This window comes from Cydia pomonella, chromosome 10 (genome assembly GCF_033807575.1).
Source record: "Cydia pomonella isolate Wapato2018A chromosome 10, ilCydPomo1, whole genome shotgun sequence".
Classification (NCBI taxonomy): Eukaryota; Metazoa; Arthropoda; class Insecta; order Lepidoptera; family Tortricidae; genus Cydia; species Cydia pomonella.
In genome coordinates this window covers 18,841,291-18,913,379 of record NC_084712.1, presented here as the reverse complement: position 1 = coordinate 18,913,379, position 72,089 = coordinate 18,841,291, and the positions used below count along the sequence as shown (strand labels likewise).

At 36.7% G+C, this 72,089-nt stretch overlaps 1 protein-coding gene and 5 long non-coding RNA genes across 10 annotated transcripts; 2 read left to right on the top strand and 4 right to left on the bottom strand.

Annotated features, from left to right (window-relative positions):
* Window positions 1–28,796: 28,796 nt before the first annotated feature.
* On the bottom strand, window positions 28,797–32,038 carry LOC133521717 (uncharacterized). Its single transcript, XR_009799927.1, has 3 exons — window positions 31,467–32,038; window positions 29,413–30,297; window positions 28,797–29,228 (listed from the first exon to the last, which is right to left on the bottom strand). It is a non-coding gene; the product is annotated as an uncharacterized LOC133521717 (long non-coding RNA).
* Window positions 32,039–32,430: 392 nt separating this feature from the next.
* On the bottom strand, window positions 32,431–42,998 carry LOC133522341 (F-box/LRR-repeat protein 20-like). 2 transcript variants are annotated; one of them, XM_061857660.1, is made up of 9 exons: window positions 42,758–42,998; window positions 41,378–41,447; window positions 40,073–40,223; window positions 38,895–39,100; window positions 38,023–38,109; window positions 36,886–37,054; window positions 36,114–36,288; window positions 33,828–33,937; window positions 32,431–32,707 (listed from the first exon to the last, which is right to left on the bottom strand). In XM_061857660.1, exons 1-9 carry the CDS (start codon window positions 42,799–42,801, stop codon window positions 32,550–32,552), a joined length of 1,170 nt encoding a protein of 389 aa, XP_061713644.1. In that variant the 5' UTR covers window positions 42,802–42,998; the 3' UTR covers window positions 32,431–32,549. The 2 variants fall into 2 exon arrangements, with proteins under 2 accessions (XP_061713644.1, XP_061713646.1); XM_061857662.1 differs by having other exon boundaries at window positions 36,168–36,288.
* Window positions 42,999–50,008: 7,010 nt separating this feature from the next.
* On the bottom strand, window positions 50,009–51,296 carry LOC133522340 (uncharacterized). 2 transcript variants are annotated; one of them, XR_009800040.1, is made up of 3 exons: window positions 50,938–51,213; window positions 50,637–50,802; window positions 50,009–50,054 (listed from the first exon to the last, which is right to left on the bottom strand). It is a non-coding gene; the product is annotated as an uncharacterized LOC133522340 (long non-coding RNA). The 2 variants fall into 2 exon arrangements; XR_009800039.1 differs by having other exon boundaries at window positions 50,637–51,296.
* A 2,569-nt stretch (window positions 51,297–53,865) lies between these two features.
* On the bottom strand, window positions 53,866–56,409 carry LOC133522339 (uncharacterized). Of its 3 annotated transcripts, none has more exons than XR_009800037.1 (3): window positions 56,180–56,409; window positions 55,857–56,022; window positions 53,866–55,284 (listed from the first exon to the last, which is right to left on the bottom strand). It is a non-coding gene; the product is annotated as an uncharacterized LOC133522339 (long non-coding RNA). The 3 variants fall into 3 exon arrangements; XR_009800038.1 differs by lacking the exon at window positions 56,180–56,409 and adding an exon at window positions 56,160–56,174; XR_009800036.1 differs by lacking the exon at window positions 56,180–56,409 and having other exon boundaries at window positions 55,857–56,133.
* A 1,374-nt stretch (window positions 56,410–57,783) lies between these two features.
* Window positions 57,784–60,616, top strand: LOC133522337 (uncharacterized). Its single transcript, XR_009800035.1, has 2 exons — window positions 57,784–59,240; window positions 60,418–60,616. It is a non-coding gene; the product is annotated as an uncharacterized LOC133522337 (long non-coding RNA).
* Window positions 60,617–62,017: 1,401 nt separating this feature from the next.
* On the top strand, window positions 62,018–66,581 carry LOC133522336 (uncharacterized). Its single transcript, XR_009800034.1, has 2 exons — window positions 62,018–65,204; window positions 66,386–66,581. It is a non-coding gene; the product is annotated as an uncharacterized LOC133522336 (long non-coding RNA).
* Window positions 66,582–72,089: the final 5,508 nt, after the last annotated feature.

The window sequence follows — 72,089 nt, the reverse complement described above, 5'->3', positions numbered from 1 at the left end:
TTCACGCAAGATTAGCTGATTACACGATGAATCCCTTTTTATTTAGGGTCGTTCTTTTGTGTTCGTACAAAATGATGTCACATGTAATTTTTTTCAATAGGTATGATTGTAAAACGATAACCGATATCTAAGATGCTGCGTAAAATTGATTAGATGTACCTACTAATCAAAAGGATAAATGTTCAGTAAAAATTCAGCCATTTCGCCAGTTGTTTAATACTCCCGCGTAAAGATGCCGTTTCACGTTATATTTATTTACACACTGATATTCCATATCCCAGATATTTATGGGACGGTTTATACAGATTTAAATGCAACCGAAAAATTTAACGATTTAGAGAGATTTTAAACTAAAATAAAATACAACTCGTTTGACGAAAGAAATCATTATTTGGCATTTATTAACAACTTGAATGCCGCAGCGGCACTGAACGCTACATCGCAAGGGAGCAAGACCATCTATGTGATGAATAAATATGCAGATTTGGACCCGGCGGAAGTTGAGGAAAGCTACGCTATTCACTTAAAGACTTGTGAGTGCAGTTGGGGGTATTTACTTAGGTCAATGTTCCTACGTCACGAGGCAGAACTAATGTTGAATAATCCTGGAATTTAAGCTTAGTTTGACATTATTTTTTTTTGTTTGTTTATTAATAAAATTTGATTTAGATGCGGTCAAAGAAGGAGATCATCAGGAGGTATTAAGAAGTGATCATGGAATTGAAATTAATGTCAATAATTTGTTTAATTTAAAACATTCCGATGACCTTTTTGAAAAGTATATTGAAGAGGAACAAAGAAACTTAAAGGACAAGCGCGACGGCTTTATACCTACATTTCTACAAGTAAGTTTATAACAAGTACCTATTTGTATGCGTCTTTTGCGACTTACTTACAGTTTTCATAGTATTTTTAGGGAGAGCCTCTCTGTGATAAAGCTGCGCCGGCAGCGACGAGGTGTGACAAAGTCACAAATGAATCATATTTTCATAGAATTTGAGGCTTACGGTGGCACTTCATCTTATCATCTACTCCAAAAACCATTCGATTCCATTTGTATGCCACGTGCTTTAGTTTTTACGCTTAAATAATATTGTGTAAATACCTATATAGGTATTAGTGGAAAGATTGAGGATTCCTCGTATCCCAAACACACTACACTCAACATAAAAAAATTAAACTTTTATTTCAACAATATGTATTACAAATACTTAGCAATTATTTGCTTGCTTACGATTCTTACAGGTTTGTTAAGACCCTGGCACAGAAAAATAAAGGCATCTATGAAGGCAACGACAACGACGCTCCGGACCTGGGGCATACTGCGGATATATTGACAGAAAGCAATGAGTTTTTCTATTGAGGGTTTTTCTACAACGATCGTCATTAATTCGTTTTTATGGATTGTATTAGCAAATACAATCTAATGACGAATTAATGACGACCGTATAACCAGACGGTCATAATAAATAAAATAATATTTCTGCAACGCGGTTCTTTTTTTTTTCATAAATATTATAGGACATTATTACACAAATTGACTAAGCCCCACAGTAAGCTCAATAAGGCTTGTGTTGTAGGTACCTAGACAACGATATATATAATATATTATAATTATAAATACTTAAATACATATAAACACCCATGACTCAGAAACAAATATCCGTGTTTATCACACAAATATATGCTCTTACCAGGATTTGAACCCGGGACCATCAGCTTCATAGGCAGGGTCACTACCCACTAGGCCAGACCGGTCGTCAAATTCTTTGACTTCCGGAAATTAATTTTTACTGAAGTTTTCTGCAGTCCTCACAAGTTACTACAATATCCCCCTATAATAGCTCTATATTATCCTTTCTTATTAGGAAAGAAAAATGATTATTATTTTCGTCCCGTGTCTAAATAAAACATTAAAGTTATAAAGTTGTAAATATTAAAGAATTGAAGACCCTTTCGTGATTTGATTAATAGAATAGATAATTTGATTTATTTACCGTACCGATAACCGAAACCTTGCCCGTCAGTGTGTCACGGGCAAGGTTTGTTTCAATATAAGTAAAAAGATACATTAGCTGAATATAGATAAATACCACATATTGCCAATATTATTTATATGAAATAATAGATAACAAAAGTACATTATCCATGTTCAGAAACTTTGAAGTCCTTTTATAACCTAAATTGTAAATACCTTGAAGCTTTTACCCCTATACCAAATGTAAGCGAGGCTAAACGAAACAGCGTTTGCACGGTTAAAGTCTGGCCCGTCGTAGATTCTTCCCGGGAGAAATCTTGTGGCGGTACTGTAGGCCGGGAACCAGATGCCAGTTTGCCTAGGTCATTGATTATAGCAGTTTCATCTGGTACAACGTCCATGTTACATAATTGTACCCTTTAAGGATACATTTTGGTTGTAACCGCAGCAGTATAACGTGTTAATATTGATACCCGAGCAAGCGAAAGATTCCAAAATTGAACCATGCGCGTATTGAGAGTTTCGAGAAGTGGGATCTTGAGCGTTGTGAGTGAAACATATAATTTTTCACCACACCAACGCGTGTAATACCAAATGAAATACCAAAAATATCAAACCAAATCAAATCCAAACGAACGTAATATAAAACGTATCATTCAAAATCATCATTTAAAAGTCAATTCTACCAGCTAACATAAGGAAACAACTCAAAATTTTCAAAATGCAACTTTCTCATTAGTTAAGAGGGCCTTTACCAGTTGGTGTTGGTGTGGTGTAAAGTACAGGTCATGTATTTTTAAATAAGCTTTTTTTTTAATACTACGTCGGTGGCAAACAAGCATACGGCCTGCCTGATGGTAAGCAGTATCCGTAGCCTATGTACGCCTGCAACTCCAGAGGAGTTACCTATAAGCTAACTATATACCATTATTTTATCTAAAAGGTCGCTTGTCAAAAAAATTTAACGTTTCCTTAAATTATTGTTTTTAAATACCATAATTGTTTAAAAAAAAAAACAAATAATTTCTTTCATAAAATCATCAAAAGAATAACAGTCACGCTTGGTAAACATTTAAGTTTTTTTAACCCGTATTGTGTCGTTTTCTACAGATTTAATGTCATTGGGAATACTGTTCCAACATTGTGGCATAGGGAAACGGACGATGTTACTGTCAATCTCCTTGATAAAAGGAGCGAAGCGGGCGATATCACGGTCAACTTCTTTAATAAAATGAAATAATGATAGCAACACACTGGAATAGCAAAAAGACAATGATAGCAACGCACTAGAATAGCAAAAAGACAATGATAGCAACGCACTAGAATACTTCTAAACTAACTTTGAGCCGTCTAGAATAAAAGTCCTCTACAAAGGACAGATATTTACAGGAAAAACTCTTACTGCATGTGCATAAAAATTTATAATAAGTTACCGGACAAATTCAAAGAATTACCAGAAATAATCTTTAAGAAAGAGCTTACTAAGTGGTTAATTGATAAGTGTTTTTATAGTGTAAATGAATTTCTATTAGATTAACATTTGATTATATGAAATTTGTGACTATTAATTGAAATTTGGTAATGTAACATGATCTATTTGTATACTATGATAATTTTATTTTTAATTGATTTTATAATTTAAATTTGGTAACTTGACATATAATTAATTGTAAATGAATTTGATGTATGTATTTCTAATTTATATAAGATAGTGTTATGATTGCTAATTAGTCTCTTATGATATGTTGACATTTATTTACTGTGTGTATAAAATGCGACACAATTTTGCACGCCAATGGATGGCTGAATGTAAATGGAAACCCGAATAATCACCCTAACATCTTGTAACCTATGTACCTACATTCTTGCAAATAAACATTTATCTTATCTTATCTAAAACAAAGTGAGGGAGTGTCATTTCATTATAAACGTCATATTTCCAAAGAAATTTGACATTAATGATGTCATTATCACACATTGTCACTGTAAAAGCCATGCAGAGTTAGCTTGGTCTGGTCCGACTCTAGTTATCAACGTGTTTCCTATTCCCTAATGCTACACCGGCAGGAATTGTTATCCCAAACCATGTGTGTGTAAACTTTTATTCGACTCCTGCACTCGCTGGCGGAATGGCACACAGCTTACCCTTCAATCTGGTACTCCTTTGAACGGAATCAGAGATAACTACACAGTTACACACAGGCGAAATGGTTTTCGAAGCCGTGTAGACAGCGTGGTTACATTCTGATTCAAGATTTATTTAAACATATATATATGTTTAGCAAAAAGCAAAGTCAGCATTTTTGTTATATTAGATCAGTTGGGACACTTGGCACAAGAGCCTCCATTTACTGGAAAAAGTGCGTATAATCTGTATTTTAATTCTACCAAGACATATCAACTCATCCATTAAGTTACCAAGCTTACGAATATCCAGAAAGTCAAGGAACTAATTCTTTCAGTGTTAATTAATTTATTTTTAGATACGATTTTAACTTAAACGTAGGTAGGTAGATATTCTAGGAACAAAACACACCGCAAAGCGATTTATTGCAGCATAAAACTCTAGGAAGCGACTCGTTTGCCAAAGCTATCTCACCTGCCAGTATATCCGGTGCCAATTTCCAATATTAAGCGCGCGAGAACACTGCAATACCGAGTGGATTGTGATTTCACTGGCAGTCCCTCCACTACAGCGAACGAAAAAAACATAGAAGACTAATCTCAAACAAAATATCAGCGTAAAAGTGGCCCCACTATTAAAACACGCAGTACTCATAACGGACCAATTGCAACTCGTCGATGTTGACGTCTTGTTTTCAACGACGAAACTGCGTTTGACCATGATTAGTCAATTTAAACCACCCAAACTACGATTGGTGTATTATAAAATAAGGCGCTGTGATTGGCTGTAGCATTGACACTTGAAAATACATGACAATGGAAACCAACTCCACGTAGACGGTTTCATGCGATATAGAACGTTTTAAATGCTATATTTTGTATGATAATTTGTTATTTTATTTTAAAGAGTAAATATATATAGGCTTATTATTTGTTCGTTTGTCGCACGTGTTTAAAGGCAATTAAGCCTCCCAACCAATTAATACATTGTATCGTTCATGCAGAAATTCGTATTGAACACGTCGTCGTAGGAACAGTTTGTATGGGAATGGGAAAATATCATTATTGTTTTTACTATTTTCTTTGTGGGGCCTACTCCACATCAAAGTACGCAAACAAAACAGAGTCACAAAACCTTTTTCGGGTGGACCCACTCACGACAGCCGACAACATGGCGGCGCGCGGGCTGGCAACCGTTGCTAGACCGCCGGTAACGCGGGCGCCGCGCCGCCCGCGTCTGTCATCAGTGTTACCTACGTCACGGAATCGATCGCTCGCACATAGTCAACGCCAGTTAAATCCTATCCGCGTACTTAACTAGTAGCTTATCGTGATACTAACCTATGGATTCACGGACTAATATAAATGGTATGGTGCATGAACCTAACTAGTGTTTCGGTGAACTGTGCTAACCGCTTGTGTTTAATACTAACTTAAATAATAATAACTTTTTAACTGTATTTCGAACATTACATATTGTTTATTAAGTGCGTGTATTATTATTTACGATCCACGTAGGTTTAACACCCACACTTGCATTCTTTCCATATTTTTCCACCATTCAAACCGTCCCTGGACCTAGAAATATTGCAATACCAAAATTAGCCAAATCGGTCCAGCCTTCCGCGAATTTAACGAAAAGTTATAAATAGCAGCGAGATCTTTACTTTACTTAGTAAAAATGTACCTACACATAAAAAAGCGCCACCTACAACGACGATTCGTATTTACTATCACGAATTTAAATTGTCAAAATAACAACCTGAACAAATTTAAAATGAAAGTTTCTTAATATCAACGATTGTTTAAAATGCATAACATCATCCCCATATAAAGCCTGTTGTGATCAAAATAATATGATCCTAGCTAAACTATACGTGAAAAGTAATCCCATATTGTTTCCAGTGTTTGTTGGAACGACTAGCACATCATTTATCCGCACAATAAGGCATATTTCTTTTATTAAAGATATAATTTTAATACTTCTTACTACGACTGTGACAACGGGTCGCCATTTGCGAACTAAATAGCTCCGCGGCACAAAGTTGACGCCCCGCCCGCTTCGGCACAATATGTGTGGGGTCATTTTGCAGAGCTAGTTTGTCATCTATGTTTATTATCAATCGCTGCTCCACTAACACAACTTGTACTAGCTAAGCAAGTAAGTAATGATATTTTATAACTATAGATAGGTTATTCTCCTAACTCATACTTCATAAGAAGCACAAAAAAATACTTTCATATTTAATTCATTACCTACGAATGGATCTTTTAATTGTATTACATCGGGGGCAAATAAGCATACGGCCCGCGTCATGGTAAGCAGTCTCCGTAACCTATGGACGCCTGCAATGGAATCTATTTTGTTTATAAATTTTCGCACACCATTCATCTAAGCTTGTCCCTTTCTCTTGCGGTGTGCACGTTAGCACGCGCACCTATATAGGCAAGTACATAGACGCGACTAAAGAGCAACTATACAATTTACGCGCTTCAATTTGGAACACCTATAAATAAAGCTATATGGAGTTAGGGTCGGCAACGCGCATGTAACTCCTCTGGAGTTGCAGGCGTACATAGGCTACGGAGACTGCTTACCATCAGGCGGGCCGTATGCTTGTTTGCCACCGACGTAGTATAAAAAAAACCAAACCGTCTCACCGATAAAGCGTTCGCAAAATTTTATTGTTTGGGAGGTTTCATAGATCTCTACTGCGTGACGTTGATCACGATGATCACGTTGATGACGTTGACGTCTGTTAATGGTGGTTGGTGCAACTGACCCTTATAATATCATTGGTACGTACAGTTACGTCCATATACTTATGTAGTGTATACATATTTTTGGCACTTTATCCGTATCGATATTTTCAGACGTGACCGTTCTAAGTTATTGGTTCTAGTAACTTCCTAGATTACTAGTATTTATTTTTCTGTCTGTCAATTTTATCTTAGGTAATTTTGGGCCAGTTTTGGGCGACTTGAATTGCTGAAGTGCAGTTCAATAGAAATTGCTAATACTTACCTACCCACGTCGCTTTATTGGTATATTTGATTATTATCACACGAAGCAAAGATCATGTAAACTGCGTGGTCCTTTAAACAACTAATTCATTCGCATACAAAACGATATCCCGATCAAATGAAACACTTCTCTTCCAAACCTAAGAAACTTACGAATTGACTTAGTGAGCAACCGCGTCGATTGACACTCAATTTCATTTATCTTTAGATATTCCCAAATACTTGAAAAAGTGGTTTCTTTACAGCACCGTCTCTTAGCCTCTCTTAACGAGCGTGAAGCGTTTCCTGCTATTTACATTTACGTTATCTCGGGAAGGCAAGGGTCGAATGAAAGCACATCGCCGTCCAGAATCCGCAATGAGCTGAACAATGGATCATCCGGATATTGCCTGTCAACCGAGCACCGACGGCACGCGAGGACTCAGATAGATGACCCCGAGCTCTTTTATTATCTTGTTGAAGTCTTTCGCGAAATACTATGCACTCTGATATTGCATTGCGGAGAATCTTTGATTTCTGTGTTCACTAATACCGCCGGGCATTGGGCAACAATAGCGTAGCGTTACGTAAGTACTTATTAGGAATATATTTATTTACCTGTACGCAAGGTATATTCGAGTCGAATGGTTCAAAATGTTGGGTAATTTCAAAATTCATTCGTAATTCCATCGTATAGGAGTCTATAGGCGGTTTTCTGAGTCTATTTTGAGATGTGTGTGACCTTTCATCTGGTATATTGTTCTGCTTTGCTCGAAAAGTAGTTTGTATAAAGTAGATTGGTACTTTAAAAAAAAGGAAAATATGTATACATAGTATAAACTCCATATGCCTCCATGCATACAACTAGATTTGGAGTGAACTGATACTTGGAGCAAAAGAGAAGTACTTATTAAAATCAAAATATCACTCATTCATAGTCCTTTTCTAAGCAACCACTAACGCAACTCATAAACAATAACTTATCTCGGCATTGTTAGTGTGCTCCGTCCGCAATTCTAGTCAAGTGCCGAGTCGAGATACACTCTCGTGCAATATTAGACGGATTACTGAGCTAATAGCGAGTAATAACCTGCGTGTAATGAACAGATACGGTGCCATGAGCTACCCTTAGGCGACGTAATCAATACCTATGCATGTTTATAATGATGTGGTTGATCTACGTTATACCTGCGTACGTAAACATGTTAGGTGTAGGTATAAATAGATAAATAACCCGGAAATTGGACCCAGGTATGTCCTTAAACTACGCCCAAAAGAGAGATATGGGCACTGTGTTGTAAATAAAGAAATAAAAAAAATATGAAGAGGCTGCTAAAAGTGTTAATGTCAGCAACAAGCAAGGAAAAACGAAAAGCAAGCAAAGCAAAGTAAGCAAGTAAGACTAAAGACTATAATAAATATATACCTAACCACTATTTATGTGGATTAGGTATCTATGCCTAATTATGGCTATTCGATGTTAGCGGATTTTTTATACATCTAAGCAATCTCATGAGCTGTCGAAAAATAAATTCAAATACCGCTTTAGTTAAAAAATGCCAGTCTTGACATACGTAATCTAATTTCCAATTTTTTTTTTTATTGTACGACTATGTCGGATTTATTGATTTATACAGGGTGATTCATGAGACGTGAGCTGGACTACACAATCAGTAAATGTTAATGAATCGTTCACCATCATATTTAAGTAAAACAATCACGCTTTTTATCTGTTATTTAACTTTTTCTTAAGGACAAATTTGATTATCTACAATCATGGACACCCTACAACAATTAATTAACAAAGATAAAACCTCTTTAACCGTTATGACAGCACTTTGATTATGAAGAAAATAAAATGTCACACTTGAGTGAGATACGATTTTATAAAAGTAACCACACTCCGATGACATTCAATTTGTCACTTATTATGGATAAAACAAAGAGGGTGACCATAAATATCGTAAATAAAATAAAACTCTTTTTTTTGAACAGTAAAAATTAAATTAACGTTAATCTCACAAATACTGGTACGAAACAGTTGCTGATAATTTACCGAATATGCAGGCTTGATCCTGCTCACGTCTCCTGAATCACCCTGTTATATTCATGCCAAATCGCAGCTTTCTAGCAGTAACAATCACGGACTAAAGCCTCGGACAGACAGGCGGAGATGGCGAAACTATAAGGGTTCCGAGTTGATTACGGAACCCTAAAAATGGGTATAAACCACATATAATACAGCAGTGTATGAACGCACAATTGATAGGGTCATTTAATATTCATTCCTAATATTATATTATTTTCGTTCATTCACCATTCGTTCCATTCACATCACTTAATTGCAAGAAACATTCATGTAATTGATAAGAATTTAAGTGGAATGGGGTTGGCAACTGTCAAATGTTTGCCCCTGTCTCTAGTTTTGTTCTATGAGATTTGAATCCAAAAAAAAACAAGAATTTGGCACAATTCTAGGGATTGACAGGACAAGCTATGCTGGCGCCATCTGTTAAATGCTTCGATCAGTCAACCCCATTCACAGTCAGTTGGTTGACTGGTAGAGAATGCCTTAAGGCATTAAGTCCGCCATTTGTACCTTCATGTATTGTGCAATAAAGATTAAATAAATAATAAATAAATAACCCCCTTCCTAAGTTCATCCTCTCAATACATTCACTTCATTTTATGAACTGATACCGTATTATGATATTAAATGTGGAATAACTAATCCGCAAAGCATCGAGGACAAACCTAGGGGAAGAACATTCCGGACGCGGGTAGAATTCACAATGAGCGGATTGGAATATATCACCCGTCCCCTGATAGTGTGACGTATTATACAGGCTCAAATCATGTTGTACGTTAATGCCTGGCGGGTAAACGATTCGCGATAAAAAGATCGGGTCAACAGATTTATGATGATTAACTAGAGAAAAACCGAACGAATACGAACGAATCTCACGTAGACATAATATAAGCCAAGCCCAAGAGAGATTTTAAAATTCTTAGCCACGCATTTGTGAAGTCAAAAAAGCAAAAAAATAGTCACATTTGGGTAAGTTTGGCCGATGATAAATATTTTTTTTTATAATTATTCGATTTTTAAAATATTGTTAAACATAAGGTCAATGTGATTCACAACACTAGTCGCCTCGATGAGGTCCTCCACGTGGCCTTCGGGAGAGAGTGACAGGAACAGCTGCAATTTCTTTGTTTATATCTGAATATAACATAATCATTTTATTCATAGACGTCATAAGCTACAATTTTGTTTTTGTTTTGTTTTGTTGCTTGTGTGACATAAGAACTGTCACTTTCGATACTGACAGATCAGTATCATATCGGAAACAAATCGAATAACTAAAATTCGAATTTGCCTGTTAAATAATGTATGGAAATAGTAATTTCGTACCATTTGACATCCCAAAACGTAAAAAGCTTAACTTCATCTTGGCTAGGCCCTCAGCTATTATTTCACAATATTTTTGTGGCAATAATGTATAGGTACGAGTTTCACAGTTCTAACATAGGTCACACCTTTGGTCACACTGAACATTTCACTGCGAGACCAAGTCCGAAATCGCAAAAAAACTCCATAGAAAACTTCCAGATCAACAGAATTTCTATTTGATCCCATAGTAGAAGAATTATGTCATACTCGGCTCGTGTTTGATGGGCAGACCTTCTAAAACCCTGTGTATAAATAGCCTTTATTTATTTTCTATGGTCTGCCAATTCATGCATACTAAGCTTTTTCCTGCTTGTCTATGGTTCAATATAAAAAAAATGTCGCAAATGCAAAGATCAAACACAAGAAAAACATCTCAGAGACCGAGCTTAATGAACTAGACTTCCGACGTCGGGCCGGATGCTGTACGTATTTATATTGGTTTTATTTACACAGTCGCTTCTCTGACGTCAAACAAATTATGTACCTACATATCTTATAAGTCAACCAATCGAGCGACAAGCGACTTTTTTATCTGCCTTAAAAATTGTAAACTAACTTATGAATTTAACTGTACAGTGTTTAGTTTTTTCTTTGCCCTATTTACTTAACGGCGAACTTAAGAACACAAAGCAATTGTTAGGTTTACCGTGGGGTTGAGAATGGTAATGTAGATCAAAGGCCTGCAATAGACTGTACGGAGACAACGGGAACAACGCCTTCCTAGAAACGTCGGAGGTAAATTTAGAACTCAATACGCGATTAAGTCCCGTTTCTATGAGTTAATAATGTGTAAAAATCGTAAAAGTAAAAATCAGTGTTTTACTTATTAAAGTCTGAATTAACTACATAGGTTGTACTCGTATTTTAATGATTTGTTATATTTTAGGATGTCAATATGTAGGTAATACTGACTGAGCAACTTTAACTATGGGACCAAGCTCTAAATAGCAAACAAAAATTAAAACGTGAGACTAGGCAAAATGTATGAAACAGCCAAATTTTTCGCGATTTTGGAGTTGGTCCGGTAGTAAATACTGCTCAGTATTCACATCGTAAAATATTATGTAACAGTAGAGTCCAACGTAAGAAAATGAATGTGACGTTCCACGGATATGGCGGTTGGAGCTTACGTCGCGTAGTACAAGTATCACATTAGTATTGGAGTGTCGTTGATAACAGCGTAAACGCCGACTGCCATAAGTGAACATCACAAATATATAACGATCTACACATGTACTGGGAATACAGACAAGTACATACAAAAGCTTATGCTTAGCCCGTTCCTTGGTCATACGACTAAGAGTTTATGCGCACCATATTTTGGTGTGGCAATAAAAGGGGTCTATCATATAAAGGGGTGTATCATCAGCTGCTGCTGCTGTTTACATTTTCCGGGTGATGCTCGGAGACGACGGAGACTGATTACTAATTTATTGATTTTACAATAATCTTTCAAATAATTAGCTCGGCGTTTAGTTGGTCGCTGCCGCATCAATGCAGCGCATTCATTGTTGAAAGTATTATGTCAATATTGTCAATTATTTATATTATGTTTGGATTTTATTTTAATGTACTTACTAACCCCTAGCTATAACGATGATACTAACAATGTTTTATGGAATTTTAAAGGTTCTGAAATAAAAATATTTTATTTATTTATTATGACGTTCATTACGTCACTATTTTTATCATCATATAAAGCTGCGCTGCTGCTAATGATGACGCCGCAACAGTAATACAGCCTGTAGTTGACATCCGAATACCTTTAGACACGTAGGTTACTGTTGTTGGAAGTTATGTTATTGCATATGCATTATCCCTCGCTAAAGTTAGATGATGCGATTAAATTATTATATCCTAGACACGGCAGGTCACAGCGCGACGTGGCTCGCATAAATTCTACATCTTCGAGTATAATTTATGACCGAAGTTAGCTGACAGGAATTTTCGATATATGTACCTACGGTATTTGACAATTTCCATTGTTCTAGGAATGCCTGTAATCAGCTACAGGACTTACATTCAAAAATTACTACTATAATCTTCAAAGATTCGCCTTTATAGTTATACGAGATAGTTCAAAGTTCGTACGGAACCCTGGGTGCGCAAGTAAAACGAACTCGTACTTCCCCGTTTTTACTACTATAGTTCATATTTTTATTAATTAAGTATGCACTCCTAGGACCTTCAAAACGGGCGCATATTATCACAATCGTGTGAAGAAATTGTTTTAGATTCCAATAACTAGTCACAAAACTCAGAAATACTAAATTAATTCCAAACATTTATATATACAGTCCCAATAAAACTTTCGTTAGCGCGATGTAGAAATCACCGCTTCCGGTACAGCGCCATCTCGCGTGATATTTGATAAACATATTTGTATGACAGTTATTTACTCCATGGAAGTACGGACGCCAACACGTCGAAGATACAATAGGGATGATGATACATGTTGAATTTTATAACAAATCTAGTTATAGTCTGTGCGGAAAGAGAAGAGTCGTGGAATGTTTGGGGCCCAATACATTCCACGACTCTTCTCTTTCCGAACAGACTCAGAACATGAAAATTTTATCACAAAAAATTAAATGATTAATGTACTAATAATAGGCTAGATGACAAGTTTTTATTAATGGAAATCAGGTTTATTTTAAGGATCAAATGGGATCCCTTTGAATGACAGTCAAAGTCTACGATGATGAAGCTATCTGTAGCGATCATTATTTTTAATTAAAGTAATCGATGGTATCTTCCCGGACATTATCCGGACTTCGGATCGCCACATCATTAATCTAATCTACGAAATAGACGAATCGGTGCATTCTTCTGATGGAATTTAGACATTTTGTGATTAATTAAAGGAAAATACTTCTAAGATGTACTATAAGTTGTAAGTTGCAAAAAAGTTGCATGGGTTTCAAAATGCCGTTACGTGCATAACACGTCCGCTCTCCGTACTTACCTAAATTTTAACGCTCGAGGTACAGTAAATTAAGTAAAGATGGGTAAAGTAGTTATTTATCATTGTGCTAATGTTGTCATTTATCATTTATGGTTTTGAAAGTCAAGTTTGAACCGCAAATTAATTTTATTCTAACAAAGCTAAAAAACAACTCCCGTCCACTTCGTCTACGGACTGGCTCATTATTATTTCTTAAACGCGGAGCGCGGAGCTCTGCCTTCGTGACGTCTTCATTGACTTAAACTTTCACGACACGAGACCACGGGGACAATTCTGTCCTCGAAACGTCGGAGGTAATTAGGGTTCCGTACCCAAAGGGTCAAACGGGACCCTATTACTGAGACTCCGCTGTCCGTCCGTCCGTCCGTCTGCCACAGGCTGTATCTCATGAACCGTGATAGTTAGCCAGTTGAAATTTCTACAGATTATGTGTTTCTGTTGCCGTTATAACAACAAATACGAAAAAAAGAATAAAATAAATATTTATTTCCAATCTAGAGGTTCTCATCCAATCACCGAAGTGAAGCAACGTCGGGCGGGGTCAGTCGTTGGATGGGTGACCGTTTTTATAGATAATTAGTACGGAACCCTTCTTGTGCGAGTCCGACTCGCACTTGGCCTGTTTTTTTTTTAAAGCTTAAGTATACGAGATTAAGTCCGTTAAAGTAAACCTCGATTTTTCACCCCCGAAAACCCCCATATAGCAAATCTCATCGAAATCTTTAGAACCGTTTCCGAAATCCCCAAAATATACACTAGTATTTTACCCAATCGTGATATAATACAGAGCTTTTCAGTCGAGTACCAAGGTTGCTGAATTGCCAATATACAAGAATTGCTCGTGTAAAAGTATAACATACCTAATGACGTCTTCATTATAGCAAAGGACTCAATACTACTAAAAATGGAACTTCGGCTTGTTGCACTAAATGACGGCATCGTAATCCAACTATATAAAATCCCGACTGTGGATTTGTGAGGTCTGCAATTTGGAGTTCTAAAAGTAGTTTCAAAAACACTCTTGGTTTATGTAGAAAATAATTAGGTACTTAGTATTACTTGCATAAAAAATAATACTTTTTAGTAGATACGATATAAGAGAAAACGTGAAAAACGCGCTATTTAAACTTAAACAAGGTTTACTTGAAATCTATAAAGATTAGAGCGTACATCTACATACTATACCCGCATATACTATCCGATCTTTTTCTTCACTAGTTTGCTACTTCGTAGATTGAAACATGAGTAATAAATTAAATCGCAAACTATGTATTTTGACCAAATATTTGCTGTTTCGAAAATGGGGCAATAACGCTGCATTTTCGGCGTTAACACTAACGATTGTGGTGTTTACACGAACTTGACGCCTGCTTCACGCTCATTGCTTCTCGGCGTCGGCTTTCCGCATATTACGAAACGACGACGCGTCGGCTAAATTCTCAAACCTCGTAACTTCATAAAAATACTTTAGTCAATAATACCCAAAGTCGCAAACGTCTTAACTTCTCCGGAGCAGTTGTGAAGTTTGCGTCATTAGCCGACTTGACGTTTAATACAAGCTATAATAAGTGACATAGTTTTAACCGATTATAGGAGTGTTTCATACGACTTGCTTAATTTCCGAGCCAACGTAGATATTAATGAATTGTGACTGAAAAATTAAAAAATAGGCTCTCATCCAAAAGGGCAAAGCTACCGGATATTTTGGGTGGTCTTAAGGGTTAAGAATTGAAATAAATTATTATTTAACAGATTATAGGAGTGTTTCATACGACTTGCTTAATTTCCAAGCCAACGTGGTATAATGAATTGTGACTGAAAAATTTAAAAAATAGGTTTTCATCCAAAAGGGCACAAAGTTACCGGATACTTTGGGTGGTCTTAAGGGTTAAGAATTGAAATAAATTGTTATAAATCTCTTCACTATATAAGACACTAGTAATATAATGTCGCGGCAAAGCGCTACAATAGTACGACACTAAAAAGGCCGGGAAATAGGGAATAAGACGCGTAGTCTGATATGGCAAAGTTTCAATATAACACATGAAAATATATATTTATGCACTATTAAACCAAATTAATGATATTCCCCTCGGTGGGAAAGTGAAGAGAAAGAGATTTTTTTTCTAAAATACTTTAACAATACTTAACAATTTTTTTAAAGGTAGGTATAATAAAGTACACCTATTAATAAAGTTTATTATTGCGTTAACATAATGTTATTCCGTAATAAGGTTAGACATATCGGTACGGCAGGACATGCCGCAAAATGCAATAGGTATATCAAACACTAAATAAGGCGAATGCTTAAAATTTCGTTAATATAAAGAGCAAAAGGCAAATTATTTGTGATCAAAATATAAACTTCTAATTAAAATAACATGGAACGGTGTTGATTTACCAGATGATTTTTTAAAACCGTGTGGTAAAATTAATTTTCGATGCTTATTGTAAATTAATTCTTTCGATGTAAGTATAAAATTATTTTTTAGTTTTAGAGGTTAGATGGTTCATAAACAGCCCTTTAGGTGGCCTTTAAGATTTATTTATTTAAACTTTATTAAATTAATTATTAATTCTTTCGATGTAAGTATAAAATTATTTTTTAGTTTTAGAGGTTAGATGGTTCATAAACAGCCCTTTAGGTGGCCTTTAAGATTTATTTATTGAAACTTTATTGCACACATAAAGAAAAATCTACAAATGGCGAACTTAATGCCAAAAGGCATTATCTACCAGTCAACCATTGGGTCAAACCGAGATATTTGTGTATGTTGGTGCAGGAAAAAATAACAACAAATAATAAGGAAATAATTAAACGTGAAGTCAAATAATATTAAAAATATATAAATAGTTAAATACTACTACTTATATAATATATAAAAGATAGACTAATACAATTATCGAAACTTATTATACAAAAATCATGTACATAATATAAAATAAAAATGTATAAAATCATTCTATACAGGACTATAATCATAGGGAATCCGCGAGGTCTACCTACAGCTGAAAGAAGCACTGGATTAAAAGGCAACTACTATTAGAGACTGTACCTTGATAAATAATTCTCTCTGAGTCCTTTTTACGATCACCAAGAATACTATTTACTTATTCTGTGACTCCGGGTAGGTTACAAGTTGGTCAGTTAAGTGGGTCGTGCCTGCGGGACTGGTTGGCAAAGCTGAACCTGGAGGCCAATTCGAACGATTTTATTATTCGCTCGTTCGTTTTACTTGCGCCAATATATATAGTAGGTATGTATATCGCGTATGAAACAATGAACCAAAATTATCAGCCACCCTCAAATACTCTTCCAAATAGAGATATATCTAGGCAGTTTCCGTTCAAAAATGTCTGCAACAGATTGATTATTCTACATAGAGATAATATATATCTCTTTTTATTAAGCTGTCAGAGAATGGTAAAAAGTTTTTAATCTGATTTAAATAATATAAATAAATTAGTTTTTACTATTAATTGCAAACTTTTCAAAAATTTACTATTCCTCCTTGGAGCGTAAGTCCGACTTGCTTTTCGTCCGTTTTTAGAGGTTTTCAAACTATGCTCGTTAAATATCACAAACTGTATTAAACCAAATCGAATGAACCTAAGCCTTTCCTAAGCTTACCTTCATCGTTGATTTACTAGCATGGCGTCATTATACCTATTTATAGATCAAAGCTCCTGCCTGCCGGAAGGCACGCATATTTATGTAGAGTATAAGTAAATCAAACAGTTTTCCTGTTACCTATACGTTTACAATAACGGCTTCTAACTTGACTATTGAATAGTTGTTACGTGGGGCCTTAAACTTTTCTCCCTTGTATTTCCTTACCTAAACGAGTGAAACGCTTAGAATTGTATAGCCACTTTCATTGCTTTTAAAAGTACAAACTGAGCCTAAACCTTCTCGAAATGTTCACTCACTCAACACGCTTCGGTTACAGTTACAGTTATATATTAACAAATGCGTCGACAATTCTGTAAAGCGATTTCACGCTCGCGGCGCAACTAGGCTGGGTCCGAGTTTCCCTGAAACTTACGACCATGTTGATATTTACGCATGATCGTTCCTTTTGAAGAGTTCCTTGAGATTATCGTCTGCGAGCGTCGCGGTTCGTGTGCATATTTGGCTTAGGTATAAGCTTTTGGAAAATCTTGATTTATTATAACATCAACGATTATTTGACTAAACAATGTATTGGGAATATATATGTACAATATTATTGTCCACATAATACTTTTTAATATGTAATAACATATTTTATCTACACACATATCATAAACCCTCTATGATGCCTTCAAAATCCGTAAATAATGGCCAATATTACGATAAAATGTTTTGTTACAATAAATTTCTTATCTGTGATGATGTTGTAATTGATTCATAACTACATCAAAATCGATTTGGTTATACATTCAAATTTGGTAATTCTCTGAAGAAAAAAACAATTCGATTTGCCCTCCTAATATCAATCGAGATGCCTTTTTGTTCGAAATGAAATGTCAATTGCATACAATTTTGACATATCTCGCATGTTAGTTTGTATCGAATGATACGGAAATAGGCCCGACGCTAGTTTGTCTCTGAATTTAAAAAAAAAACACTACGAATACGTGACATGCTTGAAAAAAGTTTTCATTTACCGCCATTTGTCGTACAGTTTATATTTTAATTAGTTTTATGTATAAAATGAATATGTTTTGTTGTTGTTAAAGTAAGTAAAGCAAAAGGTGCTTGTAAAATGAACAATAAAAATATTTCGGTGACGCCACCACATATCCGCGAGTTCCGCCAAGAGAGCAATGATGTCCCAAACGTTGGCTGTAATTTGGGTTAATAGTGAATATATCATAGAAAGTTTATAATATGTATGTAGATAAAATAGTGTATGTAACTGTACACAATTAGTCATTAAAACACTCGTGTGATCCTATTAAGAAACTCACTTCGTTCGTTTCTTAAACCCACACTCGTGAATTTTAATGCCTTTTATTATGTAGCAGTCACATAAACTACTATATACGGTGGGGCCTGTAACTAAAGCAAAAAATTTAAATGTACATTCTTCTCTTCAAACTACGCAACGTTTGTTTGACGACTTTGAAAAAAAACTTGCGGTTTGAATTTTGTTACATTTTAAAGTTAATTCGAACACGCAATGTACTATGAAATTGATTATGTCTGTAGAGTGACTAGACTGACAGGCGATGTCAATTAGACGGAGTTTTAAGTACATTGAAAATACTATTTACTTTGTTTGAAAAAAGAACAATCTAAACACTTTATGATTTTAAAAAGTTGCTACACAAAAGTTGTCTAGTTTGAGGACTAGAATCTACGTTTTAATTTTTTGCTTTAGTTACAGGCCCCACCCTGTATAGAGTACTTAATGATTGTACCTTTAATAGCGTTATTCATAAATGCACTACTAGCCTTAATTAGCTAATATTCGTTTGATTTAGTATATCATTTTGACTTTCGTATTTGTAAGTAAGGATTAAAACAAACCTAAACTAACTAATTGAGGCTTGTAAAGTTTTATAAATAAGGAGTAAATATTATCTTCATGGCAACGCTACTTATCCCTTTGTTAAATAATATTTAGTTTATATTATAAACTCACAATTATTTTTTTGTCCTTTGAATAAACAAACATGTTTAGGTTAATAAGATGTCGTTTGGGTAAGCAAGGAATTCAGACGATATAATTATACGACTTTTTATTTCTTCACTGTTTTTTGTATTGTATATCACAAACTTATTTAAATCTATACATGTGTGTTGGGCTTTTATTTTAGAAGCTTTCAGAACGTTCCCCGAAATTTTCGATCAAATGCTCATTTGTTAATAAACAGGGAATCTTAAATTCAGTCGGCTGTCGGATCCGCAATCCAAGTCCCTCGTCCAATCTGAAAAACAATACCAGCATTAAAATTTCGCTTTAAAATTGCTGTAACCTTCCTCTCGATATTCTGCAACAGATTGTTAAAAATCCTGATTATTTCCATACATTACCTTGTAAAGGCCAGGATCTCGCACGAGATAAATCATAGAGTAGGGGCAGGTAATAATTTGTACAATAAATCAAAACATGCGGCAAGCCATAAAGGTTATAATATACAAGTCCTCATTTAGATTTCATTTGCAGCGTTTTCAATATACTTGCTTAATCATTCCTAGGCTTTTATGGCTAAATTTATTTACTATCATTGTATTTTTGTAATACATTTTGAAATTATACCGTATAAAAAGAGTAAAGGACTACATATGAATCACTCAGTATAAACTTTTTAGTTCTAAAACAGCAATGGGCTTGCCCAGTTTTCTCTGAAAAAATCGCCAAAAGCCAAGAAAGTATATTTTATAAATGGGGCAAAAACTTTCTTTGTAAGTATTACTAGGTAAGTATAAGTTAAAATTTTGCGACTTTCCTGTGGACAATATAAAATAAACGGGATTGAAAGTCTAATTTTCGTACTTTATCCTACAGGCATGCAAAAATCTTATATGTACGATGAATACGGGGAAGTGTGGCTGGCCGTCATATTGGGCCTGTTTAAATTACCTACATATTAATTAGTGTTTATTGCGAAATCACTTGCCACCAAGCGTAACTAGCAAGCTAGCAAGTAGCCGATGTATGAACTCGCGATAAACACTAATGAATGTGTAAACAGGCCCCAATGTGAAGGCCGGTCACACTTGTCCCGTAGCCACACTTATCCGTATTGACCTTATTTCTTAAAATGTGTATGACGAAATTCTTAGAAAAATATAGATATCAAAAGCGTTAACTTTTGTAATTTTCACAGCCGACACCGGTTTCCCCGAACGTTTCTGACCCAAAATTTATCAACAGAGACGTCAAACTCACCTTCATAAAAGATATTACGAAAGCGTCAGTTACCTGTTGCTGACTGTACTTAGGAAATTAGGTAGAATCAAAGTCAAGACCAATAATTTTCTTGTACACTCAACATATCGAGATATACATATGTCCTATATTTCGTAAGGTGCATCATAATACTATTTACTGAGCTTGTGGTTGGAAGTCCATAAATGGTGACTATGATAGGTCAATGAACCTAAGTCAGAAATGACGTCATCTATACACCGTCGAAAAATTAAACCCGACAGATTTTAAAGGTATATTCATTACCGCATTTAGAGACTAAAATATCATACATACAAAGTTTCCTGAAATCGATCTTGTTTTAGAGATAATGACAATTATTGTGAGTTTATTTTATAGTTAACTTAATAATGGAAAACGCCTTTTAAGCTGTAACACTGCCACTAAGTATATGATTTAGTTTAGATATGGCTACTGACATACATTAAAGATTTAAAGTAAACTCGCAATTTTTACTGTAAATAAAAAATAACTACTTATTCGTTGTAATTTTTTTTTTTCACCAATGTGTAAAAATAATTGACGTGTGGTGTGCAGAAAACTTTTTTAGCGAGCTGTAACTCCTCTGGAGTTGCAGGCGTACATAGGCTACGGATACTGCTTACCATCAGGCGGGCCGTATCCTTGTTTGCCACCGACGTAGTATAAAAAAAAATTGGCCAAAACTCATATAAACATTTTTTACTCCTTATGACCTCAGAAAGGCGTGGTTAAAATCTGCCGGGTTTCATTCGCCCACATTGTACGAGTATATACTATGAATAGAAACGCGATTTATGTAGAGTACACCTATGTACTTTGTTATGTTATTATGTATCGTATTAGTTACTCGTACTCTACAGTAGTATATCGCACATAGATTTCCCAGGTCTCAAACTATCTTTATTCCCAATTTCACCTAAATCGGTTCAGTTATTTAAGCTCGAAGAGGTAACACACAGACAGACACAGTTACTTTCGCATTTATAATATTGGTAGGGATTACCAATCTTAATTCTGGTAAAACGTCCTCACCTGCAGATCATTATCCAATAACAGACTCGCCTTCACCCAAATCCGCAAACATATTGATGTCAAACGTCGCGTCCTGCTCTTTGTTCAACTTGTTAATAACCTTCAAATTGTTCACGAAGTTTTGGTAACGCTTGTTATATTCCTCATCGTCTTTATACTGTTTGTTAAAATCTTTTATAAATTTCTGGAACAATTCTGGAGCGTCCTTTTCTTCGTAATACGGCTTTTTAGAGTCCTGCTTAGTCACTTCTGTTGCAATCTCAGCGATTTCAGGTACTACGTTTTCAGAATACTTCACATTCGCTTCATTAGGAATATAATTACTAGTGCTTATCGGTGTTAATACTGGTCCATAATTATATCCTTCTTCGCCTAATTCCTTGTAATAGTCGTCGAAATATCTCCTTTCATCTTCTGTGTTGTAGTCTTCTTGATACTCAAAGGTTTTTACGTTATATATAATTAAACTTATTGTAAAAATCAACACAAATGACTTCATGTTTGACACGTTGTTATTGATATACGTTGGTTAGCACTCTGGTGGGTTTTTGTAGCGTTCTTAGCGAAACCGGTTATTATGTCAGAGATCGACGATGTTTTTATGCATAAATATTTGACGTCATTCGCTTAAATTAGGTTAATAAACCTGTCTTTGCTTGTTTATGTCAATGCATGTTGCCAAGACTGTAGGTATTTTAATGAATATAAAATATATTTTACTAAAAATAAAGAAAATGTTGTTCCTTTCCAGAAAGTTTTATGCTTTTGAGTGTAGTGCGGCTACGTTTTTCGTGTGAGTAGGTATAACAATTACATTCGGTAAGTACATAGTAATTGGCTAGATAGTATTTATCTCCACGAACGGCGCCTATCGTGTGCGACGCGTCATCGTGAACCTTGTCTGAATGCACGAAGATTGATATTGGACTGTAGCAGCGCGCGTCAGTTGACGTCTTTGTTTGGCGATCTTCGTAAGTAGGTCTTCGAATAAAAGATCTTATTTAATTTTTGTCCTTATTCTATGATTCTTAAGAAAAGTAGTGAACCGTAAATGTTAAGAATCCTTGAATGTTTATACTTTTAGCTACACTGTTTCGTTCAAAGTATTTCAACAAAAATGCAGGCACTCGTGGATGCGTGATTTGGCGCAAATAAAATTGGTGCACTTTTACGTCTGTGACATACTAACAAACGAAGTATACCCATGAGTATTCATGTAGGTACATACTTGTATACAAACACGCCTTAAAAAGAACACAAGATATTCAGGAATCGTAAAACGGAAGTCACTAAACTATAACTATGTATTACCGGCAGGAAATATAATAAAGGCAATGTTTTCTGTTACCTTTTCTGTAGATAGATACAGTCGCCGTTCGATATATCGGAGCTGCCAAGATGCTTAAAAATAAGTAAACTTATACTTTAACGCTTTGATGATGTGACGCGCATGTAATGCCTCTGGTGTTGCTGGCGTCCATAGGCTACGGTGACTGCTTACCATCAGGCGGGCCGTATGCTTGTTTGCCACCGTCGTGGTATAAAAAAAAATGATAGTTGTTTTGATCAAATACTTGGGAACACCTTGGCCGCTCCAATATATCTGATGGCGACTGTACTGTATCTACTACACTATGACTATAGTTTTGTGGACAGATAAGGGGGAGTCAAGTCCCATCGCGTAATGCAGCCTTTAGAACAACGCATCAAGTATGTGTGACCCTCTAATAATTATTGAAATAGAAGTCTTTATAGTTCTAAAATATCTGCCGGTCTTATGCTCCATTTAGACGGTTCAAGAACTTGCATGCGATGTTCGGCCGATCGGCTGAATTCTTTGTACTCTGTTGTTAGCCAGCAATGTATCGAATATTGCATGCAAGACTTGTATTGAAGAACTTAGTTCTGTAACCGTCTAAATAGGGCCGTACCATACTTACAGTAGGTACCTACTAGCTTTTGTTCACCTATTCGCCACTCGCGTGACCTTGCATTGTTCGCTTACGAAAAGTAGAATGTTGCTTCTGCCGCCGCGAAGGCGAAGTTTGGAGTTTTGATAACCTTGGGCGAGTTTTGACATTCCACGATAATATTTATCAACTAAACACGTTTTAGGAGCAGTAGAGGTATCTACTTTTTAATACCTCTTACGATATAGGACGCAAACGAGCAGAGGAACGCCTGATGGTAAGCGAATACCGTCGCAGGTGTCCATCCGACGTGCTGCAAGTGCCTTGCCGGTCTTTAAGATGGCAGTACGCTCTTTTCCTGAAGGTTTGAAGGCCGTATCAGCCCGGAAATACCGCGGGCTTATAGTTCATTATCTGACGTAATCTCCTTTATGTTTATTTATGTAACAAATAAGCTTGCAGCTATGAGATTTTTTTATCTAGTTAGTGTCGACACAAGCAAACTCTGTACAGAGTGTACGGGCTTTGCAATGACAAAGTGTGGAAGTCGATTTTATATAAAAGTACTTATGACGTTTATCGTGTCACTGCCTTATTTGGCACGTCCAGTTGATTGCAGGGTTAGCTTAGACGAACTCTAATTTGTACAAGAGTCTTAGTAGGTAACGAAACATTTTTCGCGTAAGTATCTATATTATATTTGCGTATACTTACTAGTTTGCAAAAGGCATGACTGACATTGCTGGACCAGACATCGGATAATGGGTACCTAAGTGAGATATTTTAACACACAAAGGATTACCAAAGTAATAATAAACAAGCAAATAATCTGAAAGCCTGAGTAAACACGACCGATGTCTGTACATTTGTCTGAGGACGAGCTGAGAGCTTGATAAAATTAGGATGGATCGGTCTAACGACACTCGGCAACTTTTAGGATCCACACTTTATGTGATTATAATATTTGAAGAAATATTCATAATGTATTGTTTAATTCCTCCTTTCCGTCCGAAGCCTTTTCCGAGGAGAAAGGGATTGAAGCCTACCGTATTAGGCCTGCGATATTTAGTTATGTAGATACCGGTTCTATTAAGTATTTAAATAAGAATATATAGTTTCTTAACTCTAAGCTTATTCATTTACAAAATCATTTTCTGTTTGACGTTCATAAATAATCAAAACGGCTTAAACTAGAAATAATGCTACTTTTAGAACAAACATACTAAGAAAGAAAATCAACGAAAGTAGTTTCGTAGTAATATCATATATTCCATTTGAGCTTCGGCGTCATCTTAACTTTTCATCTCGCGGGAAGACGCTCATTTGACAATGATATCAAGGCAAAAAGTAGATCACTTACTGAAAACAAAGTGGAGACTTGTTTTAGGATATTTTTGTAAGAAGGTCCTTCAAATGTAAAGGTATTATTATTATTTGATATTAAGGCAACTTTGCATTTTCAACATAGCTATATCAGAATTAAACAAATAGTTTGCGCATTCATACAAATAAATAAAAAATGTGAATGTGGAAGTGCCACTAATAAGTGATAACTCATAATAAAGTAACAAACATAACAAAATGCGTAAAGCGGCTAAGTTACCAAATCATTATATGAAGACGCGCCCTACAAAATATATTTATGTGAAGGACTAATAAATGTCCAACGGGATCCCACCGCGAATAAAGTAGGTACTTACGACGAAGTGCAGACTGCCGACACGCGTCACTAAACCCCGGTCCTGATTATGCGCTAAATTGACTACAACAAAAACGTTAGCGAAATTGACCGACACATCCTTTACAAAATCCGGACTCCTGACAAGAATACGTTCTTCAGGACACTCATCCCTTACTCCTTTCTTTGTCATGTTACTATCTGTGCCGAAAGTTTGCTAACAAATATTCCCACAGTGAATTTGTTAATTTTTGCTACTTAACTATCGTATTAGTAGTAGTGTGTTCTATTGCTTATTGAATTATAAATACATACCTCATAAATTTTTGTGTAAATATCTGCAACAGGGCCTCAAAAAGCAATGGCTTTAAATGACAAAGACATCAGTATCCCGCGTGTGCGGAAAAGATTCATTTCGAATAAAACGCCATCTCGACTTATACTAGAAACGAGGTCAAATCAAATTTCTTTGTTTCATCTTTTCAGCTTACTGTGGGGCTTAGTCAATCTGTGTAAAAATGTCCTATAATATTTATTTATGCTCTATCTAGTGGTAAGAGGTGATTTATACCAGCACCCACAACGTCCGTATTTCCGTAATCAAATGAGGCCCGTCCTGCCAAATAACCGTCAATGTCGTTGTGAATTTTAGGCGTATTCTAAATGTAACCGCGACTACCAGCAAATATGATGGCTTAAAACACGGTTTAGATAAATACATAGCAATGATAGAAAACGCCAAACGAAACTTAAATAATGTAGGTACGAATATCATTTTGGCTAGGCCCTCTGGGGTCCTTTCTGCAACCTGATCCCTCTAGAATCAGCACATACACTAATTAAATTATGAAATTTGGACATAATATTAACATTATCATAAATATTACAGGACAGAATATAATCACATATCCATCTTGATAACTTATTTTTAATTACCTACCTATCAAAAACATTTTTGTAAATTTAATTTACAATATAACCCCGTTTGCGGGTGTTTATTTTACTTGAAATTTCTATGAGATTACAGTTAAAACACCTTTCAAATAAAACAAAAATTGTTAAATCAAATCACATGATAAATAATTATCCCTGATAAACCAACATACATACATAACAGAATTACCTATATGCGTGGTATATATAGGTGGTTGCGGTGGCTGGGGCATGTGCACCGGATGGAATCCTCTAGAATACCTTGACGTGTCTTGCTTGGTGCAGATGCGTATGCTAAAAGGAACGTTGGAAGACCGATGCTGCGCTTTAAAGACTGTGTTAAGCGAGACATGTCAGCATTTGAAATCGACCACCATGCCTGGGAAACTTTAGCTGAAGACCATGATGGATGGCGCAAGCGTGTTGTGGAGGGGAGAAAGCTATGCGACCAAGCCTGGTTTACTACGTTAGATAGCAGAAGGTGTCGCAGAAGGCAAATCGGGACTGGAACCTCCGGTGGCATGAGCTTTCGCTGCCAAAAATGTCACGCATCGGCCTCCACGGTCACCAAACCCGTTGTCTAAACAGCAATGCTTAAATCGTCTGCAATAGACGCAAAGGCCTGTGATGATGATGAATATAATCACGATATAATATATATAATTTAAAGTCTGTACGGAACCCTCGGTGCGCGATTTAAACTAACTCGCACTTGACCATTTTTTTAAGATTGGAGAAAGTACAATAGTATTATAATTACTTCTGTTCCTCCAATAATTATAAATGACAAGTTCATGCAGTAGGTATATTCTTCTTTAAACGCTTTCATAAAGGCCAGAACACACCGGCTGCGTGTACGTACCTATAGGGACAAAAGACACGTACTATAACCATTAATGCAGGCACGCACCAACTTTCTACCCTTTCGAGGATGCGAGAAAAATCCCTTTTATTATCGGCCCTTCGCAAGTTTTGGGTGGGCGGTCAGATTTTTTCAAAACAATAATATGAACTTTCGGTATGGACCCCAGGCTCCCCAAGTTAGCCGTGGGAAAATGCCGGGACCGGGACAATGCCAGGAAGATCATGATTCATTAATGTAATGTCTCTTCTTCCTCACGTAACTCGCGTTGTCCCGGTATTTTTTCAACGGCTCATATATACAAATACATTGAAAATATCCATGACTCAGGAACAAATATCTGTGCTCATCACACAAATAAATGCCCTTACCGGGATTCGAACCCAGGACCATCGGCTTCATAAGTAGGGTCACTAGGCCAGATCGGTAAATAAATGCAGAAATACACATATGTCTTACATTTTACTACCATTCGACATCCGATATCGGATCGGGCAATGTGGAAACGCTGTAAGTTGTCAAACACGCCAGTTGTATCTCTTATACTCGTCCCCGTTATACCTACATCTCTCTTAATACCTCTAAATGTAAACACGAGGGTTAATAGAAGTCCCAATGCAACACCAGGAAAATAATTGGTTTCGACATACCTGGTTGGGCACAAGGGTACGACACCAAAGGTTTATTAGCAATCAACCGACCTGGCGACCCATCTCCCTAATTAACACGCCGACCACAATATCATCCAATCGAGGTATTCCCACTAGTTACCGCCAAGTTGTTCCTAGTGGTAACATCTGAGAATTATTTTTTCACCTGTTCCAGGGGTAACAACAAAAAAAAGTATTATTTCCAGTAGTTACGAAATCACATTGGTGGTACAGTCGCTATCAGATATATCGGAGAGGCCGTTGTGCTCACAAATATCTTAACGTGAACACGAGCGTGTTCAGGTATTTGTGAGCACCTCGGCCGCTCCGATATATTATCTGATCCTTATGGCGATTGTACTAGTGAGAATTTAAAGTCTCAGTTATTACCACCAAAATATTTCAATGTTCAATGCTGACAATAATAAGTACCTAGGTACATAGATAAACATAATGGGTTAATTTGTTTTCATTTGCTAGCCGATTTAGTAAACTACTAACAGAAATACTTACATTATAAATAATGTTATCGGTACTTCTTTGAAATAATTCTACCCAAATCTGTTTAACACTTTCGACACCGGGTACCCGACACTCGGGCACCCGTAAACTTTACTCAGATGCCGGCGTACCCGGTAGTCGGGCACGAGCTATAAACCTACACGCGACGCCAAAGTACCCGACAGGCGGGCAAGCATTGCATCTTCGCTACCTCAGGGCTGCCACTGCCACTAACAGAAAAAAGTCTTCTGATTATTATGTACTTGTGTGGTCGAAAAATTGGTACAGTTGATTATTATATTTTATTACTTCACTTTGTATTTTTATTTACTTAACCTAATGCGATTACAAAATAAAAAATCTTATTCGTTGGTTACGTTAAATTGCATCACGGGTATGTATCAATAGGAGTTAGAATGAGAAACAGATGAGACAGCAGATTTAATTTTATTCACGTAAGTATACGAAAGTTACTTGGCACAGCCCTGAGCGTCTGCCGCTTGCCCGACTAGCGGGTTCGCGGCGTGCGGCATTGAGTTGCACGTTGTTGCTCGACTAGCGAGTACTGCCGGTTTCTGGGGTATTGTTCGAAATTTTGCCTGGTTGCTAAAGTGTTAAGAAATTAATAATATATACATGTAGATACAAACAGCAAAAATAATTTTGCTATCTACATACCTACTAAATATTTATTACCAGTTCACTAAAAATACTAAAATATTGCAATATTGTTGCGTTATTGTAATGAAGTGCATTTCATATTTATCTAGGTATTTATCAATATTGAACATTACAATATTATAGTGCTAACTACTGGGAAAAATATTTTTTAGTATTTACCAGTAGTAACAACTTGGTGGTAACAGGTGGGAATAACCCATACAATCGAAAGTGCCTGTTCGACTGAACTACGCCTTGGTTGGTAATTATTTTTAGCTAGTTACGTATTCTGATGGACAGAATTGGCAGTAAAGTGTATTTAGGTAACACCGAATGTCGGAGCCGCGTCTCTATTGCGATACGATTTGGACGATAAAAAGTATTTATGGTCAGCCAGCACAATAATTTGGTTTTATCGCCAGAACCGCAATTATATGGAACACGCGCTGAAAACTTTCAATGTGTGCCAGAAGGTTAGCCCCAAAACTTATTTCAAACCTTCGTTCATTTCGTGAAAATAAAAAGCTACGAAGTAAAGCGGAGTACCTACTAACGGAACGTGGGAGTATTTTAAACCTAATATTTTAATAATAATATCTCGTTGTATTGTATTGTAATATTTTTTAATGCTATACGAGTCGAAAGTTATTAATACATGAGTATAGTAAGTAAAACAATGTAAAATCTATCACAAGATAATTGTATATAAAAGGACTTGTAAATGTAAATATTTACCAATAAATATCATATCATATCATACCTTTGACGAATAATTTCTTGCTAGCTCCTGTTTCCTACAAGTTTATACAACGTATTGCATAAACTGGAGACGATGCCCTTGTAATACCGAAAGTACAGTCAACAAAGAAAAACGAATCAAAAATTTACCAAGTACGTTTATTACAAAAAAAATCACTTTAGGCTCACAGGGTTCTGTGTTTAATCTTTGATAGAATTAAATTTTTTAATTAAAATGGAACTCAATCGAAATAACAAAAGGTTAACATATAATATAATACGATTATTATTATACTAGAAAAAAGTAATTGACACATGTCATCAATCCAAGGTGTAAATGTATGGAAGGTGGAGGTAAGGAAAGAAATCTCCATATACCAAAAAGTGTCATCAAAAAACCTTAAATAGGTGGCGCTACAATACCTAGAGTACTTGAACAAAAAATCAAATCATAGACAGCGCACTTCACTCCGTCAATAACGCCTAGGTTCTTAGCTACTCTAGCGCTACTCTGGAGGTATTTGGAACTATTATTTATAGAGCTGACAGCTGGACACTTTTGCAACAGTTCTACCATAAGAGATTGCACTCCTTTTAATCCACACTCCATATGTAAATGTATAAATGGTAAATTGGTCCGTACTTTAAAGCATCAAAAGAGCTTGTAGACGGTTTTACCTGATAGACGGTCTTCGCCACGTTGACCTCAATTACCTGTGTAGATTGGCTCTTTGACTTTTTGCAATTTCTATTGAATTAGCTTTTAGATACATATTAGATTAACGCTTAACAAATCAACAAAAATACATGCTTAACAAAATAACAAAATAATAACAAATTAATAGTTGTGTATTTGAAACAGAGCCAGGCTGAAGTCCAGCACAATGTCCGGGTAAGTCTCTGTGATCTGTAATTGAAAATATAAATCAAATGTTATAGTGCCACGTTTATTTTAAAACCTAGGTCCCCTGATCTACATTTTTCAGCCAATTAACAACCTTGAGGTTTTATATTTAGAATTGATTTTTGACTGTTGATCATTGCCCCTCGTTATCGCATTCGTAAACGCACTACAAGCCTCAATTAGCTATAGTTTGTCCAGGGACCGTCTCATTTCAAATATAGACAGAGAGAATCATACTGTCTTTTTCTTACGCTAGTACCTAGCACCCAAAAGAAAGGGCAGAGTGTAGATTTTTGTTCTTTTTTTACTGACAAATCTGGTTTGCCGGACTATTTTATATTGATCGTCTGTCTTTATCTTCTATATCTTAATGTCATTTTGACTTAAGTATGTATTTGTAAGAAAGAGATTTAAATTAACTAATTGAGGTTTGTAAAGTTTTACGAATAAGATGATACACATTTTTCTGCCCTCTGGCCGGAATGCGTCAACTTGCGGCTTGCTGCGCAAAACGAAGTTGCCCCTTTCCGCCTCCGCCGAACAGAAAAATAGTATACACGGCTCGGCCAAGTCGGCCAGTCAATAAGAACTCGGCTTCGCAGAAACATTTTTTTACTTTACTGTCGTATGTAATTTTATGCAATATATAGTATATAATATACTATTTTATCACACTTGTTTGTAAAAGGTGTTATATTATACATAGATGATGCGCTTCGTAAATACTTAATTTCAACCTAGGGTAGTAATGTACGTAAGTGTGATGAAAAACCCTCACAAGTGTGATGAAAAACATTGTATGCCACGGGCGGTACAGGAATAACGAACTCGTGACAATTAAGCCCTCGCTACCGGCTTCGGGTTTCAATTCACACTAGTGCATAAATCCTTGTTTACCGCCCTTAATAAAGAAAGGAGCTTAGCACGAGGAATTTCATACATTCAACCGCCTGTTCCTTACGAAGTATACATTGCACGCGTATAATTATATTGCTGACCCTCTTGCACAGTGTCTTTACCGTCGGCATCGTGGGCAGGACAGCAATATAACTACCCGCGTGCGATAGAGATCACAGATAGAGAATCGAAACAGGCGGGTCAATGTACGAAATTCCTCGTGTAAGCGTCCTTTCTTTACATAACGTACTGTTGTGTATCTATCTGCGACATACCGTGTACAGCTCGTACTCGAGCTCGGCGCACCACAGCCGCAGCGTGAGGCGCCGCCGCGGGCCGAGCGCCGCCAGCGCCGCCGGCAGCCGCCGCGTCAGCAGCCGCCCGCACTGCAGGTCAAACATCTGCCAACAAATACACTCGATCATTATCAAACTAAACCACTAAAACCCGGTAACATATATTGTACATACGACACAACATAACATAACATGTACACGTTAACAGTACGTCAAAAAAAAGAGTATAAATAAAACTTTTTACAAAAAATAAAACCGACTTCAAATATTACCAATAGCGCCATACATGTACCTATAACATTTGAAGAGTTCCCTCGATTTCTCCAAGATCCCATCATCAGACCCCGACTTGGTGCCAACGGGACCATCTCGGGATTATACCCGTTCGATTAAAAAAAATGATTAAAAATCAGTTCACGATTCTCGGAGATATCCAGTAACATATATACATCCTCCTTTTTTGAAGTCGGTTAAAAAAGGATTAATAGCAATTTTTAAAATTACCCTAGTAACATCACATAATCAAAATTATGCCTAAACAAGACTTTTGTTCGTATATGGAACAACAACATGTCCTATTAAAAACCATCAATTTTTTTTTATTTCGGGTAGGTATAATGAGACGATGACTGAGAAAGTCCATTTTCTAAGGATAAACTAAAGACGACTGGTTTTTCCAAAATTAAAGCTATTGTTTAAAATAAAAATCACTGAATGTATTCAAGAGCTTTTTGTCTATTCTTAGAAAATAGCTATTTATTTTTCTGGACATACCTGAAAGTAATAAAATTTTAGTATCTTTTAATAGGTTATAATATCAATTTCATTTGATACTACTTTCATCAGAACGAGATGAATATTAAAACGGTTATTGATTTGGCCAGCGTAGACGTGCCTCGGCCGAGGCACGTCTACACTGGCCGGTTTGTTTGCAAGGAAATTGCCTCGCGCGTATGCTCGCTCTGTGTGGACCCACCTAATTAAGAATAGTCAAACATGTAAAGTAATTCCGTTTGTTTGCTCGCGAGTGTAATTATAACTTTTTTAATTATTAATAACTTTTTAATAACTTCGAGTTGTTGTAATTACCTGCAAATTAGGACAGAGAGCGACGCAGCGCGCCACGTCTTCATCCGTGAGGAAGCTGTGCGAGAACCCGAGCGCGGTGAGGGTTTTGCCCGCGCCTCGGCACAGCGCCTCCAGGCCCGCCGCCGTTACTTCTATACGTGTTTCATACACTTAGTAATAACTTAAGGTATTTAGGCGCCATTAAAATCCAACTAACAAGGAAGGGTACCCAACTCTCCGACTCGATTTGATTCATTTTGATATATGTTATAGAGTAGTCTAAAATAACGGACACGTATTTTTTTAGCTGCCCAAACTCAACCTATTGGGAGAAATTGTCCTCCAAAGTACTAAAAAGTTATTAAATCTTCTAACTCCTATAGAAAGTGATGCTCAAGCAACTTCCTAGTTAATGGCTTGTTTGAGTATATGTTTGAGAACAGGAAAAAATAATGTACACGTGTTTTGTTATATCTGCTTAAACTCAAGTTTTCCTAAAAAAACACCCGTCTTTATGTGTAACTAATAGTGATAAGATATTATAAAACTTCGAATGTCGATTTTTTTAGGAAAAAATGAGTTTTAGCCGATATAACAAAACACGTGCTCATTATTTTTTGCTGCTTTCAAACATATACTCAAACCAGCCATTAACTAGGAAGTTGCTTGAGCATCACTTTCTATAGGAGTTAGAAGATTTAGGAACTTTTTAGTACTTTGGAGGACAATTTCTCCCAATAGGTTGAGTTTGGGCAGCTAAAAACAATACGTGTCCGTTATTTTAGACTACTCTATAACATATATCAAAATGAATCAAATCGGAGTCGGACAGTTGGGTACCCTTCCTTGTAAGTAGGGAAACGGCACACTAGTCGGAAACATGCACCATGTCAACGACAGTAACTTGTTATCATCATCAATTCAGCAGTTCCCTGAATGCTAAAGGTCCTGACATCTCTTCTTAAAAACCAACTAAGCTCAGCTGCACCATATATTTATTTTCATTGTACATGTGTATTTAAATTCAAACACAGAGCAGAAGTAATAAGCTAGATGGCGTTGAACCATGGTTACTTGGTAAACTGTGACTGGTCTACGGACACGAACATGTTTCATATTCCATGATTTCTACATCGCGGCACCTAACGATATATTTATTAAATTTGTATTTAAGGATTGGGTAATTACTGCATTATACTGTTTTGTACCTTAGGTGGTTTTATTTGCATATTCCTTGATATGTAAAAACTGCTATTAAGATAAAAAATCTACCTTTACAGCCACCAACGTCGACGGTTCTAATCTCTCCACAGCTTCGACCAACGGCTTCCAGCCACTCGTCTCGCACGCTCTGGTTGCTAAGCAAGCACAAATGCTTCAACCTGGACATTAATTCAGGCTGACTGGGCATTCACATAAATCATTGCAACGACGTAAGGTGTACTAATGATCAGTTCATTGGGATGCTTCACTTAGAGCACAAAATGAGTATAGTATTTCATACAGAATGGCCACGTACAGTCAGCATCAATAGTAGCGGATGAAACAACGCGCCAAAAGTATCTGATATTCTGGATAACTTTTCCAAATATAGATAAATCTCTAAAATTTACATTCAAAAGTATATCTTTTGCCGTCTTAATTGTTCTACATATATTCAATTCAATTCATTTTTATTTATCAAGTAACATGACTCATACAATTTGTTAGTATACAATACAATATTAATTCTTATATCTAATGTTAGTATATAATTAATAAATTAAACATAATAAGGGCTGCAAGACACATGCATCTCACAGCAACGCCTCAAGTATGGACAGTCGAACCTGTCCGCAATTGAGCGCAGGATGGGGTTGGGGCTGCCCCGCACCCGGCGCACCAGGGATGAGCATCGCTTGCGTATGGTCGCATGAAAGCAATCCATACGCGCCTCCGCAAACATCCCAGATGCGCTACAGAAGCGGGGCAGCCCCACCAACACCCGAAACGCATTATTATATTGTATTCGGAGGGCTCCATAGGCTCTCTGCGTATAATACCTCCATAAGCTGCATGAGTATAAAGTTGTACAAAAGGCTCTAAACAATGTGACTTTTACTTCTTTTGTACATCTAGCGAACTTACGGGCGATCATGTTAACCCTCACAGATAGGGCCCTCCGTTCCCGCTCTATATCCATATTATCCTTCATATCAGATGTCACAATATGGCCTAAGTATTTAAAACTATTCACCCTCTCCAGTGATGAGCCATTTAATTGTATTGGAGGTACCTCCCCTATCCTGTGTCCTCTCGGCTCAAACACCATGTATTGAGTTTTGGTGATATTATACCTCAGGCCATGCTCAGTCGCATACTTCTCACATACGAGAAGTAATTTGCGTAGTCCACAGGCCGACGCGCTGAGCAGAACCATGTCGTCTGCATAGCTTATATTATTAACACACACCGAGTCAATATGGCAGCCGACATGCATTCCGCACAGCGCCTCGAGAAGCCCATTTATATACAAGTTAAAGAGTGTGGGCGAGGATAACCCTCCCTGCCTCACACCACACTCCAACCTGTATGGACTCGAGAGAGTACCTGACCACCTTACGCAGTTGACCTGGTTTCCATACCAATACCTTAGAATACGCACTGTTTCCGGTGGTATGTTAGTGGCTCCTAATTTTTCCCACAAGATATTGTAGGAAACCAGGTCAAAAGCCTTAGATAAATCTAAGAAGCAAGCGTAAACCGGGGTTCTTCCATCTACATAGTACTTGACAGTGTGCTTAAGGCACAGTATAGCGCTTTCAGTGGATAAACCGGGTCTAAAACCAAACTGGTTATGATGAATACACACATACCTATTCAACTGCGCATTAAGAACACTGTCAAGAACTTTCGCCACTATAGTCGCAAGAGATATGGGTCTATAATTGCTAGAGTCCGATAGACCTCCCGTTTTACTCTTGACTACAGGTATAACAATGGTTTTCATTAAGTCCTCGGGCAGATAACAATGTCTAACACATAATGTATAGAACATTGCTAGCACCCTTGAGATATGTGGCCCAGCATTCTGAAGATGCTCAATGCTATGCAATATAGAACCATCACATTTTGTTAAGCTGTTACAGAATGGTAGATACTTTTGAAACCTTGTTTGATCCGCTACTTTTGATGCTGACTGTACCACCTCACCCGCGGCGGCAGATTTACAGCATTTCCGTTTGCACGGGTTGTTGTCAGTTTCATAAAATAACAACTTCTTAAACTACGTTGGCATGGTTACGCCAAAATGTTTTCATAAGGGTTAAGAATATTTGGGGTAAAGCTAAGTGAAGCCTTACCCAAAACATTTGGCCACCACTGGGGTCGGTTTTCGACCTCCCAGACAAAGTCACTTGAAGATCTAATTTACCCTTAACCACCACCATCTTGGATAAAAAACACTGCATTAATAAATTTCTTGTTCCCCCGAGTGTCTGCATGCCAAATCTCAGCGTGTTAACATTTTGATTTTTTTCCCATACAAATAGCAAAAACAATCTCCATTCACACACCAACCTGCTTAAGCCACATAAAGCCTCCACCAAGCCCCCCACCGCCGTACTCGCGTACCATTGCAAGCCCAAATACTCCAATTTGGGCGTGTTCTCCAACACCTTGTACACATCCTGCAGCACATACTCGGAGTTCCTGTTTAGTTCCAGTCTCGTCAATTCGCTGAAATGGTGCGATGCTGAAGCAAATAAAGATGATGTGTTATTTTTAATATACCACGACGGTAGCAAACAAACTGCAGCTGCAACTCTAGTGGAATTACAAGCATAAGTATTGGGCTCGAAAGGTAGCTTATATTATTCACTGTTTTTCATATTCTGCTAATACAATATGAAAAAGGATCTAAAATACCTAGCGTTAATTATATCTAGTAATCTGGTAGACCGAGCGAGCGCAAAGCGCGAGTGAAAAGTCGAGTATTTCAGCTCAAGCAAAATGCTTTCTGTTCCCCTCTCATCTACAGGTCGCATTTATCAACCGATTCTTGTGAAATGTCTGTTTTTTTTTTCGAAATGGCAGAACCATAGGGGTTAACGAGGTCTACAGCTCACAGCGCCACTAGTAAAGCCAATTACAGACAAGTGCGGCTGCAAGTGTGTAACAATAAACATTAATCAATGTGCACCAATATGAAATCCAGCCACACCCGCATGCATAGGTACCTAATTAAAACAATAATATTGCTCTGCCAATCCGCGAAGCAATATTATAGTTTTGGTTGGTATAGATTTCCGCAAAGTAACGCCCGATTCTTAAAATAAATATTATTTTATACCTGATAGTGCATTAGTGATGTCGAGTCGTTTACATCTACTAAGTTCCAGTGTCTTCAGATTTGACTTCAAGTCACTTAAACATGATCCAGTCATCATCTGGTTCTCTAATATTTTTAGTTCTTCAAGCACTGGAGACCCGAGCAGTTTGCTGATGTGGGCGTCTTTGAACTGAATTCAAAATTTTGAGAACGGTTCTTAACAATTACATGTAAAGAGGAATTAAATAAATGCTATCAATGTCAATTTTTTTTATAGTTGACTACAGCGTATTGAAATTAATCTTATTGTAGAATTAGGAGTCCATGCATGAAAAGTAGGTACGCAATTATAGTTTGGTATACGAAATCTTAATTCAACCATTACAGTCGACGAGTAGAAAAATAAACATTTTACTTTTTGTTTCTTGGTAGTCGTATCCGACATCCGATATCGAATCGGACAATGTGAAAATGTTCTTAAAAATTCAACTGATTGCTTGCAACAAATCCAGTAAGGTGTTTTATTATTACAACTTAGATATACAATACATTGTTGGTAAATGCAAATGAGCATCTGATATACTTAAGCATGAGTTGGCCCAACGGATATGGGAGAGCCATTGCCAAGTTTGTATGTTTGTACTATTTGTACATAAGGTAGAATCCTCGCTAATCCGGACGGACAAAAAACTGGACGATGACGGACTACAGCGATATCCGAATCACCATCAATTTTGTATGGCCAACGGATTAGTAAATAAAGATTGATTTAGGTACATATGTATTAACATACTAGTTTAATGAAAGTATAAAATACTCTTCTGTTTCACAATCTCGCACTTAATTTTGAAGACATGATCGTCGACGTCGACGCGGAAGTTATTACATAATTTCGGGATTATTAGTCGTATTCTTCAGTCCGTTATAAGATAGTGCCCTGCGCTATAGCCAAAAATAGGAATAGGCGCTTCATATAAATCATTCCCATTTGTCCTGTCACCTGGGATATGTGTCCCCCATAGGAAAACACCATTGTATGCCCGCGCCGAGATTACAGGGCTCACCGGAATAATGAGGGTCCAGAGTATTACAGTGCTAGTTAGCTATAATTAACTTAATTTTAGGAAAACTACATTACACATAACAGTAGGTACTCACGCGCAAAACATTGCCTAAATAAAGTCGTCGTAGATTGTTGAAGTGTACGGCTTTTAATTTTAAATTATGGTACTGTTCGTTAACAAGCTGAAAAATATAATAACACTGAGCAAGAAAACCGGCAAACCTAATGGGAGGCTAGGATGGCTAATGACCAGACTGCGGGTCTCCCGTCTGGTCTGGTGACTAGCCATCCCGCAGAGGAGCCGGCAAAACCGTGGCATATGACAGCTTCATGTTAGGTTTGGCGATTACGATGAGTCATTTATTTACATTATTGTACGTAGAATTAATAAAATCGAACAATAACCCTATTGACCCTCTTTTGATATAACCCGGTTTTTAGGGTTCCGTAGTCAACTAGGAACACTTATTCGACATGTCCGTCTGTCTGTCCAAGGCTTTGCTCCGTCGTCGTTAGTGCTAGTAATAAACATTAAAGCACATTGTAACACATTGACTAAGCACTAGGTACAGGTCGTCAAAAATATATTGTAACAAACCTTTGTAGCCATAGTGTTTAGTCAAAATTCCACCAGGGATCCCGAAATGTGATCTTCATTCTCACGCTCCCAAGTATATTTAAAAATATAGGCAAAATTCACTCGACAAAGAACTCGCGACTCCGGAACGCTAGCCCGCTGCTCTACCAACTGAGCTACCGAAACTTATTGACAGCACATATTTCCCTATTCACTGTCCACAGGTAAATCAAGGCAGCTCAGTTGGTAGAGCGGCGGACGTCAAGTCTCGCCCGGGACGGGACAGTGTTTTTTTTTTATTTCCCCTTTATTTCTAAACATTGTGGAATGATTAGCAGTATGTTCAATACAAAATCAATTTCTTAGCCTATTAATAGAGTTTTATCATACCCTTAACTCTTCTAAGTCAGGTGAATGTTTCCCGAGGGCCCGCAAATCAGACACACCTCGACAGTCGGCGGTGACGATGGCTGGCCCATACTTTGCAATCACTGTCTTGGTATAACTACCATAAGCATCCAAAATCCTGCACTTGACCGACGGTGTTGCTGTTTTATAATTGTGATATAAACACATTCGAATGTACAGACGAGCTCCTGCAAGGAATATTTTAAATAGAGGACATTTATTCATTTATTTTTTTAACGTTTCTATTAAACAAAATTAAATTACCACCACAATAAGCTATAAGATGTACCGTACTTACTTATTAATTAACTAGGCAATAAGCTAACCCATTCTGTATTTAAGGGAGTTCCCTCTGCCAACAAACTGTCTTACAGTTTGGCAGAAGAAAACAAAATTGTAAAATCGGGGTTTTTTTTACCAGAAAAATGTTTTTTTTTTATTTATTAGCACTAAGAATTTCGTTCATTGACACGCCATTTGCTATCTCTACCTATCGCACGCTCATACTTATATTGCTCTCCCGCTCGCGCAGTGGCACTGACCGCCGGCATCATCATAATTATGCGCGTGCGATAGAGATAGCAAATGGCGGGTCAATGTACGAAATAGTGCGTGCTCACCGTCCTTACTTTAGGTACAAAGGTAATTCAATTTAAAAATCACCATTGAGATTTCAACTTCCTTGAGAACTCGCAGCAAGATAGTGTAATGCGTTGTGCAGTTTGTACAATAATAGTATTAATGTCTTCAATACATTTAAATCTAAAATTAGATTTCATCATTAGTCTAGATATTATAAAACTGCCCGCGACTTCGTCTGCGTGGGATGATGATAATGAAGATAGACAAAAACTATCATTTTTCCGTCCCTGAGGGCCTACCGCGAACCACGTTCGACGTGTTGCCTCCTATCACACTTACGTAAGAATTTACTAGTGCGACAGAGAGGCAACACGTCGAACGTGGTTCACGGTAGGCCCTCTGGGCCTCACCTCAAACTATCTTCATGCCAAATTTAACCTAAAGTGCAAAAAGAGGTAACAGACAGACGCACAGAGTTAGTTACACAGAGTTATTATTAGTAGGTAGGGATATTTTTTGTCAGTACACATTCCTATACCTACTCCAATTTTTAAAAGAATGTTTATTGTATGTCTAACCTCTTAAATAGCGGTACACCACATGGCGCCACTGTTTACTGACACGTTCGGAGCGCACCACGTCTCGGAGGCTCACGTAGTCGAGCACCAGCCGCCAGCAGTCTTCATTGAGCACATCCAGAATTGTGGGCTTGGCTACCACTGGCACTGGCTGTCACAAGTCAAGCAACATTTCTTACAATTAATCCAAGGGACGTTTTTCTGTACTCGTTAATGGTGGTGGACATCTGAGATCATAAAATGGAACCGCCCCCTAGGCAAACATAGTGTAAGGCTGTGTACAAGATGGGATGAAGACATTAAGAAAACTGAAAAAGGAAGGCTGTGGGATGATCTCCTACTCAACATCAGACAGGCTCAAACAGAGCTCACGTTTAAGCGCAAGTTACGCATGCATTTTTTCGACAAACTCACTGGTTAATTGTCGATCATAGAATTTTATGCACTGGGTACATAAAGTAATATGTATTGTGTCTATTTAATTACAGTATATTTAACTAAGTTTATTTGTAAACGTTAGTATATAAATATAATATTTAATTGTTTTATTACTTGGCGTTGAAACTCTAGGTCCATGAGGTCCCAGCGCGCACAAGTTTTTTGGAGAAATCGCGAAATGTCTGGTTGACGTAACTGGTGACCGAAGAGCTGGCGGATTCCTCGCACAACGTATCAGTATTGCGATACAACGAGGAAATGCCGCCAGCATCCTTGGTACAATGCCTCAAGGGCCTATTTTAGATATAAGCTAGTTATAGTAATCATCTGTATATATCCATTATGTATATTGTTATTGTAAATAAACTAAGCCTTTATCAGGTGAAAAAATTGTAAAAATATGTAACTATATTTAATTATTTATTGCTATATTGTTTGCTTAAAGTTCCATATTGTGTTTTTTTCAAATCAAATCAAATCAAAAATATTTTATTGTATGGTTATGGGTTCTACAAAGGTCTTAGGTAAATGAGTCATGTTCTCCATATCCTACCTTACAAAGGCGTACAATATTTGGTAAGGTACTTATCTTAGATCTAAATTCAATGTAAAGTACATTTATTGTTTAATGTCTGCAGATTGGTAGAGAATGCCTTTAGTCCGCAGTTGGACTTTATGTGTTATAGTGTGCAATAAAGTTCAAATAAATAAACCTAAACTAATTTAAGCAAATATTTCTATGTTACTGTATATGCAAAATATATACTTAGCGCTTAGAACAAAAAGCATTTTTATTTTTATTTTATTTACATTACCTAGGCCATAAAAATTACTGCTTACTTTGAAAGTAAATGAAATATGACTTACTATTAAAGTTTCTCCTTGCTTCCGACTACTGGACCGTGTTCTTTTAGCTACAGGCTCCGAGTAATCTGACCTATAAAAGAAATAAAAAAGTTTTTAAGCAACCCTATCACTATATACATAACAGGTAAATCATGCTTAGTTTATGATTGACCAATGGTTTTTATATATTTCATTTTCTACCTTAATACAGACAGAATAAAGTTGATGTTTAAATATTGCGACATACCTAATCATCTTTATTTCAAACAGCAAAATACAGTAAGTTTATAAACCAAAAAAAAGAAAAACATAAAGATAGACAGCAATACATGTTGGTCAATGGTGGGGTTTTGGTCTGGACTAGGGCTGCGGTATGGCTGCCCTGTCGCCAATGGCTAGGACATTTTTTATAGGTCTAAATGTATATAGGGTGCCATAGATGCACAAGCTTTTGTTTAAGGAGATTGTGATTTTGTTTAGGGAGATGTAAGCATGATATTAAAACAATAGGGTGAGGCTTGAAATGTATTACACTGTTTTAAGCCTGTAACAGTGCTACTGACCGGCAAACATCCTCCCTTGATAACCCCATGACTCTAAGTGTTGTGCTTGTTCCAGGCAGTCACCAACAGGTATAGCAGCCTCCTAGCCTAGTTGGTGACCTAGCTTATGGAGCAAGAGGTCCCAGGATCAAATTGCAGTCAAGGCATTTATAAAATAGCTTTTCTTAGTTGTTTGGGACTAAGAAAAGCTATTTAATTACCCCTGACTGTGATTTGATCCCGGGACCTCTTGCTTGAAATGTGTAAGATTGTCTCCAAATGTGACGTTATCAACAAAAAGTACTACATTGTTGGTAGTTGGTCAGGTTGACTTCAAATTGTAGTTATATGGAAATAGCAGCTTATTGACGCCAACAATAAGTACCCTCTTGGTTGAGAATGGCACATATATTTATTTCAAATTGCCCTGACAACGCCTTCTGCCTGCCTGCCCCTTGTAATATTTACCATGTGCATGAATTCATTATGAAATTAGTGTTTTCCTTCTAACAATAAATTGATATGTAATCTAGATAATTAATGCTGCTACTTGATGCTAATAGGCATTATATTCCCAGAAACCATGCGTTTTCACACCCATAGCATTGGTGCACATATTTCGATGAGTACAGTCTATGCATCCAGAAATACCACGCAAGTTTAACTACATCACTTGACGCACAAATACAAAGGGAATCTTCGAGTTTTTTACGAAAATTTGTTTAAATATGAATGATTTACATACTGAAATCAAGGACACGAGCTTTTAGACCGTGTAAAACAAAAATAAAGGTTGAAGATTTTGTTTTTGCAAACCTTGAATCAGATCTGAAGAAAAATATATTCACAAGTGACTTACTCAGTAGGGCTTTCTGAAAACCGCTTGCTTTTTTTGTCAGACATTTTCTGAATTACTAATCACTTAAATTGTCGTAATTAACACAAAACTAATTAAATTATAAAGCGCAAACCAAACTTCTATTCAAGTTTTATTTTTTTGAATAAGTTGCCGTCCGTCAAAGTCGTCAAACCGCCAAAACTAAAATGTTGCCAGTCTTAAGCGCCAATTACATCCATTATCAGGCCCGAAATCGGGCCCGAAATCGAGCCCGAAATCAGTCCCGATTTCGGACCTGATAATCGTTTTCGTTTCACGGAATATCAGCACATCGTTAACAATATTTGAAATGAAAAAATATTTTGTCTCTAATTGCCAAAAATGTGCAATGTTTGATATTTTTGCATATGAACCATTATTTACATTTCAAATATTGAAAACAATGTGCTGATATTTGGTGATACAGAAAATATTCTTTTTCGAGCCCGAAATCGGGTGTGATATCAGGTCTGATAAAGACGTGTGGATGTATGTAGATACATTTACATACATCCACACGTGGATGCGTAAATGTGTGATGTGTGTAGTTAAGATAATCTCTAAATAAAGAGATTGTAACTGAGTTCGGACAGTACCTCAACAACAACACTGAAATAAACAGATTTTTTTTTTATGTAATTGGCACTTCACGATACATATTTAATTTATAAGTGATTGCCAATGCCATGGAGATATAAAGTGGAGATATATATAACAGGGATCGGAAACCGGTATTTTTTGTATGGGAACGAAAACGGTATTTTTTCGTTCTTTGTTAATTATTTCATTCCTAATCGGGCAATCTAATAATACGAAGTCGTTATCTAAAAACATAACTGAGTCCTACATTTTGAGTATAAAATAAACCGAAATATATGGTTATTTCGTTGTTTTTGCACAAAACCGGTTCCGATCCCTGATATATAATATATAAATATTTATAAATACTTAAATACATAGAAAACACCCATGACTCAGGAACAAATATCCATGCTCATCACACGAATAAATGCCCTTACCAGGATTTGAACCCGGGACCATTAGCTTCGTAGGCAGGGTCACTACCCACTAGGCCAAACCGGTCGTCTAAAACCTGTTGTAATATTTGAAAAACTTGAAGGTTCGAAAGAACTAATTCATCTATATTCGTTGTCTTATACCTAGTTTCTGACTATACTTCTCTATTCAATTTGGAGTACGCAGGTGTATGTATGGTTGGATAATGGAAACGAGCTTCCATATTATGTAAATTATATTTAGTTAGCTGATGGCCAGTGGTGAGCATAATAATATCTACCGTATCTGAGTCAAATTTAGTTAGCCAGCACAAAGACTAATTGAGAGCTACCTCGTTAGATCTTGAATAGCCTTTACGATAGGTCCGCATACGATCAAGACAGCAATTTATACAGCAAATAGTACAGGATGTTCACAACGTAAAAGACGATGAGTCGAGCTCTCGGGCGGGTCAACAAGAGTAAATGTGTCATTCACTTCATCTGATTCAGGTTATTTGGGCTCAAAAGAATCAGAAAAGATTGTTTTGTTAGACATGAACTTAGGAGTCCACATCATGAACCATATACAAAAAGTATATAACTTACAGTTTCCAGACATATGTTGCCAATTTTTGATATAGGTACGAGTTCTGAAAACCGAAGCCGAAAAGGATTAGGTATTTATGCCATTGCAACAACTATTTTTTAAGATTATTTTCACATCAACTTTATAAATAGGTAGGAATGTTTGAGTTCATTTGAAAGACCGCAATATCAGTAGTAGATCTGTAATCTGCCAAATTTTGAACGCGTCCATTTCATTTGTCTCGATGAATAGTGATGATTGCATCATCATCATTCCACGCAGGCGAAGTCGCAGGCAGAAGCTAACTAACAATAAATAAGTATTAAAACACCAACACAAACAAAAGTAAGCTTATGTAATAGCACTGCACATTTCTGTATATTAGTAAGACAGTGATGTAGCATTCTGCTCTGGTTATCTCTGCTTCATTATGCATACGAATTGTTTTGATGTTCGCATTCAAACTTACGGGTAAAGACACGTTACTGCGCTGTCGGGAAATCCCGAGGACTTATAAAGTGTTTACAGTTGAATGTGCTATTAAGATCAAACTTCGCTACGTCTTTATTCCAGGAGGCCTACCGCGAAAACCGAAATTCGTCAATTGCGGGCATTTTTCTCTGTCACTCTAATGACGTCTTAGAGAGAGTAAAAGAGAAAAATCCAACCGATTTTCGCGGTAGGCCCCCAGGTGCAGATTCAGGAGTCGTGACCATAAACAATTTTCTGCAGTTATTATTGCCATCCGAAAAAGTTAATATTAGGTACCAACTTGGTAATAGGTATTGACTAATAATATTATCTATAGATTAGGTTAGGTTAGGTTATTAAATTTTCATATAATATGTGGTGGTCATCTCGAAAAAACTTAAAAAAAGACAACAAAAAGAAAACGGTCAGAATCCTTATTATTTTACCACCACATGCAAAAGATTAAAAATAAAGTAAAAATGTATTTATTTCGTTGCTTTTTTACTGTTCTTAGGTAAGGGTCTTTTACCCTTAACATCAACTTAGAATTCATTAGAATTTCAGTTACTTGAATTTTCCAGTACACATTAGAATTGCTTAATTTACAACAGTACCCGTACCATGAGTCACTGATTGTGTCAAAACTGTCGTAGCGTACATGTCCGTTTTGTCAATTTTCTATCCTATCCTATAGGGAGCGTGCATGAACTGTAGGAGGCAGCACAGGAGCCGTCAGATTTTTGGCGCGAGGAGTAAATGTGATGTTTTTTGTTCCGATGTAACCCGCAAGATGGCAGAACCTACTATGCACTTGAAAACACATGTCGTGTACATGTGCATGTTTATAGTTCCGATTTAGGCCACAAGATGGCAGACCCTCCAACGCGCACGGTCCCTATACCCGTACCATGAGTCACTGACATATACTCTATCGAGAAAGTAATTTACTTTCTATACATCTTGCACTTATATGCGAGTACGAGTGAGATGCATAGAACGTAAGTTAAGTTCTCGATAGCGTTTATGTCAGTGACGAACTAGTGGTAGCCACACACGTAGGTAATTGATGTAATACACGCATTACTCAACCTCAAAAGGCCCTTCGGGTACACGAGTACACCGGTTAGCGCACGTTACGGGCTCTAATTAATGCGTCAATCACCCGATTCCCTAATACTGAAGGCCTTTTGATCTGGTTCATAATCAATATCAAAACTAATTCATGATGTATGTAGTCAACTAAAATAGGTAATGTTTTGTATTACGAAGGGTGCAAAAATATCTGACACGATACAATTAGTCAATCAGGTTCAGCAGGGACAATTGAATGATTTCATTCATAACTTGTCCATGCATTTTTGAACCCTACTGTACTTGCAGGCGTACTTATTCGACTTAAGAAATGTCTAATGTAATCTGATGTATGAGTATTTAATTAACAGGGCCCGTACCTTTCATGCCGTTGACAGACAAAAGACGTCACGCTACATAGAGATGATGATTCTTCTTTAGGTAAGTTATACCACAGATTAGATATATATAAGATATGGCCACCCCATACATTAAAATGCGACCGCCTAAAAGCGCGTCGATACTAGATGGCGTCACTGAAAATGCGCTGTTGCCTAATATGGAGACTAGATGGCGTTAAGTGTCACATCCAGGTCATAAAACTTTTTAGGAAATATCATCAATACCATATAATATTATTACTCCTAGCGACATCTATACATCTTCATTGAAAGTTATTTAGACACGATTACGAAGAATCACAGGTGTCACTTTATTGAGTAAATTGAATAGATTTATTTTCTTGCGATAACTTATTAAGAAAATATTTAAAAAAAATTAAAAATGAGTTTGTTGTGTCAAACTATTAGTGAAGTGAAGCTAAATATGATCCATGATTCCAGCGGGGTTCGAACCGGCATCTCCAGAAACTGTGTTTCCCTATACCACGAATATCGAAATAAGGAAATTGTCTATCTGGGCATCTGCCACTGGAATTGCGCAAGAGCGATAGAGACGGACTTACACGTTCGATTTAGCGACACCCGTCGGCCTATTTATATTGCTGGCATTTTTAAAACCGACCACGACTTCGTGTGAGGTGAATCCACCGGGATCCTTGTATAGGTTAATTATTTGCCGAAGATAGCTGTTTGATAAATAGTTTGATAAACAGAGAAAAATATATTAACATTTCTTTGATGCTAAGAATCTACGCAACAAGCTAGCAGAAAGTGTCACGCTGAAGATTAAATGTAATAACCTCTAAAGGCCTCTCGCCCTGTGACAAATCACACGCGGTTTTAGATACATTGCCGGCTAAGTGTGGTCTACCAATGCAGTTGGCAACAAACATAGGTAGCATAGGTTTTGTCTATTTAATAATATGAACGGGTTTACCGCGAAATAATAATGAAATTATGTCGCGGTAGCCTAATTCTAGTTTTGTTCTATTAGATTTGGCTTAAAGGATTAAGGAAAGGATCCAGGCGGTAAAATTTCAATAGAAAAAAGAAAACCGGCCAAGTGCAAGTCAGACTCGTACTGGAAGGGTTCCGTACCATTATCTATAAAAAACGGTCACCCATCCAAGTATTGACCCCGCCCGACGTTGCTTAACTTCGGTGATTGGAAAAAGATATTTATTTTATTCTGTTTTTAGTATTTGTTGTTATAGCGCCAACAGAAATACATAATCTGTAGAAATTTCAACTGGCTAACTATCACGATTCATGAGATACAGCCTGGTTACAGACGGACGGACAGACGGACAGCGGAGTCTCAGTAATAGGGTCCCGTTTGATCCTTTGGGTACGAAACCCTAAAAACAAGAATTTGACACTATTCGTAGGACTGGCCGGTAAAACCTATGGGCCAGCCAACCCCATTCAATGGATTCGATAAAAAAAATATCTTAGTTGTTCCCAGTGGTAACAGATGAAAAACTAATTCCCATGTTACCGATAGCAACAACTTGGTGGTAGTAATGCATACTTACGATATCAGCCCGCATGTAATTAATTACTTACAACATTCCATTGGTTGGACCTCTGTCACGTCACAGGGATGGCGGATCTTTAGTACCTATATGTATAATTTATGAACTATTTTTCGGATAGGGCGGTGTACTGAATTAGGGCACTTATATTAGGCAATACAGGTGTGGAGAAGAGGCAGGGTACAGAGAAATAGCGTAGTCAAAAACGGGTTCTAATATACTTTCTGAAAATTAAACTCTGATGGTAATATTATACCTACGCTACATAGTCAAGTCTTACCTAAGTGATTTGACCTGCTGAAAATAAAAATGTCATAATAATTTTGCGCCTGCTACCACCCACCACGGCCACACGGCCATGGTAAAAGAATTAGACATGGTGTATTCTCATCTGTTCCCACAATACATGTCCCCACCGGGCACAAATGGGAAGAATCCATTCACATTGTTGCTGGCGGAGACAAATGAGAATGAATCCTTCTCACCTGTGACCGCCTCGGTTTCTTCCTGTCCTTATTATTATACAAATGTCGATTAACTGTTCAAATAGCAACTGTCAAAACAATGACAGGAAAAAACCGAGGCGGTCACAGATGGGAATGGATCCTTCCCACAAATGGGAATACACTTTAGACATTCCCTACTGGCGTAAGAAAGTGCATGTACCACTGGTATCATCAGCACTGTACCTGCTTCATACATTATATGTATTACGTATGATATATGTATTACGTATGATTATTCATATATAGTACATACTAGGTATTTCAAATGCCTAGGGAAATAAAACAACAAGCATGACAACTACTTATTTCATTTATTTTGTAACAACCTAAGCTTTTGTTGATTTTGAATCCTGTTTCTTTTTGTGATTTGCAGTAATAATTGATTTATGTTTCAATTAATTTTTCTACACTGTATTTCAAATGCTCTGTACAGTATAATATATATTACATGCGGTAGCGTGATCTATTTTTAAAATACATATTAAATGATTAGTCATGTTTTTTAATACATTTAATTTATGTTTTATAATATTAAATTGGTCCTCATAATTTGTTAGACAAACGTCAATGACTTGGTAAAAAATTGACACTTGGGCATTTTAATGTTGTTTTCAGCGAGCCCATAGGTTTTCTCTAGTATAAATAATTGTTTTTTTATCACTTAAATCGACATTTTTAGTCATCGACTTCAAGCATTTGTTACATTTAAAGTTGTTGAAACATTTGTTTGCTATATATATCCTGCGAAATAAGTGACAGAGCATTGTTCGAGAGTCGGAGTCCCTGTGCTATCGGCGCGGGCGGCTGTGCGAGATGTGCATTGTGCAGGGCGTCGGAGCCTTCTCCACTTGCTGTAGGGCCGTGCTGCGGGGCACAACACTTGCTGTAGGCTCGGGTATATCCTCGGAATCCGAACTGAGGCTCGGGCTCCGGCTCCTTGGTGAGGTTCTGTCTATTGTCAGATAGGTCACAATTTGATACATCTGTCTGCTCGCAATTTTGATGACCCGGTAGCCGTACTAGCATTTCAGTTAAATAGCTACGAACTGACCTTAACATTCGAACGCTTGGATTTTTATTGTTCCCGCCCTTTAGTCTATATGTTGAAAATAAATTTTCTAACACATCCTGATTTAACCTGTTTGTTAACAAGTACTGTACACCTTCGGTGTTTTCTTCTGTGTACAATAAGTATTATGCCATTAATGCTTTGCTGTAAGCCCTCGAAACAAGGAGGCGTAGTGTTCTTTTTTAGATTTCCTTTAACAACAATTTTTTTTAAGTCTTGTAGAATTCTGAGACCATTTTCTAATGCTTGCCTCGCAGCGTTATCTTTTGTTAATCCACATTTCTTTGGATTCTTGTCAAATTTAGTTTTGCTGTTGAGAGCGTCAAACAAGTTGTTTATCTGAACAATAAACTGAGCTGTGTTCGCAGCAGTAGGGCTTGACAGTTCTCCTGTTTGTATTGCTGTGTTGATCGCTGCGCCAACTGAATGGGAAAATATTTGTGTAGCTAATTTTACACGTGAAGTAATCTTTTTCTCTTACGGCACTCCTCCATGCAAATGCATGTTCAAATTTTGACGAAGTTGATGAGCTTCCCACTTCTTGATCGTGTAATACTTGCAACGCTCGTTTTCCATACACATTTCTTAGGTCAACCTTTAATTTTTGTGGTGATGTATCAGGTGTCACTTCAACTGCAGTTCCTGAAATTAGATTTGGAATTGAGAAATAATATTTGGATACAAATATAAAGAACGAAAAAGTTCCTTTAAATAAAAATCGGCCAAGAGCATGTCGGGCCATGCTCAGTGTAGGGTTCATGTATCATGTACATTACAAGTATAAGGGAGTACCTTCGCAGCGCTTTCTACGTCTTTTACTAAGATGAGAAAACTTTTGCAATAACTCAAAAATGGCTGGACCGATCATGTTCGCTATAGTTTTCATTGAAAGTATTTAATAACCTTTTATTTTACAAATTAAAGCAAGAAATATTACTTTGATAATCCGCGAGAAAATAACGTGTTATGTCAATCAGTGCTAACCCGTTATACTTACTTGCGTATTTTTACATGCAATTAATGTTCCCACCCTCCCACATTACCAAAAAAACAAAATTGGTAATGCATCCACATTACCAAAAAACAAAATCAATCCCCTACACCAAGAACATTTTAACATTTTTAACAAGTGAACAATAAAAAAAACTTGGACCGAACATGAAATTGATGACTTGTCTAGTTATAGAAATTTTTTTGTAATTAAGTAAATAAAACAAAACATACCTGAATTGTTTATCCATGTTCGTAGACGATTTGTATCCTTTACTGGAAAACGGAATAATGAATGAGTTCCGCTTGTATTTAGGCAATTTATGTATTGACAGCGCCGGGCAGGAGCCATGTTTTTTGCGTTTCTTTGTCCGTTCAGTGTGCCTTGTTGTCGTTATCCCTTGTCAACAAATCCGTATCGTGGAGCAATCGTAAGTCCGTAGAGAATGCCGAAGTCAAATAACAAAAAAACAAAACAATGAATAAAAAGGAGCGCATACGCAGGAGTCACATACCGAAACGAAACCACACTAACCACAGACACCACAGTATGTTCCGTTCCGAAACAGAGGAGAGGGCCTACCGCGAACCACCATTGACGTGTTGCCTCTCTGTCGCACTTGTAACTTCGCACGTAAATGTGACAGGGAGGCAACACGTCGAATGTGGTTCGCGGTAGGCACTCTGCAGTGCAAGTCAACGATATAGTATTGCCAGTTTAATTTCTATCAATCCCCACAAATTCCAAAGTATCTTTATTCGTTTGAATTAGAATTGAATTTGAACACGGGTCTTAGAAATGTATTTTAAATTTATTTCTTCGTTTAAATATTATTAAGAATTAAAATAAAAATATTTATTCTTATTTTACCTTTTTACGTGATGTAAAATATGTAGGCAGGCATGTATAATTGTAGGTAATAACGTAATCAGGCTGGTATTGGTTGGTACGGTCAAGGAATTTAATTTCTTACCCATTTCGTACCTTGTCACAGTGACAAACAACATGAAACTCGCTAGAGACCTCATACTATTGTCACTGTGACAAGGTACGAAATGGGTCACAAATTAAATTCTTTGACTGTACTTGTAATACATATTAATTAACGTTATACCACAGATTAGATATATATAAGATATGGCCACCCCATACATTAAAATGCGACCGCCTAAAAGCGCGTCGATACTAGATGGCGTCACTGAAAATGCGCTGTTGCCTAATATGGAGACTAGATGGCGTTAAGTGTCACATCCAGGTCATAAAACTTTTTAGGAAATATCATCAATACCATATAATATTATTACTCATAGCGACATCTATACATCTTCATTGAAAGTTATTTAGACATGTCGTTGTCAACGATTACGAATAATCAACAGGTGTCACTTTATTGAGTAAATTGAATAGATTTATTTTCTTGCGATAACTTATTAAGAAAATATTTAAAATAATTTAAAAATGAGTTTGTTGTGTCAAACTATTAGTGAAGTGAAGCTAAATATGATCCATGATTCCAGCGGCGTTCGAACCGGCATCTCCAGAAACTGTGTTTCCCTATACCACGAATATCGAAATAAGGAAATTGTCTATCTGGGCATCTGCCACTGGAATTGCGCAAGAGCGATAGAGACGGACTTACACGTTCGATTTAGCGACACCCGTCGACCTATTTATATTGCTGGCATTTTTAAAACCGACCACGACTTCGTGTGAGGTGAATCCACCGGGATCCTTGTATAGGTTAATTATTTGCCGAAGATAGCTGTTTGATAAATAGTTATCACATATACAATTTTTTAGATTTTTTTCTGGTGAGAGGGACAGAGAAAAATATATTAACATTTCTTTGATGCTAAGAATCTACGCAACAAGCTAGCAGAAAGTGTCACGCTGAAGATTAAATGTAATAACCTCTAAAGGCCTCTCGCCCTGTGACAAATCACACGCGGTTTTAGATACATTGCCGGCTAAGTGTGGTCAACCAATGCAGTTGGCAACAAACATAGGTAGCATAGGTTTTGTCTATTTAATAATATGAACGGGTTTACCGCGAAATAATAATGAAAATATGTCGCGGTAGCCTAATTCTAGTTTTGTTCTATTAGATTTGGCTTAAAGGATTAAGGAAAGGATCCAGGCGGTAAAATTTCAATAGAAAAAAGAAAACCGGCCAAGTGCAAGTCAGACTCGTACTGGAAGGGTTCCGTACCATTATCTATAAAAAAACGGTCACCCATCCAAGTATTGACCCCGCCCGACGTTGCTTAACTTCGGTGATTGGAAAAAGATATTTATTTTATTCTGTTTTTAGTATTTGTTGTTATAGCGCCAACAGTAATACATAATCTGTAGAAATTTCAACTGGGTAACTGTCACGATTCATGAGATACAGCCTGGTTACAGACGGACGGACAGACGGACAGCGGAGTCTCAGTAATAGGGTCCCGTTTGATCCTTTGGGTACGGAACCCTAAAAACAAGAATTTGGCACTATTCGTAGGACTGGCCGGTAATACCTATGGGCCAGCCAACCCCATTCAATGGATTCGATAAAAAAAATATCTTAGTTGTTCCCAGTGGTAACAGATGAAAAACTAATTCCCATGTTACCGATAGCAACAACTTGGTGGTAGTAATGCATACTTACGATATCAGCCCGCATGTAATTAATTACTTACAACATTCCATTGGTTGGACCTCTGTCACGTCACTTGAATGACGTTAGGACAGGGATGGCGGATCTTTAGTACCTATATGTATAATTTATGAACTATTTTTCGGATAGGGCGGTGTACTGAATTAGGGCACTTATATTAGGCAATACAGGTGTGGAGAAGAGGCAGGGTACAGAGAAATAGCGTAGTCAAAAACGGGTTCTAATATACTTTCTGAAAATTAAACTCTGATGGTAATATTATACCTACGCTACATAGTCAAGTCTTACCCAAGTGATTTGACCTGCTGAAAATAAAAATGTCATAATAATTTTGCGCCTGCTACCACCCACCACGGCCACACGGCCTCGGTAAAAGAATTAGACATGGTGTATTCTCATCTGTTCCCACAATACATGTCCCCACCGGGCACAAATGGGAAGAATCCATTCACATTGTTGCTGGCGGGGACAAATGAGAATGAATCCTTCTCACCTGTGACCGCCTCGGTTTCTTCCTGTCCTTATTATTATACAAATGTCGATTAACTGTTCAAATAGCAACTGTCAAAACAATGACAGGAAAAAACCGAGGCGGTCACAGATGGGAATGGATCCTTCCCACAAATGGGAATACACTTTAGACATTCCCTACTGGCGTAAGAAAGTGCATGTACCACTGGTATCATCAGCACTGTACCTGCTTCATACATTATATGTATTACGTATGATATATGTATTACGTATGATTATTCATATATAGTACATACTAGGTATTTCAAATGCCTAGGGAAATAAAACAACAAGCATGACAACTACTTATTTCATTTATTTTGTAACAACCTAAGCTTTTGTTGATTTTGAATCCTGTTTCTTTTTTGTGATTTGCAGTAATAATTGATTTTTGTTTCAATTAATTTTTCTACACTGTATTTCAAATGCTCTGTACAGTATAATATATATTATATGCGGTAGCGTGATCTATTTTTAAAATACATATTAAATGATTAGTCATGTTTTTTAATACATTTAATTTATGTTTTATAATATTAAATTGGTCCTCATAATTTGTTAGACAAACGTCAATGACTTGGTAAAAATTGACACTTGGGCATTTTAATGTTGTTTTCAGCGAGCCCATAGGTTTTCTCTAGTATAAATATTTGTTTTTTTATCACTTAAATCGACATTTTTAGTCATCGACTTCAAGCATTTGTTACATTTAAAGTTGTTGAAACATTTGTTTGCTATATATATCCTGCGAAATAAGTGACAGAGCATTGTTCGAGAGTCGGAGTCCCTGTGCTATCGGCGCGGGCGGCTGTGCGAGATGTGCATTGTGCAGGGCGTCGGAGCCTTCTCCACTTGCTGTAGGGCCGTGCTGCGGGGCACAACACTTGCTGTAGGCTCGGGTGTATCCTCGGAATCCGAACTGAGGCTCGGGCTCCGGCTCCTTGGTGAGGTTCTGTCTATTGTCAGATAGGTCACAATTTGATACATCTGTATGCTCGCAGTTTTGATGACCCGGTAGCCGTACTAGCATTTCAGTTAAATAGCTACGAAAGACTGACCTTAACATTCGAGCGCTTGGATTTTTATTGTTCCCGCCCTTTAGTCTATATGTTGAAAATAAATTTTCTAACACATCCTGATTTAACCTGTTTGTTAACAAGTACTGTACACCTTCGGTGTTTTCTTCTGTGTACAATAGTATTATGCCATTAATGCTTTGCTGTAAGCCCTCGAAACAAGGAGGCGTAGTGTTCTTTTTTAGATTTCCTTTAACATTTTTTTTTAAGTCTTGTAGAATTCTGAGACCACTTTCTAATGCTTGCCTCGCAGCGTTATCTTTTGTTAATCCACATTTCTTTGGATTCTTGTCAAATTTAGTTTTGGTGTTGAGAGCGTCAAACAAGTTGTTTATCTGAACAATAAACTGAGCTGTGTTCGCAGCAGTAGGGCTTGACAGTTCTCCTGTTTGTATTGCTGTGTTGATCGCTGCGCCAACTGAATGGGAAAATATTTGTGTAGCTAATTTTACACGTGAAGTAATCTTTTTCTCTTACGGCACTCCTCCATGCAAATGCATGTTCAAATTTTGACGAAGTTGATGAGCTTCCCGCTTCTTGATCGTGTAATACTTGCAACGCTCGTTTTCCATACACATTTCTTGGGGTCAACCTTTAATTTTTGTGGTGATGTATCAGGTGTCACTTCAACTGCAGTTCCTGAAATTAGATTTGGAATTGAGAAATAATATTTGGATACAAATATAAAGAACGAAAAAGTTCCTTTAAATAAAAATCGGCCAAGAGCATGTCGGGCCATGCTCAGTGTAGGGTTCATGTATCATGTACATTACAAGTATAAGGGAGTACCTTCGCAGCGCTTTCTACGTCTTTTACTAAGATGAGAAAACTTTTGCAATAACTCAAAAATGGCTGGACCGATCATGTTCGCTATAGTTTTCATTGAAAGTATTTAATAACCTTTTATTTTACAAATTAAAGCAAGAAATATTACTTTGATAATCCGCGAGAAAATAACGTGTTATGTCAATCAGTGCTAACCCGTTATACTTACTTGCGTATTTTTACATGCAATTAATGTTCCCACCCTCCCACATTACCAAAAAACAAAATTGGTAATGCATCCACATTACCAAAAAACAAAATCAATCCCCTACACCAAGAATATCTTAACAAGTGAACAATAAAAAAAACTTGGACCGAACATGAAATTGATGACTTGTCTAGTTATAGAAATTTTTTTGTAATTAAGTAAATAAAACAAAACATACCTGAATTGTTTATCCATGTTCGTAGACAATTTGTATCCTTTACTGGAAAACGGAATAATGAATGAGTTCCGCTTGTATTAAGGCAATTTATGTATTGACAGCGCCGGGTAGGAGCCATGTTTTTTGTGTTTCTTTGTCCGTTCAGTGTGCCTTGTTGTCGTTATCCCTTGTCAACAAATCCGTATCGTGGAGCAATCGTAAGTCCGTAGAGAATTCCGAAGTCAAATAACAAAAAAACAAAACAATGAATAAAAAGTAATGAATAACAAGGAGCGCATACGCAATTACGCAGGAGTCACATACCGAAACGAAACCACACTAACCACAGACACAGTATGTTCCGTTCCGAAACAGAGGAGAGGGCCTACCGCGAACCACCATTGACGTGTTGCCTCTCTGTCGCACTTGTAACTTCGCACGTAAATGTGACAGGGAGGCAACACGTCGAATGTGGTTCGCGGTAGGCACTCTGCAGTGCAAGTCAACGATACAGTATTGCCAGTTTAATTTCTATCAATCCCCACAAATTCCAAAGTATCTTTATTCGTTTGAATTAGTATTGAATTTGAATACGGGTCTTAGAAATATATTTTAAATTTATTTCTTCGTTTAAATATTATTAAGAATAAAAATAAAAATATTTATTCTTATTTTACCTTTTTACGTGATGTAAAATATGTAGGCAGGCATGTATAATATAGTATGTAGGTAATAACGTAATCAGGTTGGTATTGGTTGGTACGGTCAAGGAATTTAATTTCTTACCCATTTCGTACCTTGTCACAGTGTCACTGTGACTGTACTGTCTAATACATATTAATTAACGTTATACATAGATTTTATTTGACTAATATTAACATAATTTCATGTGGAGTTTAGATAATGGGAACAAAATTTTTAACGTTTTTAAAAGACAATACATACTCGTATTAGCGACATTTTTCAAGGCCTCTACAAACCACACCGACAAATTGCGTGCGATTTGTGCGGCATTTGACCGATCGGTTGAATTTGTTGCACTTAATAGTCGGTGATTATCTAAAACGCAAGTAGTTCTTTATACTCTTGCAAAAAAACTTTGTGCCTAATGGAAAAAGGCGTGAAATTAAAAATATGTATGGGCTATAGATCCTTCGTGTCTACTTTTTGCCGCCTTTTTCTACTGACAAAGCTGGATTTTGAGAATATACAAGGCCTTCATTGGCCTAAGAGGACTTCATGTTTACAGTTTAAAAAAATATGGTTTCTACAGATACCATGTCTTGCAACATGCGATTTTATATAAATACTATAATAATGGCCTGAATACATTGTTTAAAGGTCCCTTCGTTTAGTTTTTCTTAAATAACTCGTAAACAGTGGCCCATACCATAAAATGTTCTTTCACGTAAACAATCTATATAAAATTGCCTACAAGAAAGATTTAGTACTTTTTTTCGCTAGCATCAACATTTAAAAATTGTATTGAATTTTTTTGTAGACAATTTTGTGTACATTATTTACGTTTAACAACGTTTTTGCGATGTGCAAAATGTTACGCAAATCGCATTTAATTATTAATGAAGTTTGTAGAGGCCCGGCCCATAGTCTCCACAAAATAATGTAGTAGACTGCTCGCAGTGGTGGTAGCGTTGTTGCCAGCTCAACAGAATGCGTTCGAAGCTGAGCAAGCTGACAACGTCGCGAGGCAAGTTTCGTAATGTCTCATATCTTTATCTATATAATTAAGTATCAGAAGACACCATAATTATGCTATTAAGTGCATGCCGGGGTCTATAACTACATAAGAGTACCTAAAGCGCTTCACACGCCTTACTTAATCTAGTATAAGTTTGTTGGACGTTGGAACGACTTTTTGGAACGAAGTTCCTTGTCGGACGGTTGGCGGATGGCGGCTAGGCGAAAAAAGTGTAATAGTAGGAGATACGTTATAAGGAATTACATGGACACTTATTATAGGTGATAGAAGTTTCAAGAGGTACGGTTAGATAAACCGGTAAGGTCCAGTAGGTAAACAAATCAAGCCGAAATAATTGCTGATCGGTAAAAGTCTAGTTAAACAATAGCACAACAAATAGTAGCGGGATAAGTATTGAGTCAAAATAAACGTGAGGCGAGTCAAGAAGGTAGAATCATGACAATGAGCATGAGCTATAAGCTATAGTACCTGGGCGACCGAGCTTTGCTCGGTTATAACTATTTATTGTAATATGGTGGTGTATAGGTGATAATCTTAACTACATTTTTTTACTAAATTAAACTTGTCCAAAACAATAAAAATTAAATATATATATATATATATATATAAACTTAAACATACATAAAAAAAACAAAAGTTAGTCACCGGGCGAGATTCGAACCCGTAACACTCGTTTCTAGCAGTCCGCGTCTTAACCCGCTGGGCCAGACGGACAGTGGCCGGCGACACGAAATTAGCGACCATATTCTGCGCCGAAAGAAAAACGCACGAAAACTCGAAAACACGCGTTTTCCCAAACATAAGACAACTCTAGATCGATTGTATACCCCCAAAAACCCCCATATACCAAATTACAGCGAAATCGTTAGAGCCGTTTTCGAGATCACAGAAATATATATGTACATACAAGAATTGCTCGTTTAAAGGTATAAGATAAAAGAAAACAGTTGTGTGAGGTACAACTTCTTGTTGTGATTTTTGCCCGAGGAAGCATTTCGACAAACTTGAAAACATAATTATGTACCTACGACGATCCGAACTTTAGGATGCGACGTTGTCAGGTCATTAGCTTCACGGTCACAGTCGTTGCGATTTGGCAGGCTGGCAACGTCGCCTGCTTTCATTGAAGTACAAAATTATTGTTACCTGTCTATGATTGTTACCAAATTGTACTTTCATAACGTTCCTTTCTACAGCACAACATTTTTTAAAACAGTCCCCTACTTCAGGGTAAAGTTGTCAAGTTGTTTCTTAAAAAAACTTCGAGATTGGAATGGAAAAGCTATTTATTTTAAAATTAAAGCATATGATATTTTATTGTTTTTTTTAAACAATATATATATTATGCTTTATTTTATTCTAACTGAACACACATGCACTAGACAAGCAAAATCGTGAAGTTATTTTTAGGGAGACAAAGAAATTTAAATGGCAACACTCAAAATAAGTTGTCACTGTTCCAATCCAATTTGTAATGAAATGGTTTTGTAATAAATCTTTTTTTTGATTTGATTCTAAATGTAGAAATTTGATTAGATACATACCTATGAACCTCACTTGCGACTTTGTCTTGCAGGCACAAAATAGGTAGTGAATTCAACTAAAGCAAAGCTAAAGCTATTGAAATGAAGTTCCGGTTTGGGAATCAGTGATGAAAATTGCATGCGAATGGATTATCACTTCAGGTAAGTCGTGCTTTAAATTTAAATCTTAATTTGTGTAAATACTGAAACAATTCAATACCTACTCTTTATAACTTTATTTTTACTTCCTGTCAATCTGAACTGAAAACTATCATGCGCACGAATATGTATGTTATTTATGTTAAAACCAGAGTGATACTCTTTAAGTATTTTTTGTCAAACATGATTTGGTCGTTTCAAAAAAGTAAATGGAATTCCTGTTGTTTAGATTCAGATTTATTTATTAAGCAACATACGATTGCATTACAAATAACATTCATGTCAATATATATGAATCTATATTGTGATCTCCTTCCTCGCGTTGTCCCGGCATTTATGCCACGGCTCATGGGAGCCTGGGGACCGCTCGACAACTAATCCCCAGAATTGGCGTAGGCACTAGTTTTTACGAAAGCGACTGCCATCTAACCTTCCAACCCAGAGGGTAAACTAGGCCTTATTGGGATTAGTCCGGTTTTCTCACGATGTTTTTCTACACTGAAATGAATCTATGTATATTGTGAACGTCAAAATAAATCTAGCTATTCCTAAAACGAAAAACCAATAGACATCAATATTTAGAATTTATTTTATACCTATAAAAAACTAGGCAAGTGCGAGTTGGACTCACGCACGAAGGGTTCCGTACCATTATTTATAAAAACGGCAAAAAAATTAGTGCGAAAGCGTCATTTTTCAGCATACTGCACTAAATAAAGCTGCCGCTCTCCATCTCCATCAAACAGTTAATAGTATACACACCTCGGGAAGTCAATAAGAAAGCCTCAGATCACATGTTTCCATTACATCACTTCAATTACATCTGATCTGAGACACTGCCCTAGGTACAGTAGACGCAAAAAAATGCAGTCTTGCATCCTTCTCTATAAAAAGGTGATGCACATATTTGTCAAATCTAACCTTTAATAACATGACAATACGAGTCAAGGCACGCATTGTTGTGAATAACATAATCTATATGAAAATGCTTCCAATTTCATAAAGAAGAAGGACATTCAAGAATGTTTTCGAATGGTCTGTTCAGTGTTGATGTTGGTTGCCCAAGTTTTATGACTGTCTGTTGTAGACTTATTCTTGTCAAGTCAACATGCAGGTTAGGAAAACTGTATCTATAAGTATTGTTATAGAACTTTTTAACAAATATATTTTCTTATTTCAGGAACCAGTCTCTAGCTACTAGAAGTAACAATATAGTATGGGGCAGGACAATGAGATAAGATATGGTCAATGCATCTCATTACCCAATTAAAATATTTTGAGGTAAAAATGGTATCAATTTTTATACCTGCCTCAATGGATACAGACACAAGCTACGAAAATCTTTTTAATAGTAATAAATCCTCATAAAAAAGAAACACTTGACAATGATTTTATTTTTGTTTACCCCCTCAATGATGTCTACTCAATTGCTACAACCAATATTATCTCCATCCAACTCTAAAACCACTGAACTGATTTAGATAAAATTTGCTATGGAGATAGTTATTTAGATAGAAGATTATCTATTACATCTACTTACGAATGAAGACAAATTTCATAGTAAAGTTGTTCATTAGTAGTGTGTGTGTATAGACTTCAATCTTAGCAAACATATCCCTTAGTAGTCTAAGAGTTTCCATAATAAATGTATCTCACAATAGTACACATTTTTTACCGAATATTCGGCGCTTCGGTCTACGGTGTGGCCGAACATTCGGTATTCGGCCTAAACCACTATTCGTGGCATCTCTAGTTATGAGCCCTTTCCATAATATTTGCACAATTTTCCGTCATCTACTTAGCATATTAGTAGTGTTCTACACATAGTATAAGAATAAAAAAAGTGTATCTTCGCATATCGCAGTCGGATTGTTTAATCCGCCGTATTACACGACGGCTAGCTGTTATCAAAAACAGGGCCGTTTTGAATTGCGGCGGTTCAACGATTAGCCAGATTGTCATTGTGATACGTTCGTCAATAAGGCGGCCCACGTTTAGTCGCATCGCATCGTACTCATTGACATATATATCTAAGGACGGGCCTTACAGGCACTAAGAATGGCGCTAGTTCAGTGGTGTCACTCTCGAATTCGAGCCAATCGTGCAGTCTAACGCAACTAGTTGCGCCCAATCGCGCGCGTGATGCAAACTCATCAACCAATCGCGTTGCGGCGTTAGACTGCACGATTGGCTGGAATTCGTGTGCGTGACACCGCTGTACTGGCCCCATTCTTATTGTCCGTAAGGCCCGTCCTTAGATATATTATGTCAATGATCGTACTACTATTTAGATTGTAGGGTGACCAATGACCATACTTACAAAATAAAACGGCATTCAATACGGCTAATTGTTGAACCGCCGCATTTCAAGACGGCCCTGTTTTTGATAACGGCTAGCCATAATGTAATATGGACCCGGGTATGTCCTTAAACTACGTCCACAAGAGGTATGGGCATTGTGAATGTCATCTCGCTTTGTGTGGTAGGGCACAGCACAGCGGATGTCATTCCAGATCTAGAGCAGAGCCCAACTGGGGAAGTACCTCCACCTTACAGAAAATCGCAGCCAAATAACACTAGACCCTACTCATAGTGTTGTGTTCCTGCCGGTGAGTAAGGTTGCCAGAGCTCAACGAGGGTGGGAGGGGGTTAGGGTCGGCAACGCGCATGTAACTCCTCTGGAGTTGCAGGCGTACATAGGCTACGGATACTGCTTACCATCAGGCAGGCCGTATGCTTGTTTGCCACCGACGTGGTATAAAAAAAAAAAAAAAAATATGGCGGTTTATACGATCCGACTCAAAATAATATATTATTTCAACGGCCAACTAGTCGGTAGTGACTCTGCCTACGAAACGGAAGGTTCCTGGTTCGAATCCTGATAAGGACATTTATTTGCGTGTTCATCACAAATATTTGTTCCCGAGTCATGGATATTTTCTATGTATATAAATATTTATATACAGCGATTTAAATAATTATTGTAACTTTTCTAAGAACAAAATATTTTTAGTTTATATGTAGGATAACTACAGTGACATCTTTTGATACTTATCCTTAAACAATCCAGCTATCTCGTACACTGGTAAGAAGTTAAACTGCCAAATGGCGCGATAGATGGCGCTTAAAATAAAAATCGCGATATTACATCGATTTTTTTCCGCATCGATTAATTATGTTTAAATGGCCTTTTTAAAAGGTTTTTTTGTTGTAATATGCCAATCAATTGGAATTATACACGTTTGGTTGATAATTGGAGAGATTTCAATTAAAATAAATACCGATGTAGGCCAAATGGTGCTCTGAGTGACATCTATTGATTTTCTCTGGAACTAATCGAGACTACTATGGGTTTGTTACTCTATATATATTTACTTTATGGTTATACATAGATTTTATTTGACTAATATTAACATAATTTCATGTGGAGTTTAGATAATGGGAACAAAATTTTTAACGTTTTTAAAAGACAATACATACTCGTATTAGCGAAATTTTTCAAGGCCTCTACAAACCACACCGACAAATTGCGTGCGATTTGTGCGGCATTTGACCGATCGGTTGAATTTGTTGCACTTAATTGTCGGTGATTATCTAAAACGCAAGTAGTTCTTTATACTCTTGCAAAAAAACTTTGTGCCTAATGGAAAAAGGCGTGAAATTAAAAATATGTATGGGCTATAGATCCTTCGAGTCTACTTTTTGCCGCCTTTTTCTACTGACAAAGTTGGATTTTGAGAATATACAAGGCCTTCATTGGCCTAAGAGGACTTCATGTTTACAGTTTTTAAAAATATGGTTTCTACAGATACCATGTCTTGCAACATGCGATTTTATATAAATACTATAATAATGGCCTGAATACATTGTTTAAAGGTCCCTTCTTTTAGTTTTTCTTAAATAACTCGTAAACAGTGGCCCATACCATAAAATGTTCTTTCACGTAAACAATCTATATAAAATTACCTACAAGAAAGATTTAGTACTTTTTTTCGCTAGCATCAACATTTAAAAATTGTATTGAATTTTTTTGTAGACAATTTTGCGTACATTATTTACGTTTAACAACGTTTTTGCGATGTGCAAATCAACTGCCGCAATGCAAGCATGTTACGCAAATCGCATTTAATTATTAATGAAGTTTGCAGAGGCCCGGCCCATAGTCTCCACAAAATAATGTAGTAGACTGCTCGCAGTGGTAGCGTTGTTGCCAGCTCAACAGAATGCGTTCGAAGCTGAGCAAGCTGACAACGTCGCGAGGCAAGTTTCGTAATGTCTCATATCTTTATCTATATAATTAAGTATCAGAAGACACCATAATTATGTTATTAAGTGCATGCCGGGGTCTATAACTACATAAGAGTACCTAAAGCGCTTCACACGCCTTACTTAATCTAGTATAAGTTTGTTGGACGTTGGAACGACTTTTTGGAACGAAGTTCCTTGTTGGACGGTTGGCGGATGGCGGCTAGGCGAAAAAAGTGTAATAGTAGGAGATACGTTATAAGGAATTACAGGGACACTTATTATATATAGGTGATAGAAGTTTCAAGAGGTACGGTTAGATAAACCGGTAAAGTCCAGTAGGTAAACAAATCAAGCCGAAATAATTGCTGATCGGTAAAAGTCTAGTTAAACAATAGCACAACAAATAGTAGCGGGATAAGTATTGAGTCAAAATAAACGTGAGGCGAGTCAAGAAGGTAGAATCATGACAATGAGCATGAGCTATAAGCTATAGTACCTGGGCGACCGAGCTTTGCTCGGTTATAACTATTTATTGTAATATGGTGGTGTATAGGTATGGTGGTGATAATCTTAACTACATTTTTTTACTAAATTAAACTTGTCTAAAACAATAAAAATTAAAAAAAAATATATATATATATATATATATATAAACTTCAACATATATAAAAAAAATAAAAGTTAGTCATCGTGCGAGATTCGAACCCGTAACTCTCGTTTCTAGCAGTTCGCGTCTAAACCCGGTGGGCCAGACGGACAGTGGCCGGCGACACGAAATTAGCGACCATATTCTGCGTCGAAAGAAAAACGCATGAAAACTCGAAAACACGCGTTTTCCCAAACATAAGACAACTCTAGATCGATTGTATACCCCCCAAAAACCCCCATATACCAAATTACAGCGAAATCGTTAGAGCCGTTTTCGAGATCACAGAAATATATATACAAGAATTGCTCGTTTAAAGGTATAAGATAAAAGAAAACAGTTGTGTGAGGTACAACTTTTTGTTGTGATTTTTGCCCGAGGAAGCATTTCGACAAACTTGAATACATAATTATGTACCTACGACGATCCGAACTTTAGGATGCGACGTTGTCAGGTCATTAGCTTCACGGTCACAGTCGTTGCGATTTGGCAGGCTGGCAACGTCGCCTGCTTTCATTGAAGTACAAAATTATTGTTACCTATCTATGATTGTTACCAAATTGTACTTTCATAACGTTCCTTTCTACAGCACAACATTTTTTAAAACAGTCCCCTACTTCAGGGTAAAGTTGTCAAGTTGTTTCTTAAAAAAACTTCGAGATTGGAATGGAAAAGCTATTTATTTTAAAATTAAAGCATATGATATTTTATTGTTTTTTTAAACAATATATATATTATGCTTTATTTTATTCTAACTGAACACACATGCACTAGACAAGCAAAATCGTGAAGTTATTTTTAGGGAGACAAAGAAATTTAAATGGCAACACTCAAAATAAGTTGTCACTGTTCCAATCCAATTTGTAATGAAATGGTTTTGTAATAAATCTTTTTTTTGATTTGATTCTAAATGTAGAAATTTGATTAGATACATACCTATGAACGTCACTTGCGACTTTGTCTTGCAGGCACAAAATAGTGAATTCAACTAAAGCAAGGCTAAAGCTATTGAAATGAAGTTCCGGTTTGGGAATCAGTGATGAAAATTGCATGCGAATGGATTATCACTTCAGGTAAGTCGTGCTTTAAATTTAAATCTTAATTTGTGTAAATACTGAAACAATTCAATACCTACTCTTTATAACTTTATTTTTACTTCCTGTCAATCTGAACTGAAAACTATCATGCGCACGAATATGTATGTTATTTATGTTAAAACCAGAGTGATACTCTTAAGTATTTTTTGTCAAACATGATTTGGTCGTTTCAAAAAAGTAAATGGAATTCCTGTTGTTTAGATTCAGATTTATTTATTAAGCAACATACGATTGCATTACAAATAACATTCATGTCAATATATATGAATCTATATTGTGTTCTGCTTCCTCGCGTTGTCCCGGCATTTATGCAACGGCTCATGGGAGCCTGGGGACCGCTCGACAAGTAATCCCCAGAATTGGCGTAGGCACTAGTTTTTACGAAAGCGACTGCCATCTGACCTTCCAACCCAAAGGGTAAACTAGGCCTTATTGGGATTAGTCCGGTTTACTCACGATGTTTTTCTACACCGAAATGAATCTATGTATATTGTGAACGTCAAAATAAATCTAGCTATTCCTAAAACGAAAAACCAATAGACATCAATATTTAGAATTTATTTTATACCTATAAAAAACTAGGCAAGTGCGAGTTGGACTCACGCACGAAGGGTTCCGTACCATTATTTATATAAACGGCAGAAAAATCAATGCGAAAGCGTCATTTTCCAGCATACTGCGCTAAACGAAGCTGCCGCTCTCCGGCTCCATCAAACAGTTAATAGTATACACACCTCGGGAAGTCAATAAGAAAGCCTCAGATCACATGTTTCCATTACATCACTTCAATTACATCTGATCTGAGACAATTCTTACTTTACTGCCCTAGGTACAGTCGACGCAAAAAAATACAGTCTTGCATCCTTCTCTATAAAAAGGTGACGCACATATTTGTCAAATCTAACCTTTAATAACATGACAATACGAGTCAAGGCACGCATTGTTGTGAATAACATAATCTATATGAGAATGCTTCCAATTTCATAAAGAAGAAGGACATTCAAGAATGTTTTCGAATGGTCTGTTGATGTTGGTTGCCCAAGTTCTATAACTGTCTGTTGTAGACTTATTCTTGTCAAGTCAACATGCAGGTTAGGAAAACTGTATCTATAAGTATTGTTATAGAACTATTTAACAAATATATTTTCTTATTTCAGGAACCAGTCTCTAGCTACTAGAAGTAACAATATAGTATGGGGCAAGACAATGAGATGAGATATGGTCAATGCATCTCATTACCCAATTAAAATATTTTGAGGTAAAAATAGTAACAATTTTTATACCTGCCTCAATGGATACAGACACAAGCTACGAAAATCTTTTTAATATAAATAAATCCTCATAAAAAAGAAACACTTGACAATGATTTTTTTTTTCTCCCTCAATGATGTCTACTCAATTGCTACAACCAATATTATCTCCATCCAACTCTAAAACCACTGAACTGATTTAGATAAAATTTGCTATGGAGATAGTTATTTAGATAGAGGATTATCTATTACATCTACTTACGAATGAAGACAAATTTCATAGTAAAGTTGTTCATTAGTAGTATGTGTGTATAGACTTCAATCTTAGCAAACATATCCCTTAGTAGTCTACCAGTTTCCATAATAAATGTATCTCACAATAGTACACATTTTTTTACCGAATATTCGGCGCTTCGGTCTACGGTGTGGCCGAATATTCGGTATTCGGCCTAAACCACTATTCGTGGCATCTCTAGTTATGAGCCCTTTCCATAATAGGTCATCTACTTAGCATATTAGTAGTGTTCTACACATAGTATAATAATAAAAAAAGTGTATCTTCGCATATTGCAGTCGGATTGTTTAATCCGCCGTATTACACTACGGCTAGTTGTTATCAAAAACAGGGCCGTTTTGAATTGCGGCAGTTCATTAGCCAGATTGTCATTGTGATACTTTCGTCAATAAGGCGGCCCACGTTTAGCCGCATCGCATTGTACTCATTGACATATATCTAAGGACGGGCCTTATAGGCACTAAGAATGGCGCTAGTTCAGTGGTGTCACTCTCGAATTCGAGCCAATCGTGCAGTCTAACGCAACTAGTTGCGCCCAATCGCGCGCGTGATGCAAACTCATCAACCAATCGCGTTGCGGCGTTAGACTGCACGATTGGCTGGAATTCGTGTGCGTGACACCGCTGTACTGGCCCCATTCTTATTGTCCGTAAGGCCCGTCCTTAGATATCGTCAATGATCGTACTACTATTTAGATTGTAGGGTGACCAATGACCATACTTACAAAATAAAACGGCATTCAATACGGCTAATTGTTGAACCGCCGCATTTCAAGACGGCCCTGTTTTTGATAACGGCTAGCCATAATGTAATATGGCGGATTATACGATCCGACTCAAAATAATATATTATTTCAACGGCCAACTAGTCGGTAGTGACTCTGCCTACGAAGCAGAAGGTTCCTGGTTCGAATCCTGATAAGGACATTTATTTGCGTGTTCATCACAAATATTTGTTCCCGAGTCATGGATATTTTCTACGTATATAAATATTTATATATAGCGATATAAATAATTATTGTAACTTTTCTAAGAACAAAATATTTTTAGTTTATATGTAGGATAACTACAGTGACATCTTTTGGTACTTATCCTTAAACAATCCAGCTATCTCGTACACTGGTAAGAAGTTAAACTGCCAAATGGCGCGATAGATGGCGCTTAAAATAAATCTCGCGATATTACATCGATTTTTTTCCGCATCGATTAATTATGTTTAAATGGCCTTTTTAAAAGGTTTTTTTGTTGTAATATGCCAATCAATTGGAATTATACACGTTTGGTTGATAATTGGAGAGATTTCAATTAAAATAAATACCGATGTAGGCCAAATGGTGCTCTGAGTGACATCTCTTGATTTTCTCTGGAACTAATCGAGACTACTATGGGTTTGTGACTCTATATATATTTACTTTATGGTTATACATATACTTGACAATTAGTACAGAAACGTCTAACTGACATCCATATTATTGTCACTCAAATAAATAATAGATTATCAATTTATTAAATAAGTAATACATATTTTTGATTTTTAACAGCGTAACAAGCTTCTATTCTCGTAACAAGTATTTATTTTGATACCCGTCAATAAGTAAGTTATCTAAATTTGTAGTATTGCAAAAGAACTCCCTGTATGTTAAATTACGTCATTTTTGCGTCAACGGCATGAAAAGTACGGGCCCTGATTATATTAATTATTAATGAATATAAGTTTAGTTTGACATTTAGGTCTCCTTGAACGCAGTCTTACTTTTTTGTAATTGAGAACCGGCTAATTGTCTATGTAATTTAAAACTCTTAAGTAGAAATTCGTAAACACTTAGTTAAACAAAAACTTTACATTTAAATTATGGAGTGTGGAATAAACGCACTTCACTCCGTCAATAACGTCTAAGTTCATGTCATGTCCTTGTGTCTCCCTAGCGCCACCGGAGAGATTACGAACTATTATTTATAGCTGACAGCTGGACACTTTTGCAACAGTACTGCCTATGGAGATTACCTTCCTTATCTCTACCTTCCGTAATTTAAATAATGAGAGTTGTGAGTGACATAAAGACTTCATAGTACAACTTCGAAGCTCTTGTACGAATAGGTACTTACTTCGATTTTATTTATCATTTTCGGTGTTTGCTGCTGTCTTAGAAGAACCTTTATTATGTACTTGTTTGCCAAAATACTACTGCGCTCTTTGTAAATGGGTCGTAGCATTACGTGCTAGATGTTTCCTCATTCAGTACTGAGGTTAAGCTGTTCTCGAAATAGATATTCAGTAACTCCCTAAGTCCTTCACGTCTCAATTAATTTCGTAGATACTTAATCAGGTTCCCAAACTCTGAAGTAAACTACTTATTTAGATATACATTTAACTCCTTCCTTGAAAATCTCTTGAATTCGAAGTACTTGGGTCCCTTGGGGTACTAAGGTAGCATTCGGATAGTGACTGCAGCGTTGTTGCTGCTTGCGGTTGCTGTCGTTGACGCGGGCGGTGTCTCTGTAATTTTCCTTGATTGAATGAGGGACGGAAATGACGGAATGCATTATATAATCGCCACAGCAATGGAAATCAATTGTCGTGGATTGATTCTATTCCCCGCGAGATACAAAATAAGTTTCTTATTAAACTGCTATGTATCTATTGGACCCTAGAAACTTCCCAAGTTTTTTATACTACGTCGGTGGCAAACAAGCATACGGCCTGCCTGATGGTAAGCAGTCTCCGTAGCCTATGTACACCTGCAACTCCAGAGGAGTTACATGCGCGTTGCCGACCCTAACCCCACCCCCCTCGTTGAGCTCTGGCAACCTTACTCACCGGCAGGAACACAACACTATGAGTAGGGTCGAAAATATGTGTCGCGCTCACCGCGAGAATACAATAAACGCCCCATACAATGTTTTTTGTTATTTACGCCGTAAAAAAACGCGTTTGTATATATTTAACTGGTCTAAGGACATTTTTTTCCTTATACCAAATAAACAACATGTTCTTATTTAACGTTTTTAAACTCGAATATATTTACAAAAAAAAAACATACAGCCGAACTGAGAATCTCCTTCTTTTGAAATCTTGGAGACGGTTAAAAATTGCGAATTTCTTATTATTGAATTAATTTCGTGTTTACTCAGCAAATATTAGAAAATATTTTTCATTCATGTAGCCCATTGCCTGTGCAGTAACGCAGCAATAGCAACTCTGCTGCTGTAACCGACCGAATGTAACTTTAGTGGTAATGACTTCGTGGAATATTCCAAGAAGCTTGTCTTGTTATCAAAATCTCGTTAAATCGATTGGAGTTTGTTAATTTATTTGGAAGATTCAGCAAGACACTTAAATCACTTTTTTGTGGTTATGGAGTGTGCAATTAGAATTATTATTTAAATTATACAAGTCTTGAGTTAAGAGGCAATAAAACTATAAATACCTGATCGTAGGCGTTTTAAAAGTTTGAGTACTTAAGTACTAATCATGTTAACCTTTATTTACATAATAGATATATAAAGAGGTATTACTATAACTAGCTTAAATCTAAAATAAGCCTTTGAGGCATTGTACCAAAGATGCTGGCGGCATTTCCTCGCTATAGCGCAATGCTGATACGTTGTGCGAGGAAGCTGCCAGCTCTTTGGTCACCAGTTACGTCAGCCAGACGCTTCGCGATTTATGCAAACTTGTGCGCGCTGGGACCCCATGGACCGAGTTTCAAGTTTCAACGCCAAATGGTACAAAGTGATAGTCTATACCAAGGCTTTTATATTTATTGCGTTTCAAAATTTCGGCGCTTTCCGCCGCGCCGCCCGCTTTCATACCTATTTATGTTCAAGTATTATTATTTAAAAATCTGCAAATTCTTTGAGTATGTCAGTTATCCCGCTCCTAAGATCATCTCATATGATCTCATCAATAATTGAACTGCAACCTTTTGAATATAGTCCGTTTGAAATATCAGTGGTCAACAGTCTTTGTGTAATTAGTTACAATTCTAAAGCAGCACCCTTTCAAAATATTTTTGAGTAAGTTTGTAAGTCAAGGCGCGTTAAGTTTTACAACCCTCTTTAGTTTTATTCTGAGCACGGGCTTCAGATAAAGTAGGTGTATATTAAAGTCTAGACAAACTGCGCAAATAGACATTTGCATATTTTAATAGCAAACTTCTCTTTTTGACAGGTGCTTTATATTCCCTAATCTAGGATTATAAAATGAAAAAAATGACTGAAAAATTAATTAAACTCTGAAACTGAAAGGAATATTTTGTAAGATTAAATCACACGTTTACTTTCTGAAAAAACAGGAAAATTTATAAATACTTTTCTTTTATTTGGCCAAAGTTTCAAAAAACTCGAATTCTAACCAAATTACTGACTATACTTGCCTTGCATTTTCCTTCATAAGCATCGTGATTTTAATATTTCATACAGAATTTTACAGGTTTTGTAGACGCTTAATGTGTCCCGGCGATATTCTTAATTTACTTCATGTCGAGAGTACCCCACGGGACCAAAGAAGAGCTGCACACGATTCAGACATAATTTCGAAAATTTCTCTGTTAGTATGTAGGTACATATAAGTATATACCTATTATAAACATCAAACTTCTTTGAAATTATTTATTTATTTATTGTTTACTAAGATTATGACGTTTAAATGACACTTGCATAGTCTAGGGCTATCAAAATTGCTGCCAACTTAGCTTGGTGCATGTAACTCTACCTAGTTAGTGTGTGCCAAGTTTGATGTAAGAACTTCGCTTAGCTTGCTCGTTCGATTACCCGAACGCCACAAAAGGCTTATAAAACAATACCGTATTAACTTTATGAAGTAAATTGGCTGTTTGAAGTTAGTGACTCGAGTAAATCAACATGGCAAATTACGCGATTTTGCGCACAGTATGCAAATTAACTTTTGGATTCGGATGAAATTCTAAATTAAATGTTGATTCTCTTTCTGCAATATTGAAAACGTCATAGACTTTTATCAATTAAGGGAATGTTAATGAAACTTACGGCTCGATTCGAAGAATGAGATACTATAACGATAAGTTTTGGTTTAGATAAGTTCTCATTTAGATATCGTTTGTATGTCGTATAATTGACACAAGCAGCTCGATTCGGGCAACCAATGTCACTTTGACGTTAGAAATATCGTAGATAGATCTTACTGGGATCACAGCGGAATCGAAATAAACGTCAATTTTGAAATGTCGTTCAGTTATCGATCTTTTAAAGATCTTTCCAAGATCTTAAAAAAATTACCTATGTAAGTGCTGAATATATAATATGTTATGAGAAACTATCATAAGCTTTTGTGAGATGT

Excerpts from the sequence above, each read along its gene's own strand:
- LOC133522341 (XM_061857660.1), bottom strand. The coding sequence starts at position 42,801 with ATGTCTGACAAAAAAAGCAAGCGGTTTTCAGAAAGCCCTACTGA. Across the intron at positions 41,448-42,757 it reads TTTTCAGAAAGCCCTACTGA|GTCAGATTACTCGGAGCCTG; the intron begins GTAAGTCACTTG and ends TTTCTTTTATAG. Across the intron at positions 37,055-38,022 it reads ATTTAGGCAATGTTTTGCGC|TTCAAAGACGCCCACATCAG; the intron begins GTGAGTACCTAC and ends TTTTGAATTCAG.